At 38.3% G+C, this 66,506-nt stretch overlaps 1 protein-coding gene across 3 annotated transcripts; it reads left to right on the forward strand.

Annotated features, from left to right (window-relative positions):
• Positions 1-11,977: 11,977 nt before the first annotated feature.
• Positions 11,978-57,427, forward strand: MRPS9 (mitochondrial ribosomal protein S9). Of its 3 annotated transcripts, none has more exons than XM_083363021.1 (12): positions 11,978-12,163; positions 26,202-26,384; positions 38,256-38,318; positions 38,416-38,446; positions 38,869-38,948; positions 49,507-49,592; positions 51,744-51,819; positions 52,220-52,261; positions 53,684-53,852; positions 55,019-55,127; positions 56,816-56,985; positions 57,271-57,427. In XM_083363021.1, exons 1-12 carry the CDS (start codon positions 12,074-12,076, stop codon positions 57,360-57,362), a joined length of 1,191 nt encoding a protein of 396 aa, XP_083219147.1. In that variant the 5' UTR covers positions 11,978-12,073; the 3' UTR covers positions 57,363-57,427. The 3 variants fall into 3 exon arrangements, with proteins under 3 accessions (XP_083219147.1, XP_083219148.1, XP_083219149.1); XM_083363023.1 differs by lacking the exon at positions 11,978-12,163 and adding an exon at positions 12,166-12,370; XM_083363022.1 differs by lacking the exon at positions 52,220-52,261.
• Positions 57,428-66,506: the final 9,079 nt, after the last annotated feature.

Raw genomic sequence — 66,506 nt, forward strand, 5'->3', positions numbered from 1 at the left:
TCATACTGATGTACTATTGTATGTATATGAGATTATTTTCAAACTAAGGTTAACACAAAGTCAGTCCTTAATATTTATATTTTATTATTAAAGAAGAATTATATAATCTGAAAGGACATTACCAGCATATTTCAAACATTTCTGCAAATGAAAAAAATAAACATAATACATCTATTTTAAGTACTGGTAAAAAGTCATTTTACATTCCAAAAATTAATAGGACATAAATGTCCAGCTTTGCACTTACAGACTGTAAAATAGCCTTCTCTATTTGAAAACATTCTCTTAAAGATATTTCACTAAGACAATTCTTACCCAAAAAAGAATTGTTTCAGAAAACTATCAGCTGCTTAAAATTCCATGAAGAAAATATTTTGAAAGAATAACCATGTCATCAGTCAATTAGATGGATACATTTCAGAACTAACAATATAGAAAGCATCTTCAAAAACTGAATTATATATGTCTTTTTGAAATATATAAATATGAAAAGAAAACACATTTTCAGCAATGGAAGATTCTTGGAAACAACTGAAGAAGTATTGAAAATATGTATTATTGTGTATTGTACAGTATAACCATATAGTTTAGAATGGACTCTGTTTTGTTGCCCAATATAAAGTTTACATTTTATGACTGTAATTTAGCACTACAGTCTGATAGTCCCTATAAAAGATTAACAATTTACCTTGCCTCTTCTCATTCAGTTTTCCAAATTTCAAATGCTCTCCTTTCATGTGATTGTAATCTCATCTATCTGAGGTTGTTCATCTCCCTATTGCATTGCTCAAGAATGGGAATAAATTCCAAGGACTTTAGATTACAAATTCTTCAATATTTACAGTGCTAAAGTAAATGAATGAAAACACCATGGGCTTCAGCAGGGTAAAGCTGTTACTAGCATTGATTGAAGACATGCTTTAGTTAAGATTAATAAAAGCCTTAGAGGAGGTGTGAAGTTTATTTTATGTATGTTCCTCTATACAGATGGAACATGTTCCTAACTATTAATAAAAAAGAAATCTAATTAAGGACCTCTCAGTTCTGTGCACATTGGTTCTTAGATTTTTGCTTGGAATGTGGTTTAAATCCTACCAACCATCCCCCCCCCAAAAAATTTTTTGTATACATACTGTAAAGCTAAATATTCTTAGGAACTTTTCTTCTCAAGCACCAATGTTATTTTTCATATTTTCTTTTCTCCTGGCTTGTGAATGCAAATAAACAAAAAATCATGGCAAAAGAGTGAAACTGAACATGGTCTCAACTGCACTATTACAGAAAATGTCTGGTTTAGTCCAGTGAGGAAATGACATCAGGAGTAAATATTACTATCAGCCAATTTCTTACTTGGAAGTGAAATACATGTCTGCATTTCTTAAAGAAAAATACTATATTGGTGTGAGCAGACATAGAGATATCATTATCCGGTAAAGATGAAAAAAGGGCCTGCCAAGATAGGATTAGAAATACTTACATCAAGTCAGAAGTAATTGGACTATCAAGAAAAGTGGTAGATGAAGGACGGTGAGGAGATAATAGCTACACTAGTGCCATCATTCAATCTTTTCAGGTTCATGTTGAGAAAAACATGAGAAAATGGCAGGATTAAAATCTTCAATTGCTATTGAGTCAGAGAAGCAAACATATGGATTATCTGAGCAAAAGGATGATATAACAACAAGGAGCATATAATAGGAGGAGGAGGAGGAGGGCCTAAATGAATTTATTGGGAACTATGTTATTTTTTTTTCTGTCCTTTTAACATCCAAGGAATAAAACTCTGCCTACATTATCCTGGACTTCCCTACCTTTTTCAGCATGATGCAAAAGGAGTTACTGATTTGGTTCTCTCTGTTGCAGAGGGATAAATAACTCATAATCATTCTTGATTTCTAAATTTCTTCAGATTTACCATTTTAGTGGAACAGTTATATGAAATGTTTGCTCTATAAAAAGCTTAATTGAATTGATGTACTTCATAAAACCAATATTTGACTACACCAAAATCCAATATAGAGAGCTGATGAATAAATGCAGTACTATATTTGATAATCAGAAATATTCAAGCTATCAAAACACTTAACATATGGACAAAATAAATTGCAAATTTATCTGTATTGTGCTCATAAATAAAATTTGATAACCTCTAAGATAAATTCAAGGTTATATGTGTCTCTTACTATTGAAGGTTCAGAACTTCAAACAGGATTTTCTTTAGTTCCATAAACATAATGTTAAACTACACAAAAGATAAAAAATGTCAACATTTGTGAAATAGAAAGTTTATAACTGCAGTAGCTTAAACTTACAAATGTAGGAAGATTCGGGTTTTTCTAAGCTCTAAAGAGCCCTCACAAAACACATGTTCAGAGGACTAACCTGAGAACCTATTGAAATATAAGCATAAATCAAGCTAGCAAATTAATTACATCTGTTGTGTTACTGTTACCTCTGTTTCAGTTTCTTTTGAACAAACTAATTGTTGCAGATTATAGTAATGTTATATTTTATTAAGCAATTAATCTTAGTTTCCAGGAGTATTTCTTTGTATATCTTTTAGAGAATAGTTTCATGTGTCATATTTGCCCTGAACCATAAAAATAACTTGCTAGAAATAAAGGAGAAATATTTATAGCTGAGGGTTGAAATGAAGGGTCCTTTGGTGTTCTCTGAGCTTGGTTGGTTTTTGGAGATGTTTAACATCAGACATTATTTTCCTGCGCTCCAAGATCACTGCAGATGGGGACTGTAGCCAAGAAATTAAAAGACGCTTGCTCCTGGGGAGGAAAGCCATGGCAAATCTAGACAGCACACTAAAAAGCAGAGACATCACCCTGTCAACAAAAGTGCGTATAGTCAACGCTATGGTCTTCCCAGTTGCAATGTATGGCAGTGAAAGCTGGACCATAAGAAAGGCTGAGCGCCAAAGAATTGAAGCCTTTGAACTATGGTGCTGGAGAAGACTCCTGCGAGTCCCTTGGACTTCAAGGCGATCAAACCGGTCAGTCCTAGAGGAGATCAACCCTGACTGCTCTTTAGAAGGCCAGATCCTGAAGCTAAAACTCAAATACTTTGGCCACCTGATGAGAAGGAAGGACTCACTGGAGAAGAGCCTAATGCTGGGAAAGATTGAGGGCAATAGAAGAAGGGGACGACAGAGAATGAGGTGGCTGGATGGAGTCACTGAAGCAGTAGGTGTGAGCTTAAAGGGACTCCAGAAGATGGTAGAGGACAGGAAGGCCTGGAGGAACATTGTCCATAGGGTCGCGATGGGTCGGACACGACTTCGCAACTAACAACAACAACATCAGACCAACCATCAAGAAATAAACAATGCCCCAATCAAGGAACTGTCAACCAAGCTAACAATAAACAGCCTGACCAAGGAATCTCCAAGACTACTCCCACCAATACTGACAGGGCAAGCCACTAAAACAGAAACTGAGAGCAAACCCCACTCCTCTCCAGCACTGATGATATTACCTAGTTTGGGTAATGAAATGTTTGCAAGAAAACAATCAAGCTCAGAAAACATCAAGGACCCATCAAAAATATATCTAGTCAGCAAAGATATCCATTTGTTCATTTTAACTTTCTTTTTGTGTCTAGTCATATCTTCCTAAAATGCCTTTTTATGTTTTAACTTGCATCAAAGGTATTGTGAGCCCAGCACTTAAATTGGATAGTTGATATATTTGTAATTTCACCAAACTCTGTTCTTAAAAGCAGACTTGATTTTCATTTTTTCGTCACTCCCCAGTTACCTTTTACCAATCAGTAACTCAGAAAGTCAGGGTTGGACATTATACCACCTTTAAATGAATGTTACTCTTTTTTTTCCAAAAAAAAAAAGTCTTAGAGTTAATTAAGGTCAGAAAGAAAAAAGGTTTGAATCTTTCCTGAATGCTCAACTTAGACAAGTCACGCCTGAGGCAAAATAGCCCAAAGTTATAAATATATACAAATATATATATAAACATATCCCAACATGAGATCTACAAAGGGTTGTGTCATGCATCCGTTGGAGCCTGAATCTGATGAGGAAAATGAGCTGGAACAGGACCCTATGGAGGTCAAGGGAGAGGTGTCTGTGGCTTCAGAGGAATGTGGGAAAGAGCAGGCCAAGGCAGGCCAGGGCCTTTCAGGATTGGGACAGGATGAACAGGAGAGACAGAGTTCAGGCGATGAGCAAGGGCCAACCCCCTCCTGATCCTAGAGCACAGAGAGTGGAGAGAAGAAAGGAACAACACAGGCAGGCTCAACTACTTGGGAGGAGAGTGTCACACCCCTCTTCACAAGGCACACCTGGAGCCTGAGACTTAAGGAGATTTATTTATTTATTTATTAATGGGATTTATATCCCGCCCTATCTCCCGAAGGACTAACAACAAAACATATAATAAGTACAGAGATTAAGATAAAAATAAAATTAAAATCATCTGTGCAATAAATTAAAATTAAAAATTAAAAATAAATTAAAAATTGTAAATATAATTAAAATGCCTGTTAGTCCAGGTCAGCCAGGTGGAAAAGGAGTGTTTTGAGGCCGCGGCGAAAGGACTGGAGATTTTGGGCCATCCGAAGCTCAGGGGGGAGCTGATTACATAGGACTGGCGCTCCCACAGAGAAGGCCCTCCCCCTGGGGGTCGCCAGCCGACATTGCCTAGCTGACGGTACCTTGAGGAGGCCTTCTCTGTGTGAGCGTACTGGGTGATGGGAATTCGTTCCCGGCAGCAGATGGTCCTGTAAGTATCCCGGGCCTAAGCCATGTAGGGCTTTAAAGGTAAGTACCAGCACCTTAAATCTCACCCGGAGGGCAACCGGTAGCCAATGCAGCTCATGCGGGAGGGGTGTAATATGGGAGTATCGGGGTGCTCCCATCACTACCCGTCCGGCTGCACTCTGCACCAGCTGAAGCCTCCGGGTGGTCTTCAAGGGCAGCCCCATGTAGAGAGCATTACAGTAGTCTATATGGGAGGTAACGAGTGCGTGGGTGACTGTACGTAGGGCATCTCGGTCCCGAAAGGGGTGCAATTGGTATATTAGGCGAATCTGGGCAAATGCTGTGGGGAAAGGCATTTGTCAGGAACAATGCTGATTCCTTGGAGTTTTGTGTGTTGTTGCTGATCTCTTGTTCTGTGTTGTGATTTCTGCTTGGAAGCCCAGAAACTGACCATTGGACTGAATGACAACGTTGCTTGGAAGTTCAAAGACCTCGGATTGTATTTTGGCTTTTCTTCTGAAACTGCTCAGGCAAGTTTGTATTTCTACAGACTCGTTAGATTTGGGATGTGTCATTCCTTGTTATCTCCGTGGCCTTAAGTAAATTACCCTTCTAATCAGACTGTATGTGAAACTACTTGCAGCCAGAGGTGGCTGAAAGTATGTTTGTCTTCCTTTGTTTTGAGGCTTGCCAGAAACATGGGAGCATTTGGGGAAAATTTGGAGCAATTGAAGGGTGGTTTGAATTGCCAGCTGACTGCATTGACTCTGTGCTGTGCCCTGGGTCATCACAGGTGGTTTGGGTGGAAAGTGTATGAACACAGAGAGTCCTTGACTTACAATAATTCATTTAGTGACCATTCAAAGTTACAACAGTACTGAAAAAAGTGAGTTTCTTGCAAATTAATCATGTCTTATTCAAGAATGTACAGTAAGTCAGATCCAATGTTATTTTCTGTTGTGCTCCTGCCCTCTCTGCATATGAAGAAATAAACAACGGAATAGGTGTGCAATATCTTCTCATAAGAGCATTTCTTTTGGAACTTAGCATCCAAAAGCCTATTAAGCTGTGATTAATGCCTATTGATAAGTGTAAATGTAAATGACCCACAAGATATAGGATTGAAAGTCAAGGACTACAGTAATAAAAAGGGACCAAGATAAAGACCAAACTCATGATAATAACAGGTGCAGCAACCAGACTTAGAACTGACATTGAAAATAAGTATTGAAGTGGTAGATAGCTTCAGCTTTTAGGATCAATCATGAATAACAGAATAAGTGGTCAAGAAAAATGTCACAGACTGGCACTTGAAGCAGCCAGAAAGGCCTTTGGGAAAAAAAATGAGATGTTGGAATGTGCCTACAAAGATCAGAGTTGTAAAGGCAATAGTTTCATTAGCAAATGTGAAAGGAAAGAGAAAAGATCAACAACAAAGTGGTTGATTCAGTTATAGGGATGTTGATTATACCACTGAAAGACATGAAGAACCAGATTGGGAACAATGCATCCTGGAGAAAATTTATCTGGATGGTTGCTACACATAGACACTGACTTCATGGCACACAATCAACATTATCAAAATACAATTGGCATGTATTTTTCAATGGAATGTGTTTCCTGCTGGCATTACCGCAATGCTCCCATCAGCATGTCAAGAACAGCTGCTCAGTCTTTTCATGACTGAGTCAGCCCATAAACCTTGATTAAAAGACTTTGTTGTTGTTTTTTGTTCTTTAGAGAACTTAAGTTTCTTTCTTTATTTTCAACATGTAGCTTTCCTTTATACAACAGGTGAATTTTCTTTTTTAAACTGCTTTAATTTTCATATAATAGTATTATATTGCTACATTGTCATTTGGCTTATGTGTTATAAACTACTAAATATCACAAACTAGTTTATATATTATATCATACCATTTTTGAGAAATAGACAAGTCAATCCTCGAATCAACAAGCTGGTATGGCTCTGGATGAAACAAGTGCAGCAGAAAGGTATGGGAAATGAAGATGGCTTACAAGAACTGGTATGTGCGGAAGACCAACAAAAACATACAAAAGGACATCATTGCAAGAAGAATGGCAAAGAAACCTCGCCACTCTTATTGCAGAGGCCAAAGTCAATCACTACTGGTATTTATATGAACAACTGGACACACACACAAAAAAAAAACTAGTGAAAGTGCATACCAAGCCAATTAAAAATATTACATAATACATGTGGACACTACTTGGATAAAAATGCAGGACAAGCTTAAAATTCTAAAATGCTAGCAGCAGCATTTTGACAAAATCTCTAATATCAAATTTCCACACCCACCAATGCCTGATGGCTTAGCTAAGGCTGGCCCAGTGCTGTGCATTATATTTGAAGAGGTTACTAAGGCTATGAAGAATTTGAAAGTACCTAGCATGGGCAATCTACCAGTAGATGTCTGGAAGCTGAAAGAATTTCACCACACAGCAATTGAGTGGCTGACTAGCTTCTTCAAGACTATTTTATGATTTGTGGCCACGTGCCTGCTGACTGGAACATGAGTTTCCCTCTTCAAAAATACAGGTGATTGCTGTAATTACTAACTAATCCCTGTTGCCTCACAAAATGAAAACTTTTTTTTTTTTATTGAAAAGTTTTACAATACAGTTTTCCATTAAAAACCCCCATCCCCCTCCACCCTCCCCTCCCTACCTCCCCCCTACCTCTTCCCTCCCCCCTTACCTCCCCCCTTCCCCCCTCCCTCTTCCCACCCCCCTCCCCCCCCCCGGACTTCCCAGAGCTAAATACAAGGTATATATATATAAAAGCAATCATAAGCAACCATATACTAACAACCATAAATTCTAAAATCCATCACTCTCTAACTTATATAAGAACAAACAAAACTTAACATTATTAAATATATATAAAAAAAAATAGGAAAAGAAAAGAAAAAACACGAAAGAAGACTTATTCGAATGCTAGATAAAACTTCTTAACCCTATACTTATTCTGGATAAACTCAATCCACTTTCTCCATTCCATAATATAACGTTCTTGCGAGTGATCTTTCAAATAAGCCGATATCTTCGCCATCTCTGCCAGGTCGGAAACCTTTAAAGTCCATTCTTCTATGGTCGGCAGCTCCTCTTTCTTCCAATATTGTCCTATCAAAAGTCTTGCTGCCGTAACTAAATTCAGCATCAACTTAGAGTCCACCACTGTAGCATCAACAATTATTCCCAACAAAAAAAATTGCGGACAGAACTTTATCCTCCTTTTAAAGATCTTCTGTATATTCCACCAGATTTTAATCCAAAAGGCCTTAACCTTTTTACATGTCCACCATATGTGAAAATATGTTGCATCTTCAACCCCGCACCTCCAACACTTAGGCTGATAATTCGGGTACATACTTGCAAGCTTTTTAGGATCTAAATGCCATCTATAAAACATCTTATAAAAATTCTCTCTTAAATTTTGAGCTTGAGTAAATTTCACATTCCTCACCCAGATCTTCTCCCACATGTCCATTGTAATAACTTCCTGGGTATTTTGGGCCCATTTTATCATACAGTCCTTAACAAGCTCTGTTTCTGAATCAATCTCTATCAATGCAAGATATATCCGTTTAATGTGTGCAGGTCCCTGATTTCTAATTTGCTTTATCAAATTTTCATCAATCGTTGCAAATCCAATTTTCTGGTCTTCTTTCCACCTGGCCCGTAACTGAGTATATTGAAACCATGTTTGAACAACCTTCTCTTCTCGCAAGAAGCTATATGATTTCAAGCACCAAACATTCCTTTCCAAACTTAAAATTTCCTTGTAGGTAGTCTCATCGTGTTTGAAACCAGCATGTATATTTTCTATTGCGTGTTTTGGAATTGCCCACAATGGTATCTTACAACTTAGCTTATGTCTATACTTCTTCCAAACTCTCAGCAATGCCTGTCTTAAAATATGCGTCCTAAACACAGTACCTACCTTCTTATCATACAACAAATATGCATGCCAGCCAAACAACAAATCATGGCCCTCAAGATTTAATAACCTCGATTGCGTCAAATTGATCCAATCACTTATTCCTACTAATGCAGCAGCTTCATAATATAATTTAAAATTAGGCAATTTAAGGCCACCTCTCTCACGAATATCCTGCATAATCTTAAGTTTAACTCGTGGCTTTTTCCCTGCCCACACAAATTTATTGATACCACGCTGCCATTCCTCCAAATTAGAATCTTTCTTAAGAATCGGTATCATTTGAAATAAAAATAAAAATTTGGGCAGGACATTCATTTTCACTGCTGCAATCCGTCCCAACAAAGTCAATTGCAATTTTTGCCAACTCTCCAATTCTTTTTGAATTTTCCCCCACAATTTTTCATAATTATTTTTATATAGCTTTGTATTCGAGGGCGACAAAATTACCCCCAAATATTTAACCCTTTTAACAATCTCAAATCCAGTTAATCCTTCCAAGAAGGCCTTCTGTGAAACTGTCATGTTTCTAGCCAAAATTTTAGTTTTCTGTATGTTTACTTTAAATCCAGAAACCTTCCCATATTGTGTTATTATCTCTATCAGGTCCACAACAGAGTTCTCTGGCTGGGTCACTGTAACAACCAGATCATCTGCAAATGCTCTCAATCTATAGTCCTGATCTCCAACTTGTATCCCCTTAATTTTTTCCGAATTCCGAATCTTGTTCAATAATATCTCTAAAGTTAATACAAATAACAAGGGCGATAACGGACATCCTTGCCTTGTACCCTTCTCAATATTACATACTGCCGTCAGACTATTGTTAACTATGATTCGGGCAGTTTGCTTTTGATATAATGCCCTAATCGGCTGTAAGAAATTTTCCCCAAAATCCATTTTATCTAACATTCTCAACAGAAATTGCCAATTCAATTGATCAAAAGCCTTTTCAGCATCTAAAAAGATTAGCGCTGCAGAGATCTGGTTGTGCCTTTCCAAATACTCTAACACATCAACTATATGTCTAACATTATTTTTCATTTGCCTACCACTAATAAACCCCGTTTGATCCCCATGAATCACCTGTTGCAGAACCCTCATCAGTCTATTAGCCAAAACCTTAGCAAATATCTTATAATCTGTATTTAAAAGCGAAATCGGTCTGTAATTTTTAACTTGAGTAGCATCCTGATCTTCCTTCGGAATCAATGAGATAAAAGCTGTTCTCCAAGACGGTGGCACCTTTCCCCCCCTCTGGATTGTCTGGAACAGTTCCTTTAACGGTTTTATCATCTCAAATTGTAAATTTTTATAAAAAGCCGCAGACAAGCCATCTGTACCGGGCGCCTTATCAACCTTCAAATCCTTAATTGCTGTAAGGATTTCTTCTTCTGTGATCAGTTGGTTAATCCCCTCTCTTTGTGCTTGCGTAAGGACCGGAATATTAGCATTCTCCAAATATTTATCAATGTCTTTTACCTCAATTTCCTCTTTGGTATATAATTTCGAATAAAAATCCACAAAAGCATCCTTAATAAGATTCTGTTGAAACACAACCCTTCCTTTATATTCAATCTTGTCTATATTAGAGGCCCTTTGTTTCTTCCTCAGTCTATAGGCTAACCATCTGCCTGGTTTATTAGCGTTGCAAAAAGTATTATGCCTAGCAAACCGCAGATTGGTTGCCACTTGACAAAATGAAAACTTTTGAGCAGATGCTTAATCAGCTCCTCTGTGACATCACTAAAATCAATATAAACCAGTGCAGTTTTGACAAAAGCTTGACCATTTTTATGACCCACATGCTCATAGAAAAGCATTGAGAAAAGTAATTACACCTGGATTTCCTTGACCTAAAAAGAGATTTTGAATGTGTTCCACATCAGCTGATAGTACATACTACATGACCATGATGTGCACAAGCTACTCATAAAATGGGTCCAGATGCTCTATGTTAATATCTGGAGCTGAATGAGATGTGCTGGCCTTTCTGAGAGCTTTCTCATGAAATCTTAGTACTAATGCCATTGTTGTTCATTCTCACCACAGAATCCATCACATGAGATCTGCATCATAGTGTTCCCAGGGTCTTGCTCTACACCAAAAATGTCTTGCTTGTAGCCTTCACTGTAACAGTGTTCAGACATTGAATAATTATATTAGCCACTTCAGTTTGCACTTCAATATCAAGACCAGCAAATATTTGGAGACTAGCCAAGCACCTTCACTATCTAGATCAGCAGAGAAGATCTAGCGAAGACAAACTCCTTCCATTATGTAGGGTCCCAACTGCAAAGTGATGGTGGCAACGATGGAGGAGTGTGTGCATGAGTGAATAAAACCTGGCTGCGATCAAAGATTACTGGAGTGCTCTGTGTTAAGTGCATGCTAAATGACATAAAACAAATATAGAATGATGTTTTGCTCAGTAGCACTGTACGGTGCTGAGTGCTGGCTAACCACCAAAATAGTGAATGCCTCTATATCCCATGAATGCTGTGTTGGTCATTAGGCCTTTTTGACCACCCACCCAACAATACAGTCCATTAGCAGAGGAATGTTGCACCAGTAAGAGGAAATGCAGGAAAAACACTTATAGTGGTGTGGACAGATTTTATGAGCGGCACCCAGTCACCTTCACTGCCTACCACTTTTAACACCAAAGCATGGAAGACTAAAGCAAAGGTGGCAGAACACAATTGATGTAGATTTGAAGATTACCCAGTTGGACCCAGATGCTGCAGTCAACCATGTGAAATAGCATTTGTTAATCTGAAAAGCAGACCCTGCACCCCTGAGAAAATGCAAGGAAGATCATTAGATATGTATTGTTTTCAAAGTTTAATAAAACAACAGAAATAAAAGCTTGAGTAAAAAAAAGATGTTGCAAAATTATTCTAATCCTCAATGGACCTCCATGGGAGAGGTATGCTCAGGTAAATAGTTTTGTCTGACGCCGAAGGTCAGAAAACAAAACCCTGCAGCTTCGCTGAAACACAACCCCTAATCACTTTTTTAAAAAGAGCGAAACACACAAGGAAAAAGAGCCTAAAAGGAAGGGGGGCATTTTGATCAGGTTTTGTGTGTGTGTGTGTGCAGCGTCTGCAATTCCTCTCGGAATGCGCCCATGACACAAAAACGTGCCCTCACGAAGGTAGAAGCGCAATTTCTCCTTTTAAAGAGCGCGCGAAGACCCAGCCAGGCATGACGTAGCAGGCGCGTCACGTGATTGACTTCTTGTCTCCGTCCTTCCTCTCTTCCTCGCCCCGCCCGCTATCTAGCGTCTTTTGAACTGCGCGTGCGCGCGCTTTGAAGCCTACAGCAAGGAAAGTGGGGAGGTGTTTTCTTCTCCCTCTTCCCCTCCCCCCCCTGTTTTCTCTAGCATGGCAACCGCGGCGGTTGGGCGCGTGTTGGCGGGGGGCCGCTGCTGGAGCACAGCGGTCAAAACCAGAAAGCTGCCGGTGGGGTCGAAGGTAAGGTCCGGGGGCGGGGCTTAAGCTGTCGCGCGCATAGAACCGAAGGCGTCGTAGCGCCGTTTTCCCATGTAGCCGCCGTGCCTGCGCTCTGGGCTGTTTGGCTTCTGTCCCCCAAAAGTCTGACGTCGGGGCGGCGGTGCAGCAGAGTGAGGGGACCTAACTCCAAGCCGCCGCCGGTTTAATACCTTCCTGGGGCAAACTGAGGTGAATATGGCTGTCCGCATGCGCGCGGGGCAGTATTTCTGAAGTATCGGAATCATTTGTCTCAGGAATTGTTGGTTTGGGGACCACCGTTGAAGGCAGAAACGTCACAGGGGATCCCAGATTTCTCTACCTGCAATATCAGTTAAAAACAGATTAGTCGCAATGTTCGAAGGGATAATAGAGGTTATGATGTACTTTGCAGAAGATAAATGCGTCTGATTTCTGCGCTGCTCTATCATGTCTTTGTTTTTTTTAAAAAAAATCGGTAGTTTGAAATCTATGTCATTAAGAGAAACCTCGGGAGCTATTGAAGACCTTTGCTTGGAAGCAGAAAAACAGAATCTTAATTCATGGCAGGTGACTGAAATAATTGTGAGGTTCCTAAGACACAAGCAGTTAGGGGTGCCAGTTACTTGTCACATGTGGCATCACTGCTGCACAAGCTGCATTGGCTTCTAGTGTGCTTCAGTGTGCAATTCAAAGTGCTGGTTGTTATCTTTAAAATCCATCGTGTCATACATAGGATCAGATTACTTACAGGACCATCTCTACCCATCTAACCTGATCTGGCAGAAATGCATGCTCCAGGTATTGTTGGCTGGTGGGCCCAGAAGGAGAGCCCTTTTCTACCTTTAGAACATCACTCTACTCTGAGATTAGATTATTCCATCCCTGCTGGCCTTCTGTAAAGCCTTGAAAATTAACTTTATGCCTGAACCTGTGACCCTAGGCATGAGTTACAGCCTTTCTCCTGGTTGTGTGGATAATAGTTTAGTTTATGCCTGCTGTTATGTATTTCTATTTTTATTGCTTTTTATATTCGTGTGTGTGTGTGTGTGTTGTAAGCTGGCTAGAGTCATGTTAAGTGAGATGGGCAACTGTATGAATAGAATGAATGAATAAAAACAGTACACTTCAGAAAGACACTCAAGAAAGAACTGTTTGGGCAAATATGGCCTGACTGATTAGTAAGTTTTAAACTGAATTTAAAAAGTGAATGGGGCCAGAAATGAAATGTGTGAAGTAAGAATTTCACAAAGAATTGTAGAATTGTAGAAATCGAAAACTATTCTGTGAAAAATATATATTTTTTAAAAAACCCTCACTGGCTTGTAAAGTTATACAATTTATATTCAACATTATATAGTAATGATCAAATTGTGATAAATAATCAACTTGAACTTGAGATCTTAATACACAGAGTAAATGTGGTTTAGTAGATCAAAGTGGAAACTAGATGACACTTATGACTGGAATATACAGGTAGTCCTCGATTTACAACCACAATTGAGCCCAAAATTTCTGTTGTGAATTTAAATATTTGTTAAGTGAGTTTTGCCTCATTTTATGACTTTTCTTGCCACAGTTATTAAGTGAATGACTGCAGTTGATAAGTTAGTAACCTGGTTGTTAAGTGAATCTGGCTTTCCCATTGACTTTGCTTTTCAGAAGGTTGTAAAACGTGATTATATGACCTTGAGACACAGCAATGGTCATAAATTTGAACCAGTTGCCAAGCATTTTTATCACATGAACATGGAGATGCTGCAAAGATCGTAAGTGTGAAAAATGGTCATAAGTCACTTTTTCCAGTGCCTTTGTCACTTTGAACGGTCACTAAACGAACTAGTAAATCAAGGAGTACCTGTAGCAGTTCAGGTATATACCGTACAGTACAGCACTTCGTTCAAAAGGAACAGTAGTAGTACAAAGGGTGAACTTTTGCAAATATGTTAAAAATAATTCATTCCTGCTCAGAAATCCAAATATATGAACTTGGCAATGTTGTAGAGACTATCAGAGTTAAAATAAGTGAAGGAACAAATAAAAGTAATGCTATTGTGGTGTCTACCATTGCCTGCTCAACTAAAGAAAAGATGGGAGAGAAACTTCCAAAAACATTTTAGATCTTTCAAGAATGCATGAAAATGTAGTAATGAAAATTATAGGGAGAAAAATCATACCAAGTATGTTCTTCCAAGACTTATTCTGGATTTAAGGAATAGAGGAAGGCACAAATAGGTTCAGCTGTTCTTTACAGAAATAATCAATAAAGAAGATTAAGTTGAAAAAGTGGAAGTAGCAGGAATATTGGAGAAAAGTGACCTTGCTAGAGGTCTTGATGCTAGGGGAAAGTTGAATATAATCAAATGTGTATTGAGTTTAAAAAATAGATAATACATTCAGAATTATAACAAGTAGGAACCAATGGTAGGAAAAGATAATGAATAAAGGAGCTCAGGGTGAGTGACAGTTTATAAAGAAGATGATACTGATATACAATTGCAAGTAATTTCTATAAAAGAAAAAAGTGTGCCTTCAGATATGCTTTCACAAATATCTGAAAACAAGGACACATAAAGAAAATGAAAACAAAACACAAAGAACAGGGTCCAGATAAACTAACAGACAAAAAGTGTACCACCAGGATATTCTGAAGAACAAGACGAAGTGGTGTAACTTAAGCTTCAGTATATATTTATAAATATATTTAATATTATTTTCAAAAAGAGGAAAAATTGCACAAACTAATATAAGAGACAGTTTTCACAAAAAATCTGAAATCAGTTGTCTGTTGTCAGATCAAGAGACAATTAGAACTGTCTCACTTAAAAGAAGATGATTTCTAGTCTATTAACACCTTGTGAATAGAAGAAAGAGGAATTGGAATCTTGATCTTATTGTAAATGTAGTTTGCATTTGATACATAGCCCAGGGGTTTTTTTCATAACAGCTTATCTATAGTAAATCTATATGGAGCTTTGATCCCTGAACCTTTGTTTATTGCTTTGCAGTCCATGTTAATGTGGAAAGCCTGACAATTACAGACCAGTCAATCGGACATTGATAACTGGAAAAATTCTAGTGGAAATAACTTTAAAATCCACCTCAAGTTATCAGAAATAAATTTTGCCAGAATAGTCCTAATCTGAATTTCGGGTGGGAGGATTATTGGTAAATTGTGGAAAAGCTATACATTTTGGGGTCATCCACATGGCCATTCTTGCTTTGTTCTCTTCCCATTCCAGAACTGGAAGGGCTTCTGTTTCCCTAAATCTTGCTGTTCTCCACAATGTATACTTTCCACACATTAGAACAGCTGTACTACAAAGTGCTAAAAGGATCAATAATTGATGGATTGCCATGGCTGAAATTCATACTTCACTGTGATGTGCCTCACTTGCCATACATTCCTACTGGTTATCAGGGCATCCATCAGAGAAATGCTTTGTGCTAGTATGCTGATAAAGAGAAACTGAAATAAGGAGTGTGTTTAATTCCTTAGAAGAAAAAGTTCCCATTAGAACATTTTGGCATCAGAGGTACTATCTTAAATTCAGAGAACCTCAGAGAAGAAGAACTGGAAGAGGACTTGATATGTCGTGGCAGGCACCTAATGTAGATCTAGACCAGGGGTCGGCAACCTCGGCTCTTTTATGACTCGTGGACTTCAACTCCCAGAATTCTGGGAGTTGAAGTCCACGAGTCATAAAAGAGCCGAGGTTGCCGACCCCTGATCTAGACCCATGGTGGCGAACCTATGGCACGCGTGCCACAGCTGGCACGCAGAGCCCTCTGTGGGTACGCACGCCGTCGCCCCAGTCCTAGGTCTTCAGCTGGGTTTTATGAAACCTTTTCGCTTTAGGCCTCCACTGCTGTGTGCAAAAAAAAAAAAAAAAGGTTCAATCAATTTCAACTTCTCGCGGGGAAAAAAAATCTTGCAAAGTTGGAATTGATTGATTGAACTTTTTAGTCCCACCCAATCTGCCGTTACCACCACAGCCACGCCCACCCAATGGGCCACACCCACCCGGCACCTGATGATACTTAAGTGGGTTTTGGGTTGCAATTTGTGCACTCAGTCTCTAAAAGGTTTGCCATCAATGATCTAGACCAGGGGTCAGCAACCTGAAACAGCAAAAGAGCCACTCGCCGTTACAAAAAAAAAACCTGGGAGCTGCAAAATGTGCGCGCACACATGCACAGAACAACAGGCTTGATTGAGGAGTGGAGCCTAAGGCAAGACGTGCACCAGCCCTGCCCCTGTCCACCTCTGTTATGGACAGCTCTGCCGTCCTGGCTTTTCCTCCCTCAGAAAAGACTGCTCTCCCCCCCCCCCCCGCCCTGTGCTCTCTCTCTCTCTCTCTGGGACTTTCTTCTTTCCGCCTTTGGGCGTGAAGGTTCCAAGGGAGTGGAGGAAGAGGCCGACGGGGAGAAGGAGCTGCTGCGGCAAATCTTCCGAGGCTTTGTGAAAGAGGGAGGCGGTGGTGGGATTAAAATAAAATGGGCGGGGGGAGGTTGAGGAAACCCAGCAGAAGCCTACATCAGGGGACGAGCAAGAAAGGCAAGATCGGGGAGAGGAAGAAAGCTTTTGGGGCTTTTCCAGCTGGCAGCTGCTCCCCGTTCTCAGAAATTGCCATGGCAGGAGTGGAAAGAAGCAGGGGAACGCCTCTCTCCCCAGTCTACCAAGCAAATAAAAGTTGAATGCAGCGGCTGGCAGGCAGGGACCACGAGGAGCAGCCTGGATTGGAGGAGCAGAAGTCAACACTGCCAAAGCAAAGGAAAAAAAGACATAGGCTGACTCCTCATCTCCTGCCCTTGCTGCCTCTCTTGTCTCTCTGCCTCTCTCTCTGCCACTTAAAGCCATCCTGCACTTAAGGCCAGACCCTGTCCTTATTTTCCCCCTTCTCTCTCTCTCTCTCTCTCTCTGTTTGTGTGTGTGTGAGAGAGAGTTAGAGAGACCAAGTCCGCCGCCTCCTCCTTGTCTCCTGCCCTTGCTGCCTCTCCTGTGGAGACGCGTTTGCATCTCTCTGCCTCTCTCTCTGAAAGTGTGATATAGACCCGTCATGTAGACCAACTGTTGGTCTGAGGAAACAATGCCTGGCTGGTAATCCTAAAATGAGTTGGGCAGTGTTACATTACTGGATCCTTTTTTTCTTCTTGAGATGGTGGAGGACATCAGAAGCAGAGGAGGGCCAATCCAGAGAAGTGCCTCAAAAATAGAGAAAGGTATTTTGGGAGAAAATCTACCCTTTCCGGATGGTAATAAGATTCATCAGTCAGAGGAAGCTAGCTGCCAGTGTAACTGGCAACCAGTAAAATATCAACCAGTATCTTTGATCCATTTCTTAATTCTAAATAGTAGAATTAGACTATTTAGAAAACTGCATGGATATGCTTGTAAAAAGCTAAGAGTATGTCTTGCAAACATATACATGCTTAGAAAAGCTTTAGGCTGTACAGTTCAAAACAAGGAAAAACAGTCATTGCATTTTATGTCTCAGTTTGAGTCTGCAATCCCTTCTCTGCTTCTTATCACTAAAAATGGCCAAGAGAAGGCTGGAGAACCCAAGATTAGCCTATATAGTTATAAATAATCTTGCAAAAGAATTTGCATGAAAATAAAACTAGATGCTGCTGTTTAAATAAAAGTCTGAAGAGGAGTTTTGCATCAAGTTTTCTGTCAAAATTCTGTCAATCCACAGAAAGCCTGAGTCACAAATGCCAAACACAGGAAAAACTGCCACAAATTGTTGCCCTGAATATGCAATCAAGGCAGTCTTCAGCATTCTGTTCCCTCTTAAAGGGCTGTTGCCTTTAGCCCTTTGACCACTAGATGGCAGCAAAGGTTTGTTTCTCATAATGGCAATCTTGTGGTCAACCTGATTTCTGTTACTCAGATATAGCTGCTACTTAGGTGTTGTATTTGGTCTTCAGACATTTGGGAAATAGGATTGAGCTGTAGGCTGCTGTGCTGTCAGTTGCATTCACACAATTTTTCCAAAATGCTTATTGGTCTATCCAGGACTCATCATATCAACAGCAAAGACTTAGAATGCCTTTATGACTTGCTTGCCATCTAGCAGTCATTTGGATTTGTACAGTTGAATACAGGCACTAGAGGAGTGTTGCTGAAATGCTGGAAGTGAAGATGGTTTTGCTGTAGATGTGTGTAGATGGATAGTTCATCCTTCTCTTCAAAATAAAGTGCATAAAGTAGCTGTGCGAGCCATGATTCTGGTCTCCTTTGCTGTCAGAGCAAAGGGGCTCCCTGTACTTTCCCAGCCTCCTTCCCACCTTCTATCCCTAACACTTAAAGAAGGCTCCCTGGACTACCACCTTATATACATGTCTCTAATGAAAATCTGATCTAGAGCAAAAGTCATGAAGTGCAATGTCCGTCAGTTGTTTTAAGTTGCACCCTCCGTTAGTTAAGGCAGCAAACACTTTTATATCAATCATTTAAGTTATCTTTATGGAAAATGCACATAAAGTACAAAGAAAGTGTCTGCAGCAACTGGGATCCTGGTCTCCTTCACAACTAAAATGGTACTGCAAAACACCAGTAGAGCTGATCAAGGAGATCATCTCACAGTAGACCTGCAGAACCAATAGGATCTGAACTGATTGCTGCCCCCAACCATGTCCATGTGCTTTAGCATATCAACATGAGAAGTCTTATGCTGACATATCATGAGAAATGACTCTAATTAATTTTAATTTAATTTAATTTAATTAGATTTATATACCGCCCTTTCCCGAAGGACTCAGGGCAGTTTACAGGGCATTTTAAAATTACACCAATACAAATACAAAAGTTAAAAGAAAATTAAAAAGATTAAATTATCCCTGAGAATAAAACCCCAGTTAAAATTCTCAGCCTGGGCCAGAGAGCTCAAAGAGCCAAGTCTTCAGGTCCCGGCGGAATGAACGCAGGTCAGGGGCAGTCCTGAGCTCCACGGGCAGCTGGTTCCAGAGGGCAGGCGCACCCACAGAGAAGGCCCTCCCCCTGGGTGTTATCCGCCGGCAATCTTTTACCGGCGGCACCCTGAGAAGACCCTCCCTGTGCGAGCGCACTGGACGAAGGGAACTTGATGCTGGCAGCAGGTGTTCCCTCAAATATCCTGGACCCAAGCCATTTAGGGCTTTATAGGTCATCACCAGTACCTTGAATCTCACCCGGAGGGCAACCGGAAGCCAATGTAGCTCACGGAGTAGAGGTGTTACATGGGAGTATCGGGAAAACTCCATCACAACTCGCGCGGCCGCATTCTGCACCAGTTGAAGCCTCCGAGTGATCCTCAAGGGCAGCCCCATGTAGAGAGTGTTGCAGTAGTCTAAATGGGAGGTCACGAGCGCATGAGTGACTGTGCGTAGGGCACCTCGGTCCAAGTAGGGTCGCAACTGGCGCACCAGGCGAACCTGGGCAAAAGCCCCCCTGGTCACGGCTCCTATATAATCTTCAAAATTGAGCCGTGAGTCCAGGAGGACGCCCAAGTTGCGAGCCCTATCAACGGGGGGGGGTAACACCTCACCCCCCATCGTTAAAGGTGGAATAGTTTGGTTAGCCCGAGATGCCGATATGCACAGCCACTCAGTCTTGGCAGAATTGAGACGAAGCCTGTTTCTCCCCATCCAGACCTGGACTGCCTCCAGGCAACGGGACATCACGGCGAGGGCATCGCTGGGTTGGTTCGGGGTGGAGAAAAAAAGTTGGGTATCATCAGCGTACTGATGATACCCCACCCTGAAACCACGAATGACCTCGCCCAGCGGCTTCATATAGATGTTGAACAGGAGGGGCGAGAGAACCGACCCCTGAGGAACGCCACAAACGAGAGGCCTCGGGGTGGATCTCTGCCCTCCTGTCAACACCGACTGCGAGCGGCCCAGGAGATAGGAGGAGAACTACCGTAAAACGGTGCCTCCCACTCCCAGCCCCCTGAGACGCCGCAGTAGGATACCATGGTCGATGGTATCGAAAGCCGCTGAGAGATCTAATAGGACTAGGACAGAGGAGCAACCCTGTCCCGAGCCCGCCAGAGATAATTCACCAGCACGACCAATGCCGTCTCTGTGCTGTGCCCGGGCCTGAAACCCGATTGGTACGGGTCCAGATAATCAGTTTCCTCCAGGAACAGAGGAAGCTGATGCGCCACCACGCTCTCAACAACCTTCGCCAGAAAGCGAAGGTTGGAGACTGGACGATAATTATTTAAAACAGCCGGGTCCAGGGCAGGCTTTTTGAGGAGGGGGTCTCACCACCGCCTCCTTCAAGGTGGCGGGAAAGACACCCTCCTTCAAAGAAGCAGTTATTACTGCCTGGAACCAGCCTCGTGTCCCCTCCCGAGCCGCATAAACCAGCCAGGAGGGGCACGGATCCAACAAACAAGTGGTGGAGCTCAGCCTCCACATGATCCTGTCCACATCATCAGGGGAAACAGGATCGAATTCAGTCCAGATAACATGCTCAAGACCGTCCGATTCTTCCACGTCAGACTCCGCCCAGTCAGAGTCCAAACCGGCCTGGATCTGAGCGATTTTGTCCGTCAGATGATGACTAAACTCCTCGGCCCGTCCCTGCAAGGGATCCTCCCTCACCTCCTGGTTAAGAAGTGAGTGAGTCACCCTAAACAGGGCGGCCAGGCGATTATCTGCGGATGCAATGAGGGCGACTCTTCCAGGCGATTATCTGCGGATGCAATGAGGGCGACTCTTCCATGATGGAACACTTAAAGCACTCTTTACACTGCCTTAGCCGTGGGCCTATGATAAAATAGAGGTGACAGCTTGAAGATACATCCTTGAAAGTGATGTAGCTGTGGTTAAGATGCTGAATTTGTCGCCTGGGAGGTTGGCAATTTGAGAACCGAGCGTGGGCGACAGAATGAACTCCCATTATTTGCCCCAGCTCCTGCCAACCTAGCAGTTTGAAAGCATACAAATGCAAGTAGATAAATAGGTACGACTTTGGTGGAAGGTAGCAGCATTCCATGTACCTCGGTCAGACACGACTGGACAAGAAAAATCTAGATAAGAGCTTGTTAAAAACAACAAGGAAACCTTTATTTTATGTGTACATGGCCTCTATACCGTATTTCTCCAAAAATAAGACCGGGTCTTTTTTTTCTTTTTTTCTCCTCCAAAAGAGGCACCAGGTCTTATTTTCAGGGGATGTCTTTTATACTCACCTCCGGCACTGACAGCCCCGCCCAGCTGGTCTATTTCTGCAGCTGAGGGAGCAGCTTCATTCTGCAGCTACATTCCGGCCTGCATTTCACAGTCAGGCCTTATTGGAAGGCCTATGCAGCCGAGTACCGAACTATGGATTGGTATGCAGTGGCCTTCTAGAAAAGCCTGTGACTGAGAAATGCAGGCCTGGCTGCAAAAGACCCCACAGAAGAAGTGGGCCGGTGAGAGGCCTGGCTGCCAGGAAAGTGGGTGTGGGGCAGCCCTAGCTTGACTTTTAGGTTTGTGCCTTGCCCCCAAAGTAGGGCTTATTTTTTGGGGTAGGGCTTATATTATGCCCACCCCAAAAAAATTAAGCTAGGTCTTATTTTGAGGGTAGGACTTACTTTCAGGGAAACGGTATTGGCTTACAAGAAATGTCATATACTACAAGTAATTCTCAATAATGGCAAGTGGGACCAACATTTCCAAAATAAGTAATATAGTTATATTGCTGAAGTTGAAATTCCTTATGCCAAATTCCAAGATAAATTTACAAGTTCTATTGATTTTTAACAAGAAAAATCTGGATAAGAGCTTGTTAGAAACAAGGAAACCTTTACCTTTTTTATGTGTACATGGCCTCTATATTGACTAGTAAGAAATGTCATATAGTAATTCTCAATAATGGTAAGTGGGACCAACATTTCCACCACTAAGCAATACAGTTGTAAAGTTTGATGTCACCTAATGTAATTTTAGGATGAAGCCTAATCCCAACCCTTCTGGAATTAAAATCAATTTCTCTCATCTGTTTCCCTAAAGTGATACTTAGCAAATACGGCAACTTTACTTTTACATTTGCTCAATTAAAATCAATTTAATTTGTATTGGAAAAGATATATTTAAAATTCTGCAGAGCAGGGAAATAAAATGGATATGTGTCCAGTACTATCTAAAAAGTATGAGCTGAATGGGCATATTTTCTAAATTGTTTAGCTTAATCTATTGGATATAGCAGCCAAATTGCACCTTCCAAGTTCTGTGGGCTTTCTTCACTTGTGTCTTTCCGTGGAGACAACTTCAATAATCTGTTTATAGAATAATTAGACTGCTGAGAAGCTTTGTTAATATGAACACAGGACAAATAAAGAAGTGCATGAAGATGGCTCTTTGCCAAGTTTGAGCCATTACTGCTTTGCCAGTGCTGCTTCTCTTCTTTTGGCAGAGTGCTTGATTGAAATTACAGTTGTCTTACCCACTGATTATCTTGGTAAAAGAAAAACAAATCTGTCTAGCCATATCTTGCCATCTTCCACAAAAGCTGGAAGATAACTGCCTTTGAGAATCATTGTTTTGAGCAGGAAATGTACTTGCTATGATGCACTAGGGTTTTAAGACAGAAGGAATAAATTGTTCAGCTTCTGAATCAGGATTTTTAAATGGCCTATCTAGGTCTATATGGTAAATGGTAGAAAAATATGCTCAAAATTCTTCATCTGAAGTTGTAAAAAAAGTTAGAAACTTCTAACACTAGTTCTACTGTTCGTCTTTCCTTGATTTAGACCCTCTAGGTCACGGGTGTCAAATTCGTCACGTGACGTGTCGCGATGTATCAAAACTTTTTTTGCATTTCCGGAGCTAGAGTGGGCGCAGCCTCAGCATGATGCAACTGGCCCGCGGGCCGGCAGTTTGACACCCCTGCTCTCGGTGCTTTAATATAGCCACAGTAGTTGATGTCCAACATACTAAAAATGTTGTATTCCAAAATGTCTGGAGGACAAGTTAAAAAAAAAGTGATACAATTCTTGCATCAGGTATTTATTACTGAGATTGTATTTTACAAATTGTTTTCCTTTAAACTTCTTTCAGAATAAATAATACCAGAATTCAGAAGAAATGCAGAATCAGTGCAAGAACTGTCCATTGTTTTTATAGCTGCTCACTAAAGTAAATATGTGATAGATTGAGCTGTTGAGGTGACATTTGGCATCCTGAGTATCTTGATTTTTAGCAGCAATAAAATCTTGAGTAAACCCCTTATTACCCTCTCATAGGCTTCTGTGTTCTAGATTAGAAGCAATACACACAACAGTTTTCCTTTCTCTGCACATACTTATCAAACTCTCACAGGTACACTTTGCCTGATTATTAGTTATTTTCAGTAGGACCACTTAAATGAGTCATGCCTTAGTGTTTGAGGCAGGCAGTTTGCAAAAATAAATGGTAACTTGTTTCACTGTGACATCTGTTCCAAACACAAAGTGTATTAGGAAAGAATAGCCCTTAATGAGAATTCATTTAAAAGGCAGATGCCAGGTATTTTTCAAGCAATCATTAATCTTGCTACCACACTTATTTGTGGTATGCTTGCCTTAGAAGGTTGCTATTAAAAGTAGTAAAATTTACTACTAGTAATATTACTACTGTTACTAGGTTCCTATAATTTCAAGTCCATAAATAATATTTAATATTGAAATACATATTTTCATACGAACAATATGAATTGGATTATTTTATATGAAGATTTGAATCATACATGGATTGGTGCAATTTAGCTTCAGAAAAAACTTCAGATGAATTTCTTAATGAGGATTTGCTGTAGGACACACTATTAGTAAGTGTTTCAAGCTGATAACAAGCAAAGGAACTTTTTTCAACAAAGCTAATTTTTACTTCTACATGTTATACAGCACTAGTGTGTTTTAGGATTTTTTTTTCAAAGTAGCTGTTCATGTTGGTCTTCCTCAGACATTAAAAGTCTTCCAGATATATTTGCCTATGTGCTTCCCAAGCCTTTGTTTGCTTGTTTATTTAATTTTATTGGCTACCCAATTCCAATGGACTCTGTTAATGATGTTAAATTAATTCAAAATACTATTGTTTTAATCTTTATTATATTGAATAATCAAGCATGGAGAAGACAAAAAATGTGTATCATTTTTTCTTGGGCAAGTCCAAATAAGCCAGTACTGGAATGTCTTTTAAATTTGTATGCTGGTTTTGCAATACTCAATGTAATTGATTTTTATTAACAAAAAACTTTTCACCAAACCTAGCATTCTCATTTATACGGGGGAGGTACAAACAGATTCTCTTCTGAATAGATTGTTTTATGAGGTTTGATAGTGAGGGAAGATAAGAGACATGGGTATTTCTTGACTTACAACTAACTATTTGTTTAGTGATTGAGATTTCAACACTAAAAGTGAATTGCAACTGCTGGACCATTACAGTGATTCCCCCCATCCCTGGCCACGTAATCAAAATTCAGGCACTTGGCAACTGGCATGACTTTGACTTATGACCATCATTGACCACAAAATTTCCATTGTTAAGCAAGCAGTGGTTAGATGAATTTTGCCCCACGTATACTTTGTGATAGTTTGATTGTTATTAATATAGTAAAAATATTACTCACTTGTGGATTTTGGTATTTATTTTTTTGATTTATAAGCTTCCCAACTCAAAAGTAAAATTTCTTTGGTCTAGACCAGGGCTTTTCAACCTTTTCATGCATTGTACCACTTTTAGGATATGGCAACATCCGAGTACCACCAGTTGCCTAGCAAGGTGTCAAAAACTTAATGACCAAAAAAAGGAAAAAAAAGTGATGTACAGGTAGTCCTAGACTTACAACAGTTCACTTAGTAACTGTTCGAAGTTACAGTGGCACTGAAAAAAGTTCCCCCAAGCCACAGCCGAGCAAGACACCTGCCTGCCCGCCTGGCGGCGCTCTTCCTCCTGTCCAAGGTTTTCATTGTTGTGAACATTTCTGTTGAGGATTGGCAGGGGTAGGGTGGGGTGGGGGGTGTGTGTTTCGTTTTTATTCTCCCCGTCTGCTGGGTGGTTGCAGCAGTTTTTGGTCACTTCACATGATCCTGGAACACTGACCGTCATAAATATGAATCAGTTGCCAAGCATCTGAATGTAAATCACAAGACCCTGGAGATGCTGCAACATTCCAGCTGATCGCTGCTTCTTCTAGGCTCAGCAGAAGTGCCAGGAACAGTGCCGAGCTCCAGCTGGAGCCTGGCGCTGATCCTGACACTTCCACTGAGCCCTGACAGCCCCAAAGAAGCGCTGATCCTGGCGCTTCCGCTGAGCCCTGACAGCCCTGCAGATCCAGCCATCTCTCACACAGGCTTGTGTGGTGCTGCCACTGGTTCAGCTCATTCCCCTCCCCCACTACCACTTTTCTAGGATGGTTGTGTACCACCTGCCAGGTGCCAATGTACCACAGGTGGTACCCGTACCACTGGTTGAAAAGCTCTGGTCTAGACCTCAGGTGGACAACTTAGAGCTTCCAAACCCTATTTTATGGATGTTGAGAATTCCTGTGTCCACAATGACAGGAGACAAAAAAGATTGCAAAACTCCAAATAACTATTAAATGGCAGCAATTAGCAACGGTTTTTTTAGGCCATCTAGACTATGTAGATTTTTGCAATTTAGATATGGTAACACTAAGTTATCTGATTTTGAGATAAAAGAAGATAAAAGACAAAACATGTAGTTTAAAAAAGACATGAAGCTTTAAAAAAAACAGTCACTTCAAAACTTTACCTCCCTCAACCCTCCAAAATGTTACTTGTGATCCTTTAGCAGCTCCACAGCGTCTGCCTGTGGTTGAACTGTAATATATTTCCCTTATATGTATGTGAGATGCATCGGTATGCATGTGTGTGTGTGCACAGTGTATTTATTATATTCTTCGTTTCATCATCAAATCAGAGTGATACATAAAAATGCAGATAAAGTCTCATGCAGGTACTAATGAAGCCAAGGCTTGTTTAACTTCAGCAGAATTGTGGTATCATGTATCTTCAGATGTTAATGAATGTTACTATTTTTAAAAGCTTCGTTGTGCTTTTTCTTCTAGATGGTAAGGCTAATCTGCATTACCACTCCAGCATCACAGAAGAAAAGTAATGTTCCTCCAGGACCTATACAGTACACAGAATCTTTTATTAAAAAACAGATTGAAGAGTTCAACATAGGAAAGAGACATTTAGCGAACATGATGGGAGAAGATCCAGAAAGTTTTACCCAAGAGGATATTGATGTAAGTATGGTTGCGCAGTTGGAGAAGTAATTTACTGCAGAGCTTCAGAATTGAAAGCTCTTTGCTTCAGCATGAGTCTCTCAGCTCTCTGTGAATTTTAATCGAACTGTCAGCATACCAGAGAATACTATTGTACATAGAAAACATTACAGTGATGGCTTTGAATAGAGATTCTACCCCTACTACTGTGCAAGGTCAGGCTTCACAGGGTAGAACTCTATACTCCATCTTGGTAAAGCACAGCATGTTCTTTTAAAAACTACTAATGGATAATCCCCTTGATCTGAGTTCGTTAAGAGTCACTATTGGGGTTTATAAAAGCATTTTGAAGCATTTATCTATAATTTGACCTGCTAGGTATATTTATGCTGGGGGGTTCACATATGATACTATAACAACCAGCAACTCAAGTGACCTTTTCCTAAGGCCAATGTTTTGAGCAGCAGCTATTGCACCCTGTTTTAGAGGTTGATCATGGGAATTTATTTCTGATCAAACATGTCTAAAACTAGACTCTTGTTTCACTTTAATTTCTTATTTCAGTAAGTATTGGGTAGTGAGCCAAAAGCCTGTAAACATATTTTTAGTATTACTTCTGCTAGATTATCTGTTTTATAACATTTTATGGACATTTTAAATAAAACTACCAAATTTAACGCTACCTCTCTTCTAACCTAATTCTCCCTCATTTCTTTTTAAATGATTTTTATAGTTGAGTATCAGACTATGGCAAAGCTTGATTGGTTTGATGATAAATTAAATTCCGCATACTTCTAAAGATGGAATGATAGGACAAATAAGGAAGAAATATTATCATTGTACCCTGTTTCTTAGCACTGGAAAACATCTAGCTGATTACTATTGAAAACTGAATACTATGCTGGTATTCTTTTTTTTTTTTTTGGCAAGGCAATTCTTATATTTCACTTTCATTTTTTAAAATTATGTCTTTTAATTCTCTTGTTAGTGTATTTTCTTTCTTTAAATAACACTGTGGAGGTGTACAATTCTAATATCTGAAACTAAATTGTCTTACAGGACTTGAACAAAAGGATCATTTTATAGTTTGTTAGCAGTATGGTTCAAGTTTTGACCTTTCTGCTAAGTACATCAGCAAGAAGCCCTATTTATATAGGATTCCATAGTTCTCAAGGTGACTGTACTGAGGCATATGCTTACAGGGCCATACCAGCATTTAAATCCTTATAATGAGTTGCCAATTATTTAGTCTTAAATATATACATGTTATTTAATTTACTAAGGGTAAAAATGATTTTTTGGGCATGGTTAGAATGTTTCAGGAGCTCTAATTTCCTCTTGAATCCAAGCAACATGTACCACAGCAGTCAGTAATACATAATATATTCCCTATTTTTATTATTTATTTTTCACAAAATTCAGCTTTTCATAGTTAAAATATAGTTCCAAAGTTTATGCTTCCAACTTCACAGTTCTTCCAAAGAAGAAAGGAATAATAAGTTGGAAGGTGTGATCACTCAGAAGAAGGATAAAGCAAGCTTGGACCTTCATTAGGCATGAACAATTGTTCAGATTTATTTCAAGGCTTGTGAAAAAGTGGGAAAAAGTCAAAATCAAGCTTCATTAAAGTGTATGAAGAAAATTCTTAGGAGTTTTGTTAGCATAATCTAGTGATTGCAAATAATTATGTGACTGCTGGAATTAGAAATATCAAAAGGACTGAAATGTTATTTTATCAAACATAAAATGAAAATATTGAGAAAATGAAATTTAAAACATGTTTTTCTGGCTCATCTATGATGTTCATTGGAATTTAAGTATCCATCCTCCAATTCTTATGTTCCTCTTGCAGAAACACTTCTGCTTCTATGTTACCCGAGTATCTCCTTAATATCTTTATTTTTTAATATCTTTTTTTAGCATTTGAGTAGAGATGCTGAAAAGAAATGTCTGGCACTTTGACCAGTTTCTTAACCTATTTTGTTAAAGAATACTGATTTGGCCCACAACTTAGGGACCTGGTAAGGAGAGGAAATTTTTTAAAAGCAAAACAAAAACAAAACAAATAATGTTTGTTTATGTAGTACTATGATAATATATACCTATCTCCCAGCTGTTTTTTCCATACTTGATTAATTGAAGTCTTCAGTATGGTCAGTGAAACATCTAATGGAAGGGGAAGTATGGGAAAAACAAAGCGTGTTTGATTACCCACCTTTTCTTTGCAAGTAGTGCCTTCCCATCCAACTTCTTTTTTATAGATTGGCTTACCAGTACTCATATGATAGCACAGCTTACTCCCAAGCAATCTGTATCCTGTTTTTCTTGGGACTTAGCAGAAATGAAGGAAAATATGACAATTTTTAACAGACAAGAAAGCGGCATCTTGAGCATCGAAAAGCATTTCAAATCTAGACCAAAGCCAATGGCTCCCAGAATTGGGGAGACGGAGTAAAATCTAGTCATAACATAATTTACCTCAACTATTCTAGGATATCATTGTTTCCTCAAGAAAATGGGTGTATATTCTGAAAATATTATATTTGAAATGAACTCATTTTTTTTCTTTTAAAATGATGTCAAGAAAGAATAAGATATTTAGCAATAGCACTTATATACTGCTTCACAGTGCTTTACACCCCTCTATAAGCAGTTTACAAAGTCAACATATTGCCCCCAACAATCTGGGTCCTCATTTTACTGATCTCAGAAGGATGGAAGGCTGAGTCAACCTTGAGCCGATGAAAATCGAACTGCCGAACTGCTGGCAGTCAGCAGAAGTAGCCTGCAGTACTGCATTTTAACCACTGCACCACCACAGCTCAGTTTGTGCTTATTTATTTATTTATTTATTTTATTACATTTATATACTGCCCTTTCCTGAAGGACTCATTAACAGAGGCTTGTAGTCCATATCCAGACTGAAACATGTATGGAGACAGATCAAAGCATGCATGTTCTATGGGGACAGTGGGCAAAAACTAACCACACCAGTAGTGGCATTGGCAACCAGTGGGATGTAGGGAAATGAAGATTCTGGGAAAATTAATGGTCAGATTGATATTGGAAGAGTTGTACTGGGCTTGCCCTCTCTGTATGACCTCCCTGGATTTTGTTTTAGTTAAAACCTGAAAGAACTCAAATTTTCCAGTTAGGTTCTGCCAAATCATATCCCTCTGAGAAATATTTGCCAAAACTTCTGAAGAGAGTATGTTTCAAGTCTGCAACAAAGCACAGTTTCTGTTTTTTGCACAGTGCTGTTACTTAGCAAAGCATAGTGCATATAATGAATGTTCAGTTTTCTCTTATATCAGATGTTGTAACTACTTAGATTGTGTAACAGTGCTTGCTATACATAATTAAATTTCTGTTACAAAATATAAAAGCCTCTTAACACTGTGGGCAGAATTATCAGGGTTTATGCTTGGAATGGCAATAATTCCTTCTGATTAGCACTTATGCATCTCCTGTTGTCTACTGTTAATCAGTGCATGTAGTGCATTTCCAAAGTAGACATCCTATGGTTCTTTTCTTTCTGGCATTTTGGATACATGTTTTGAAACAAGTCCTACAAAGAATTATGTTGACAGCATTGTCATTGCTTTCAAAGGTTATTTTTGCTCAGAACAGTACTTTACTAGAGGCTTTATTTTTTTAGAAATCAAATAGCTAAGCTACAAATTACACCATGAGTCTTAGAGGGGGGGAAGCCCAGTAAATTGATATATAACTTTTCAGAAGCCTACCAATTGCTTTTTAATTGGTATTATAGACTGTGCTCTGAAATCAGGATGTTTTATTCTCCTATGTGTGAATATGCAGTATGAAGTTTCTCTAATTGATTCGCTTTGCCCATTCCATTTGATGTATCATTTTTCACAATATTTCATAATTTGTGCTCATTTCTAATGAACAGAGTCGTTAGGACAGGCATGTCTAAGTACAACTGACAGCTAACATTAGGTGCCAGATGCAGTTTATAAAGCTATGTAGAAATCTAGAGAACAGTTTAAATAAATTAGCACCTGTACATTAGTCTCACTTGCTGGTAATTTATAAGCGAATCAGTAGAGATGACATTTAGGTAAGTCATTGATCAAGTTAACAGCTGCATACCTGCTGCCCAGCTGGGATACCTAATTAATAGAGATTGCAATCCTGACCCAGTGCTTTTCCCTGACTTGAGAACAAAATCTTTTTATTTTGTGATTTAACTTTTAACATAAGGAATAAAGAATCTGCCTTATTTTTGAACAGTCAAATCCTTTAACATTAAGCAAATAAAAAGAAAGCTGAAACAATCATAAGTCCTAATGGAAATACTGCTTGATTAAATATCACAGAACTATGCATAATTTGATCCAACTTACTATTTTGATTCACTTTGCCCATTCCATTTGATGTATCATTTTTCACAATATTTCATAAGTATTGAGCATTGCTTTTGATGATATTGTAAGTGTGCCCATGTAACTTTCTTGGCAACAATATAAAAATGGTTTGTGATCTTATTTCAGGATGTTTTTTTCATCTTGGTAGTCTAATCTGTAGCCCTGGAATTTCTTGATGGTGGTCTGCCATCAAAATACTAACTAGGCCCAACTTTATTGTAGCTTTTCAAGACCAAACAAGCTTGGCTATGTACTGCCACCACTTGGACACTGAATTACTGTGAGATTGTGAGGGACCTTAGTGGGTTAAGGGAAGATCAGACATCTTGATGGTTAGAGAAAGATAAGCCATTGTCTAGTGTTCCAGTGTAAAAGAAATGTTTTTAGAAACTACTTCATTCACAAATGCTTTCTTCAAGTAGTAGAGAAAGTATGATTTTTCTCTTTTTTAATGGCAAGAGAACTTTTTTCCAAAAGGAATACAACTTGGGAATTGTCATTTATGTTGAAAGTGTCTTTTCTTCTCCTAAAAAGTATATACCATTTTATTATAGTGATAAAGCAGTATTTTTATTGCTGTAGTTAATTTTGAGAGTATTGGAGATACCGTGTGGCCTAATTTTAATATCTAGATTTTAGAATACTATAAAATGTTTTAAAAACACTTTTAATGTTATCTTTTGAGAAATATGAATTTTATCTTCACAAGACTGTTTATGATAGTAAGTAAAATAATGCATTTAATAATTCCTGGGACAACACAAACATAATATTTCAAATGCTTAAATGTTCAAGTAAAATCTGAAGGGTAATTTGGTTTTTGGCATCAAAATACCATGATTGATAAAATAAAAATTATAAAGGTCATCTCTAAACTATATAGTCTGATACAGAATAATTTGAACAAGAATTATGTATAATTATTTTGAAATAAAGTATCTGTTTTTTTATTCCTATAAAGCTATTACTTTCCTATATTTGTTATTTTATTTAGAACAAAGTTAAAATACAAAATACAAAACTAAATAAAATCCGAGAACATAAAAGAAAAAATACAAGACACAAAGCAATCAGAACATTAAAAAGGTGCGTCAGAACAACAACACATTATACACATATTATCCCCTCTAGTTGAATATTGATATATTACTACAGCATTAGTTCCCACCCTAACCCTACTTCTATGAAGCTATTACTTACAGTTCCTGCTTATGCTAATTTTTCTTTTGAACTGTCAAATCACAACATAATTTATTTTAAAAACACTGTTAAGGTTCAGTGTATATTTTTCTTAATAGGTGGGTCAGAATGAATATTTCATTACTGGTATATATAATACAGTATTGGTTTTGAATATATGAACAATTGATCACCTCCTTTTCTCTCAGTAGTTTTAATCCAACTCCATCTATCGCTTTATTTGGATTAAGAGTGTTATGGTATTAATTTTTCAAGTTTTTGTTTGAATATTGATTTGAAGGCAGCTAATGTAATAAGGTTGATGACGTACTGTGGAATGGACAACACTGGAATTTCTTTATAAATTATGGTTTGAGCTGGCAAGTAAAGAAAAATTAAAAGATTTTAAATAAATATGTGCATAGGAAGTAGCAGAAATTTTCATTACAAAATGTACTTTTCTTATCATAATAGTAGCACAGTGATAAAGTTGGCTGGACTGTAATAAGATTTCTTAAACTGCCATTGTACTATTTCTTCACTTATGGTTAATTGACTGGCACAATCAGATATTTTTCTGCAGGTAAATTTTCTATACAACGATCTCAAGTACTATTAGGTTAGATGAAAAAGAGCCTTTTGCGTTTGTTATGCAATATCTCAAAAGTATGATTTAAAGTCAGAGCTTGCCAACCAACTTTCTTATTGTGAGTCTAACAGATTTTTGAAAGCTCTTAGCCAAATGATATTTGCTTAATATAGATCCATTTTAATCATTGAACTTTAATTTTCAGGAGATGAGCAAAGTGATCATTCCCTGATATGGACATTATAGTAAAAAGTGACATGACCTGCAAAAATCTTAATTAATGCTGAATTGGTCATTGCCTTAGGCTTGTTTTCTGTCTTTAGCATATATGCAGATATTGAGCTATTCTGCTTTAATTATATCAATGTTGCAGTCAGGATTTTTGCTCTCATAGCTGAGATTATTTGAATCATCAAACAGAAGCAAATATAGAAGAGACTAGTTATGTATACACAGTTGGTCCCAATATTCTATAATATATTCTTTTGACATGTTGCTTTATGTGGTGTTTAATATCCGTTGGTTCGCTATGGGTTTTTCTATTGTCATTATAATTAATCCCCATTTGTTCGCAAATGGATGTTCACCTATTTTGTGTATGTACAATATCCCCATTGACTAACAAATGGGAATTCATCAAGCCACTAAGAGAATCAAAATACCCTTCTATAAAATCAAGCTAATCCTTTTTGTTTGCTGCTGAGTTCTCAGAATCCCTGTTTGGAATGCCAATAAGATATTAATAAAGTAATAGGTGAGATCTTTATACACTCTACCCATATTAAGTAGGTTGACAGTGCTGACAAACCAGTCTGTGTCCACAGAAAATACTGTTAATAAGAAATATCTTTGAGTTAATATAATTATAATGCAACACAGTTCTTCAGAAAAGAAAATATTAACTGCTTGCTTGAGTCTATTTCTTATCACTATGGATAATTTTCTTTTGCATTACTATTTTGTGACACAATAGTTTAACATTCACCCTCATAATGAATTATACATGATTGTATATGACTGCACTATGTGGTTAGCACGGCACTGCAATAAAAACATTTCAAAATAATTAACAGGTGTAACAAATGATCATTCAAGCACATAATGCTAGTTGCCTCCTTAATACAAAATCCTAAAAATACACAGCCTTCCTCATAGCCTTTCATGTACTATGCTCACAAGGAGCACATAGCCATGCCATTTATTATATCATTGGAAGCAACTAAACTTTTGTCTGTTATTGAAAATATTTGTGGGATAAACTGTTTAATAAATTTTGTGCTCTCCAAAGAAGTCTCTTCCTGCCCCCCCCCCAAATATTGTGCCTCAGAACCGTTTCCTTATTTGGATCCATTACTTAGCACCATTTTTGTTACCCATCTCTGCTGACATAATAACCTAGGGTAGCAAGCTTACTCGTCAGAATCCTCTAATTAGAATTTTCAAAGCAACAGATTTTATTAACTGTACAATGTTGAAGTAAAATTAAATCAGCCTTCTTATAACTCAGGTGAGTGAATTCTTTTATCTTAGGAAAAAGTAAGACTTTTCGGCTTTTTTAAAATCACAATTCAATTGCCTATTGAGACAGAGCAGTTTATATATTCCTGTTTAAAATACTTCTTTTCCCCGAGTAAAACAATTTTCCATTTTGTCAAGTGATTTCTTTAGAATCCCTTCAGATAATTGTTGAAGGGTTAAATTTTCCTGCCTATACAAGTAATCCCCAAGTTATGAGCATTCACTTAACGTTCGTTCAAAGTTACCTGACTAACGCCCCCTAGTGTTTACAAGCAAATCCCAAAATTCTGAATATTGTAGTACCACGGCGGTCGTTCACCCTTACGAGCAATCGCAGAGGTTCTGCAACATTCACGCTATTCCCCCCCTCCCCACAACTGCTTCCCCTTCCCTTCCTGCCACGCTAGATTCATTTACCTTGCAAAATCTGACACTGCTGCAGTTTTTTTTCCCTTTGAGGGAGAGGAGAGTCGGCTTGGAAATGCTTTTTGTGCCAACAATAGAAACTCCTGGGTGCCGTAATATTGTGTGAGTTTGAACACAAATATTCTGCAAAAGAGATCATGCTACCCGGAAGCTTCCATTCTGAAAGGGGGGGGAGTGTTTGCTTCATTTGCATGCCTTTGGGGCAAAGCGGAATTGGAGTTGGCCGGGCACAGGAACCAATGCCATCTGTGGCCAGTGTATGCTGTATGCTCATGTGCGCCGGCCTTGATTTGAGGGCAGAAATGAAGCCTTCCACTGAGCGGGGAGGCATCCCAGGGTGAGTCTTCTTGCACCTGCGTCCAAGCTGCTGGCGGTGATGCAATAGCCACCTGAGCAGCCACGATCTCCCCTCCCCAGCCAGCCAGCCACCTACCCTCCCCGACCTTCTCTTTGCCTGAGCGGCCAGTGGCAGAAATCCTGACCTCTTTTCTCCTTGTCCTCCACCCCACTCAAGTGGCAGCAGCAGCTTCAGTTTCTCCACTCTGTCCAAAAGGAACAAAGCATAGGCGCAGAGCAGGATTGCTCTCAAGATGCGGGTGCGTTGGTCGCTTGCTTTCACCTACCTTATTGAGAGCAATCCCACTCTGTGCTTCTGCTTCTTTCCACTTGGACAGAGCAGAAAAACTCAAGCCACTGCCGCTTAAACACTTTTTATCCAAACAGAGATCTGAGAGAGTTTGGAAGATCTGTGTGCCTGCCAGTGGGGGGCTTCAGAAACAGAATGGAACACTCTGTGTGACTGCTTGAAGCTCCGTGTGACTCAGGTCTCTGTTGGGATAAAAAGTGTTTGAGCACCTATGGGGCTATTCAAAACGCGGGGATTTGCTGTGGTTTGAAGCTCTGTGTGACAGTCCTTTCTGTTTCTGAAGTGCCCCACTGGCAGGCCTTTTCTCGAGCCCTTTCCTGGCGAAAACAAGACCCTGGAGCGAGCACGCCTCACTTTGTGGCTCCATTTTCACCAGGAAAGGACTTGAGAAAAGGCCTTTCCTGGCAAAAACGAAGCCACAGAGCAAGGCCCGCTTGCTCCTGGGACTCATTTTCACCAGGAAGGAGCTTGAGAAAAGGTCTTTTCCAGTGAAAAGGGAGCCACAGCAGGAGGCGCACTTGCTCCAGGGTCTCGTTTTCACCGGGAAAGGGCTTGAGAAAAAGTCTTTCCTGGCGATTTTCCTGGCGGAAACGGAGCCACAGAGCAAGGCCCGCTCATTCCGGGGGGCTCGTTTTCGGCAGGAAAGGGCTCGAGAAAAGGCCTGCCAGTGGGAAACTTCAGAAATGGAAAGGACTGTCACACGGAGCTTCAAAACAAAACGAATCCCTGCATTTTGAATAGCCCCATAGGTGCTCAAACACTTTTTATCCAAACGCAGGCCTGAGTCACCCGGAGCTTCAAGCAGTCACACAGAGCATTCCTTCCCGTTTCTGAAGCGGCCCACTGGCAGGCACATGGACTTTCCAATCTCTCTCAGGTCTCTGGATAAAAAGTGTTTGAGCGGGCAGCAGCTTGAGTTTCTCCATTCCGTCTTGAGTGGAAAGAAATGGAAGCGCAGAGTGGGATTGCTCTCAATAAGGCTGGCACATGCGAGTGAGCAGCACACTCATTTCTTCTTGAGAGCAATTTTGTTCTGTGCCTCCACTTTCTTCCTTTTGGATAGAGCGGAAAAACTGAATTTGTGTGAACAGAAGCTTCCATTATTGGCACAAAAAGCATTTCCAAGCCAACACTCCTCTCCCTCAAATGGAAAGAAACTGCGGCACAGAGGACTTTTGCAAGGTGAGTCTGGCGCAGCAGGAAGGGAGGAGGAAGCATGAGGTTTCTTAGTCGGGGAGGCCTTGGGGGCCTGTTTCATCACTAGCCCCCCCTGGCCTTTCCCACCCTGAGATACCTCATGTACACTTAACGAGCCATGTGCTTCTTAATGAGCAGGGAGTTTTCTCGTTCAAAGTATGAGATTCACTTCCATGAGTTTTCGAGTTACGAGTGGAATGTGCAGGCTGCATTACACTTGTAACTCATGGACTACCTGTAGTGGAACAAATAAGCTTCATATATGACTGCAATAAAAGCTTAGAATTTGAAATAATTCAAATTCATGGCTGTTTGAATTCCAAAATTTTGCATTCCACTAGTTACAAGCTTGTAGCAATCCAGTTCTCTACCCATTATTCAGATTTTTCAAGTACTTCTGTGGTTCAGAGAATCTGCATTTGAAGGCATTATAGTCTGTTGATTGATAGTACATTGCCTGAATTTTCACACAGAATTAGTTGTAACAGTGAAAAATGACCAGAATCCAAAGAATTGTAAAGTGCTTCTATTTTATAGACAAATGGAGGCTATCAGTCAAAAGATCTTGAAATTATCTTGAATGGATTCAGCTTTCTTGCTTATCTTGCATTAACATTAACTTAGTTTTTTAAAATCAAGCTTTATCAGTAATGCCACTATTTTAGCAGAGAACAAGTGCAGCTAGAATTTATGCTTATCTAGATAATGATTGCAAAAATCAGAAGTTTACATATATTGATGGTTATTTTAGTTATGTGGAAATTGTATGAAACACCTGAAACTTCACAGAAATCTTTAACAGTGGTAATGACTATGTTTATTTTCCCTGAAAGCACAATCAAAACAAAATAAGCTAGCCTGCAAATTTCTTCTGGGTTTTCAAATCAGTGTTTATTTGCTTCTCTTCATTCCAGAACATTCTGGGGAACTCAACTATATATGTTCTTTTATTAGAAGGACAGTACATGAATTAATTCTGATATTTAGTATTACCAGCTAGAACTAACAAGCAAATTATGTAACAACTTGAAAATAGAATTCTGGAGTTGGTCCAATTATAGTTAATTGTGCAGTTAATACTAGATTGATTAGATGTCTTAATCTTGAATGACAATTTTTCCACTTGTTGGAGGTCAGCACTCACCCACCCTCCTAGAGAAGGAAATATTTTGGGGAATATTAAAAAGGCAGAATATTATATTTTGCCGAAGGAAGAATGGAGAAAATAATCTTAGGGGAGGCAGAAACCAACCCAAGTTTCCCCAGGCAGAAATTGAGCTGGCCAGTATAGTAATAATTATATTAATTAATGATTTGGGACACACTATTCATAGGCAAAACGCCTTCAGCCTCCACAGCTGATGGGATTAAAAAAACAAAGACTCCAAGGACAGGAACATAACCTTTAGGACATAATAGGAGTAATCCACCACCATTAGAATACCAAAAGGGCACACTCAAGCTCAGATCAAAGTACATTGCACAGGAACAACCTCAAATACAAAGCCCAAGAAAGTATAAAAACCCACCTACTTCCATTTTCTCAGCCACCCCAGAAACATGCTGACAATCAAATAAACTTTTTTCCCAAGCAGCCTCCATTTTATTTCCAGCGTCGTAGCCTCCATTTTGTTTACTCCCTGCTTGGAACTGGACCTGATGATTTTTCTTTCAACACTCTTAAATTAACTTTTGATTTTGGAATGTGAATGAAGTGAATATGCATTAGAATATCTGCTTTAAAGGTCTCAATCCTTCATTTTGAAGTTGCATCAGTATCCCTAAACCCTTTTTTCTTTTTTGCCTCTACCATCACTTGGTGGACCTACACTTTTATTTCCATTATCTACTAATTGAAATAATAATTATATCCAAAGCTAATATTCTAATAGAAACTTATGATTATCATTATGTCTTTAAAATGTCTGATTTCACTTTGTTTACAGAAAGCAATTGCCTATTTATTTCCTTCTGGTCTATTTGAAAAAAGGGCCAGGCCTTCCATGAAGGTAAGAACATTATTCAGTGCTACCAGAATCAGAACAGAATTATTTCAGTATAGTAATAATTATATTAATTAACCATTTTTTTCTCTGCTTTAAACAGCACCCTGAGGAAGTGTTTCCAAAGACAAGTGGTAAGTGGAGATTTGCACATGCTTTGTACATAAGGTGGGTTCCCAAGCACTAATATATGTCCCACCCAATATCTGGTCTGTCAATTCTTGGGTTTTTCTTGTTCTGTTGACAAAGTACATAATCAAATGCTTTGGAAAGTCTCTAGGTATGTTTTATTTGGGATAAGAGTATTGTATAAGGAAAACAATCCTTATACAATATATAATATTATATATATATATATATATATATTCACATATATTTTATGATAGTTTAGATTTTAAAAAATCAGTTGAGAGGTTTATGCAAATAGTGTTATCTCTTTCAGATACAAAGGACACTAAATAGTATTCTGTTTTAGATGTAATTCTCTTTAGGGTGGGGGATGGAATATTCACTTGGAGTTGTATAGTTACTGCTGTTTATGTTTATATTTCTTCAGTTATTCAATGGGATGAAGATGGTCGTCCATTTAATTTTCTTTTTTATACTGGCAAGCAGTCATACTATTCTTTAATGCATGTAAGTGGTTTAATTTCCCCTGAATATATAATGTATACATTTAAATTGCAATATTCTTTTTGAGAAAATTAATTACCAAATAAGGAATTAATAGCTTATTCTCCAGTTAAGCTTTGGTTTGGTTCCATCAGTATTAAATAGATCTTGCTATTGAAAACAAATGTAAGGATATGGTAAATGAAACTATACCTTTTATAATTTATTTACTTTGTTCATCAATATACCATACATTTCCAGCCATAGGCCAGCCTTCAGTGGTTATAATTCTATTTAAAATATATAGTATTTTTGAACTAAAAGCATTATAAAAATATATTTATGAATTTCTTATAATGATTGAACATTTAAACATAAATTCAGATACTAGTGTACCAGGTTGAGATTTAGACACACAGCAGATCTGCTTATTACTTCTGTAGTGGCTTGCAGTTAGTCTGCTATATAAAGAAAAAGTGGTATGGACTCCACCATGGTTGAGGTTACTCTGTGTAAAGTAAGATGTCTAGCAAAGAATGACAAAGTGAACACTAAAAATATGAGAAGTTGGTTGAAAGAAAGTTGAAGGAGTTATCAGGGAACAAGAAGGAAGACAGCAAAAATGCTACTTATCGTTTTCAACCTACAACCTTTTATTTAGTGATTGTTCTAAGTTACAGCAGTGCTGAATAAAATGGTGGTTGCAACCAATCCTTTTAGTTCAGGCCATCCCACCTATCACATGATCACAATCAGTGTGCCCTGCAACCTGTTCTCATTTATGGCCAATTACTAAGCACCCTGCAATCATATGATTTCCATTTGCAACCTTTCCTGTTGGCTTTCCCAGAAAGTCAATTAAGAAGCTAGCAGAGAAAATCCCAAGTTCCCGGGGTAGGTTTCCCACACCCGTGTGCCTTCACCAGCCACTCTATGCTTGCACCGTGTCATCCATGTGCACCCTCCCTGATCTGTGTGATGCCTTCTTGCATCCCCTTGCAGTCTTCTTAACCCACACAGCACCTCTCATGCTTCACCCTAACCCTAACCCTAACCTTGGGATTCAGTTAACCATTGCTAATGGGAGTGCAGAGTTTACCATTACTAAACTAATCATGCTTTAAGCAGGCACAGTGCTTTATGACTGCATTGGATAACGATGGAAATTTTGGTTCCGGTTGCCACTGTAAGTTGAGGACCACTTGTAGACATTCTTACATGACAGGGAGCTCTTAGGAAAGTGAAGAACATGCAATATGGTGCTCTTTACTTTTCTTAGAGCCTTCTGAAACAAAGTCCTAATGGCCAGGAGTTGCTTTAAAAGATTACTATATAGCACTTGCAAGTAAATAAATAATTTCCACCCCAAATTTCAATTGCAGGGAAATTACCTTTAAAACCTTGCTCTGCGGTTACTGACACCATCCTGCAGCAATTTTCAGTTTGCCATTCTGGCACTGCCCTTACGGCTGTTTGGTTGAAGAGATAATATACTAGTGGCTCTGCCATCAAAAATATTGATAGAAATCTTCTAATCCAATGATTGGTCATTAATCCCTATTTATTCTGTTTTGCATTTCAGTTGTTTCCTTCACATGTTTTCATTTAATAGGTTATTAGCTGGCATATGGCTTTATTTTCTATTTGAGATTTTTTTTATTGGCTTGGAAAATTATAAAAAAAAATCTTGATATGCTCCTTCACTATGGAGAGAACCAGAATTATTTTTGCAGCTTTTCCAAAAAATTGCTCATCTGTAAGATAAGGAGACAAATGAAAGAATTGCCTCTTTTTAAAGAAACAAGCAAACCTTCAATTAGAATTTGCTTTCCTGTAAATTAAATTAATTCTGTGCCTTTAGCCTTGGAATGAGAGAGAACCAGTTTTTTTTCTTTGCGACATCTTTTCAGATTCTTGGAGAATGCTACTGTATTCATACACAATCATCTTTCCTAAAATCTAAGCAAGCCCAGTTACTTCAACTGTTCTTTGGAAATATAATGAGCATTCCTTCCATTACTTGATCCAGTTAATTAATAGAAGTATTGAAGAATAGAGAAAGACAAGCTCCTTCTGCTGTTTTCTGTTAAGTCTTTATTGATATTACTTAGGGTTCTGCTTTTATTATATCTTAAAAAAAAAACACCTTGGCATCCATCCCGGGTTCCTGTTCCCACTATCATCTTCTTCCCTTGGAATCTTTTAACCTTGCTCTCACTTTATTAAAATCTGTTTTTTAAGTCCAATATTTCATTTGATTGTATTCAGTTGTAATTTTCTTTTAAATCTAAAAAGTTCAGGATTATACTGTCTCTTCCCCCACTGTTCTCACTACTGAACAATTACTAGCTGGATTTCCAATGCGCTTTCTGAACTTACTTATCTCAAGGTACAATATTTATTGCAACTGCACAATATATGCATCATTTGTAAACCTTAATCCATTGACTTTGGGAAAACTGAATCAGTGCTGATAGTTACAGAAAATGAAATGCCCATTTTACTGAAAAATAAAGTAATACTTTTCAGCATAGTGCTGCTGTCAAAGTCTGTTTCTCTTGTTATCGAGTACTGTAACACTAAAGGTGCAATAGCATTTAGAGGACTTTCTCTATGAAGAGTATTGTTTTCCTGTGTTTTTTAGCATTATCTTCGTTTGTACTCTTTGCACCCAAAGGACAAAATCCCCACTTGTCAGGTACATTTATTTCTTTGGAAAGAGAAGAGAGGAATTATTTTTTCTTTTGGTTGACCTTGGGCAAATGAGCTTCTTGCCCTGGCAGAAATGAAATGAATGATAAATGTAGAGGGAGTCTTTGCTGAGTAATGGAGCTGCAGCCTAGGCTTTCCAGAGAGTTTTCTCCTGCGCAGCCTGAGGCAGCCTGAGGACCCCTACTGTTCATTTAAATAGGTATGTCAAATCTGCCTTGAAACGCTGCTGGTTTGATCTGTGGTAATATTTGTGAAGGTTCCATATGGACTTGAGCCCCCCTGCAGTGCTAAGAAATAATGTACAACGCTTCATGGTGCAGACGCAAATTTTCTCTGAAAAGGGATGCAGCGCTGCGTTTTAGCTGTCGGAGAGGATGATGGAGCTGACGCACTATGCCTGTCAACTTGTTACACGGATGGGTTGCACGCAGAGAGGCTGTGGAAAATCTGTGCCTTTTAGCTTTTCTACTTAATCACGGTTGTAGCATTGCCTTTAGACTGTATGCTACATTAATTCTCTTCCTGCCTTCTGCCTTTCATCCCAAGTTTCACGGAAAAAAGTAAAGCATGCAGGTCTTGTAGAAGGGCCTTATCAAGCAGCTGTCATCTGACAGGCCATTTGCATTTGTTTTGGCTGAAACGGAGCAAGCCAAGGGCAAGATGTTTTGTTGCATTCCATCATAATGAAGAAATTATAGAAAAATTACAGGGAGTACAACTTTTTAACATTCGTAACTCTTGCCTTTGAAAAAAACAGTGTTGGTGATTTTCCAGATGCACAGTCTTTTCAAGTGGCCAGACTTCTCATTTGATTAAATGTTTCTTCATTTGAAATTCTTTCAGCAAACGAAGCGTAATTATGGTAGGATATTTATGTAGTTGCTTAAATAGTATCAGTGCATTTAGAAATATTTCCTTTAAGAAAAGGGTCCATACTTTTATTAAGCATGATTTGTCATGCAACCTTACACAAAGTATGAAGTACATATCAATCTTAAGCTAAGAGATACCAGAAGCATATTTAAGTTCAAAACTTTCACTTTTAAATAAAAGATAGTTTTTAATTTGCTGTGTGTTGTTTAGACAATCTTTTATCATGTATAACATATTGGTTGTAATTTTCCTAGATATAGCATATGAGCATAATAATACTTCCAATTGAATGTTTTATGGACTTGAGCCCCCCTGCAGTGCCTTGGTGGAGCAGTGGGCTAATGCCTCCTTAAGTAACACCAGCTGCCTGCAATTAGTGCAGGTTCGCGTCCCACCAGGCTCAAGGTTGACTCAGCCTTCCATCCTTCCCAGGTAGGTAAAATGAGGACCCAGATTGTTGGGGGCAATTAAGCTGACTTTGTAATAATGCCGCTTGGGGGTGTGTGTGAAAGCCCTAACAAGCAGGCATATACATAGAATGAAGGCTACTGCTAAACTTGTAAGCCGCCCTGAGTCTTCGGAGAAGGGCGGGATATAAATGGAATTAAAAATTAAAAAAATTATGTATGCAGAAAAAATTGTAAGATAATAATACTAGACTTTTTTGGAAAATCAGTATTAACCTTTATCAACTTAGTCCCCATCATTTAAGTTGTTATGAAATACAATCTGGAGAACTTTGACTCAACATTTGGCGTATAGTCTGTGTAGGTCTAGGATGCATTAGGTTGAATAAGTTTGCCTACACCGTCCACCATCCTTGTTCTATCTTTTATGTAACTTATATGTTTGAGCTCATAATATCTGCATACTTTCAACAAGCTTCTGCTTGTTGAACACTGGTCACAGCAGGCCACAAATACTTGTTTATTTATACAGAACACTTTTTATATGATTTAGTTATGTAGAAATTCTTTAATCATTCTGCATGTACCAAAAATTTAAAAGACTCATATTAACTTTCAAATACTGTACAGTCATGTTTTACTTACAGTAAATACTAATCCAGACATAATGCAATATCTGCTAGCTGTATGTATGAAGTTAACAGATCTTTTTTCTAACTTTTTGTGTTGTATACATATACAGAACAATTATTTCAGTGAAGTAGACTTGTAGCATTGAAAAATTTGGAACCTTTTAATCTGGTTAAGTAAAAGCAGTCTGTGTTCCTCTGTTCCCTGAATTGTGATCAAGTAGTGTCTATTACAAGCAGTAGAAGATTTTTATTTCTTCCATCTCATGATATTGCAACTCTTGTCATCTGAAGTCATCTGATGTCTTCTTTGGGAAAGAGTGGAATAACTAAAGTCCTACTCCCTTCCCTCCCACCAGGAAGAAAATAGATTGGTGGATCATTAGATGGAATAAACTATCATATTATGTTAAGTGAAATAAAATATGTTATTTCCTTTTTTCATTTATTTTTCAAAAATACAACATTGTTTATACTACCCGTCTTATTAAGCAGAAGCTTAGAGATGCTATTCTGCTGTATCATGAAAAGATACATATATGACACATAAATCTTTCATAAAATATATTACAAAATGTTTGTTGTATATGTCATAGAAGCATTGATTGATTGATTGTGTACCATCAAGTCATTTTTGACTCCTGGTGACCACATAGATATTCTTCATACTGTAGATATTCTTCTTTCAGGTATTCCAGGGGTGCACTCATCACCACTTTAACTGAATCCATTCACCTTGCTGCTTGGTTGTCATCTTCTCCTTCCACCTTTTTCCAGTATTAGAGCCTTTTCCAGTGAGTTAGGTCTTTGCATAATGTGTGGAAAATAGGTTATTTGAGTCTGTCCATTTGTGCCTCTAGTGAGAACTACGGGTTGATTTGTTTGATGATCCATTTGTTTGTTTTTTGACAGTCCACTGTATTCTCAGGCATCTTCTCCAACGCCAAAGGTCATAACTGTCAATACTCTTCATGTCCTGCTTCTTCAAAGTCCAGCTTTAGTTTCCATAAAGTGTCAGAAGGAACAGCATGGCTTGCACAATTCTCATCTTTGTGGATATAGAGATATTGCTTTTGAATATTATTTTCCAAGGCCCTCATAATACTTACCAAGTGCTAGTTTGGAACATATTTTTAAAGAGATAGGAATATCTGTTAGTAAAATCTTTGCATATCCATTTTGAAGAAGTTAAGATACATTCTTCAACTGTTTCAGATGTGAATGTTTCCCACATGTTAATCTTTCTCAGATTTGTATATTTTGTTAAACTTTTTCAGATAACATGTATCATTATATTGCCTGTTCTATTTGCTTGTGAATAATATTAACCTACCTTATTTACAGTGATTCTTAGGAACAATTCTTTTTTTAGGAAACTTGGAAATCAGATATAAAATTACAACACAAGTAACATTTTCTGTATATAAATGTACTTTCATAAGATGTAAAAAGTCTTTAAATTATCTGTAATTTTTGTTCATTGTTTATTTAACAATAAGGTACTATACATCATGAAGTGATATTATGAGCTCTCTCCTAGATGCCAAGGACTGTTTTTAACCTACAGTTTGAATACTTTTATTTCATAGCCAAATGCACATAATAGTATAATACAGCCTGGGGAATTCATTAACATGGATGTTTGGAATTACATGTTGAATAGCTTGGTTTATTTATTTTCAAGATGTTTACAGCTCATGTCAATGAGAAATTTGGAAGATGTAGGCATATATTTTATTTGCAATAGTGGTGAATATCTGTAGCTCAGGTATAGGATGTTGGTTTTCAAACATTTCTTTACTAGACTAGGTAACATATTCAGCAGAGTTTAGGGGATGTCAGTGTCAGTGTTCTTCTGTTTATAAGGGCTGTGAGTCATGAGTGAGAGGCTTGTGATGGGAAGGTTATATCAGATCAGGGTTATTGGGAAATGAACTTCTGGTGAGGGGGCTTGTGTGGGTTGGTTGAGGGTTGATGCTGCTTCTGGTTAGCTGTGTGGTTGATTTGGATTTTGAGGGGTTCATAGGCTGGTTGTAGGTCAGTGTGTCTGTTGATGGAATTGTGGAGTGCCAGGCTTCAATGAACTCACACGTGTGGCGGGAGGTAGCATGGCCAATGATTTTTGTGTTGCTCCAATTGAACTGATGCTGTTTGGTGTCAGATTAAGGCTGTGGGTTTGTGGGCTATTGCTATTCCTAGGGGTTGGAGAATTCTGGCTGTCATTTGCAATACCCCCTTTTTGTATGGGAGAGTTAGTTTTTGCGTGGTGGTTGGATGTGTGGTGTGTTGTGGTTTGGGTAGTGTGTGTCGGAGTGAAGTTTTTTTGATAGCTGTTGTGGAGAAAGATATGAAGCAGCCATTTTTCTTCCGCTTTTCTTATTGTGTTGCAGTGTGTCCTCCCCCTTCTGAAGAGGATCTTGACAGAGCTTCTTTTGTGTGCGGTGGGGTGGTTGCTTGCAAAGCTGAGGATCTGTTCTGTGTGCCTGGGTTTGCGGTAGGCACGGTTTCTAGTTCTCCATTGTCTAGTCTCATGTTAAAGAATGGGAGTCTGTTGTCTGTTTCCTCTTCATGTGTGAATTTGATCCCAGGGAATATATTATTGAGTAGGTGGTGTGTTTCTTCAGTTTGGGAGGGTTGGATGATGACAAAGGTCATTGACGTAGTGTGTTCAGAAATTTGGTTGGATGGTGGATAGAGCTATGGATTCAAGTTGTTGCATGACTACTTCTGCTGTTAGACCTGATATAGGTGATCCCATCGGGGTACCTTGCACTTGATTGTAGATTTTCCCATTGAACTTGAAGTATGTGTTGAGGCATAGATCCAGGAGTTTCATGATAGTTTCTGTGGACATGGAGTGTTCTGTAGTGGCATCATTTTTGTGGGTAGGGTGTTTAGTGTGAAGGTGTTTAGCCAGGTCAATGTCAATCAAGGTGAAGAGAGTGGTGACGTCGAAGGAGACCATAATTTCTTCCTTGTTGATCCTCATGTGTTTGATGCATTGGAGAAATTTTTCTGGGTGGTATATTGAATGAGTCAAGTCTACAGTTTCCTCTACAGGGTTTTTGCTACTTTGTACATTGGGGTTCCAGGTAGAGACACATTTGGGCATAAGGGGATACTGTATATTTGAGGAGTCCGTAGAACCTGGATATGGAGGGGTCTTCTGGTTGCATGTGCTTTTTCCGTAGTGGTGTTAGCTGTTTTTCCATTTTTCTTAGGGTGTCTTTTATTTAGTTCTCTCGCTGTTTTGTTAGATAATTGTGGATTATTTGGTAGGTATTGATGTCATTGAGGTGGTTTTCAGCTTTGCTGATGTAGTACGTTTTGTCCATTACTACCAGCAGTCTGCCTTTGTCTGCCAGTAGAATGACAATGCTTTTGTCTTGTTTCAGTGTCTTTAATACTGTCTTCTCCTTTTGACTGAATGTTTCATTTTGTCTGTTACGTTACACATTGGGGATGATGTCTTCTTATGTTTCTTGGTCCAGTTGGTACATTTTTAGAATGAATTCGAGATTGGCAAGGAATTCAATGGGCTCAGTGACTTTGTCGTTGAAATTGAAGCCGTGTGTTGTCCAAGAGAGGTCTACTGGTTAGATTTCTGATCCATAGTTATGAGTTGTCATCTTGTGATTTTGGGGTGATGGTATTGAGTTTCTCTTGTGGTGACTTGCGTTTTGGGATAAGTATTTTGTGTGTTCTAAAGTGTCTATCAAGTCTTGTCTGATGGAGTTGAGGCATGCGGTTTTTTCTTCATGTTGGTATTTTTCCAGATGGTTGTGGGTATCAGTGATCATGAATTGAAGCATTTTGTGCCATTTTGGAAGGCCAGTTTCCATGCTTGTGGGAGTTGATCAGTGGTTGGTAGAGTATGCTATGCCAACCTTTTTGGGGTTGTTTGTGGAGGCATTCATGGAGGGAATGTAGCTGTTTGCAGGTTGATGATTGTCTTGCAGCAAAAGTCTCCCAGCGGCAGGCAAGTTTAAGCATTGCATGTCCATGTAAGTTTGCAATAGTGGCAAATATCTGTAGCTCATGTGTAGGATGAGGGTGTAGGATGCCACTACAGAACACTCCATGTCAACAGAAACCTCTGGATCTATGCCTCAATACATACCTAATAACATATTACCGGAGGTCAAATTCATGTGCGAAGAGGAAACAGACAACAGATTCCAATTCCTTGACATTGACATAGAAGACTAGGCAATGGAGAATTGGAAAGCCACATCTACCACAAACTCCCACACATGGAACAGATCCTCAGTTTCGCAAGAAAAGAAGTTGTGTCTAGGCCTTTTTCAGAAAGGTCAGGACACACTGCAGCACCACAACAATAAGAAAAGCAGAAGATAAATGGCTGCTTGATGTCTTTCTCTGCAATGGCTATCCAAAAAAGTTTGTATTCCAGCACACACCACCCAAACCATAACACACCACACAGCCAACCAGCACGCAAAAACTAATCCTCAAAAAAAGTTGTTGGAAATGACAGCCAGAATTCTCCAGCCCTTAGAAATAGCAATAGCCCACAAACCCACAGCCACACTCCGCCAGGAATTATCCAGAACCAAAGACAAGATATAGAAGGATGAAAGAAACAATGTAATCAACAAAATCAACTAACTATTGCAACAAATTCTATGTGGGACAAACATCATGTCAATTAAAAACCAGGATCCATGAACACCGGCTTTCAGTCAAATGCCACGATCCCAAATCCTTAATTTAGTTTAGTTTAGTTTAGTTTTATTAAATTTTTATACCGCCCTTCTCCCAAGGGACTCAGGGCGGTGAACAGGGCATATGATAAAAATACAAAACTACAAAAGTTAAAATAGAATTAAATTAATGCCCACGATAAAACAATAAAATATAGCAATATTTAAAACCCAAATTAACTCCCCATCAGGCCAGGCCAGCTTGTTCAAATAGGTGGGTCTTTAACCCGCGCCGGAAGGAGCGGAGATCCGGTGCCATCCGGAGCTCCACCGGCAGCTGATTCCACAAAGCCGGGGCGCCCACAGAGAAGGCCCTCCCCCTGGGGGCCACCAGCCGGCATTCTACACATTCTACACACACCGACACCAAACAGTACCAGTTAGATTGGAACAACACAAAAATCAGCCACGCTACCTCCTGTCATACTTGTGAGTTCATCGATGCCTGGCACTCCACAATTCCATCAATATTGATCTACAACCAGCCTACGAAGCCCTCAGAATCCAAATCAACCACACAGCCAACCAGAGGCATCACCAACCCTCAACCAACCCATGCAAGACCCTCACCTGAAGCTTTTACAAACAGAAGAACACTGGCACTGACATCCCCTAAACTGCTGAAGATGTTACCTAGCCTGGTAATGAAATGTTCGGAAACTGACCCACAAGCTCAGAGAACGAACCTTCACCCTCATATATTTGATTCTCCATTCAGGTATAAAACTCACTAAGCGATTGGGGCCCCCATATTTTCTCAAAGAATTGTTTGGAAATGAAATGAAAGGAAAGTAATCCTGATGTATATTATCTAGAGTTCTTGGTGAAAATATTGGATATGAATGCAGTAAATAAATATGAAAATTAAGAGACAATTTAGCAAGGATACCAAACTATATTCAGAACTTATAAAAACAAGAATTTGCTTTAAATAAGAAATATTCTGGATTAGAACAAAACTACTTCAGCATTCTGTTCGCAAATTCCTCAACCATTTAAATTCACTATTGGGTCATGAGTGCAGTAGTAGTCACCTATTTGTGTTTTTCATTAGTTAATATTTATGGAATCCTGATTAATACACACTGTATGAAAATAAAAGTCATTGCCTGATATGTCTGCAAGTGGGGAAATATATTTTTTTGAAGTTGAGCTTTTATCTTATACCTTACCAAATTAATCTTTCTGTGGAAATTTCACAAGTTGAACTCATTTATATATATTTTCTGTATTCTAGGAGATGTACAGTAAGTTACTACACATTCAAAATTACCAAGATCAACTATATGCTCAAGGATTGCTTTCTGAGGATAAAGCATCTATGTAAGTTTTCTCTGGGATTATAATGAACATGGAAGATAGGTCTAGATGCATTTCTATATATTAATTTCTTTGTAAAATTTCTATCATTCTGTAATGATAATATTTGATTATCCCTCTGATGGATCCAAAAGGTGATATGTGGTTTGGCTGAGGTCTTGTATCATATGGTCCTGGTGTGGTGTGTCCCTTTTCACATATTTGATCTTTGGGAGATGAAATTAAGAAAAGAGACGTAGAAAAACATTGGAGGAAGTGTTGGAGAGAGCCTGATTAACTATGGGTAGGAACCCATATTTGAGGTTACCTGCTAGTGATAAGAGTGGCAAAATGAAAATATTTATTCATCCTTCCTGCATCTACTGATGGTTATCAGTTGGCCTTGTTTATGGTGACCTCAGTCTTTCCCAGCATTAGGCTGTTCTCCAGTAAGTCCTTCCTTCTCATAAATACTTTAGTTATGTCTTTTAACAGGTTTAATTGAGTAAGATCAGATTAGTTTTGATACACCTGCATTGCTTTATCACATCTTTACGAATTTACTGATTTATTAACATTTATACCTCACCCTATTTGTAAGACTTTGAACAGCTTACATAAAACTATGGAAGTAATGTAAGAAAGAAGAAACATTTTTAGGAGAGATTCAAATGTAAAAGCAAAGATAGTGAGCAATAGATTCAGTGGTAAAGAGTATACTTGCTTGGAAAGGAGATCATCTAATGGATCAAACACTGAGTTGGCTTAACCTCCTTTCAAGTTTTAAATATACTAAGGGCCGCAGTATATATTGTACTCTTCACAGAAATAACTTATGAAAGTTATGGGCTACCCACACATGCGCCTTAATTTAAACAAAAGTGTTTATCTCAAAGGATAGCTGTGATACCATCTTTGTTTGAGGTGTTTGCGAAGATATACGGTTTTAGAGCAAATACATTCCTGGCACATGGAATTAGAATTGGGCACTTTCAGAAGGATTAATAGTCTCTGGCTTCAGTATTGGGCCTGTCGTTGAAAAAGAAATGTAAGTAGTATTGGTTGACGAGGAAAGTTACTATTAAGTGATAAACCAGATGAACAATTGGCAATGGATTACAAATGAAGAAAGCAATTGAAATCGAATGAACCCAAATATAATCAGGACCAAAGTGACTCAAGTTAAAAATTCTATAATAATAGTTAGGCCCAGATTATAATATGAATAATTAATTCAAAAAGATCCGTTATAATATATGTGATTCCAGGGGAAAGAAATTATTAACTCTGAAGATGGAAGAATTTTTAGAAAGTTAGGAAAAACATTGAAGTAAGCTGAACAAAATAGAGATAAGAGTGAGGAAAAGAAAACACAAAAAGGAATAATAGTAAAATAAGCAGCTCAACATTCATTCCAGTATTTTGGTAAAGTTGTATTTTTGGAAGCATATAATTGGTGCTAACAAAAAGTAACAATGAGCATATTTTCTGCTACAAAATGTCATTTTCTGACAAACTGATATAGTCCATCCTACCTGTTCTTTCCTCTTCTCTTTTCCTGGCTTCTAATTATAATTTGTTCAGTTTCTGTATTTATGTTTATCAGTAAATTGATGTATTTCCAAGAAAATAAAAACACTTATGTACCGATTTGCACTGCCCTGTTTGTATTTTCTAAAAATGACTGTGGGATCTATAGGTTGGTGGTTATAACTTTGTGCTATTGTAACTTCATATTTATTCTTTTTTAAAAAATTTAAAGAAATGTCTCAAGGCTCATCTTACACTGTACTCAATATATATTATTTTCTATATTTGGAGAACTAAGGCTGGTCTGCCTCGGATTAGATTGGATTTAGAAATGGTATTGAAACCTCTTTAAAATGTTCACATCCTTCCTTTGGGTGTGGGAGTTGTAATTGTATGTATGTATGTATGTATGTATGTATGTATGTATGTATGTGTGTATGTATTAAAATCCTGCTGAAAATATTGTCTAGATTTTTAATTATTAACTTTTTGCCAAATTAATATGCTTGCTAAGTTTGCACCTCTAGCTTGGATTTCCTCAAGCATAAGGAAAGTATATTTCCAAATTAAGAGTATAGTCTAGCTGCAATCTTATCTTTAATTGCATGATTAGTTAAAAGAGAATATATGTGATATTTTAAACAGGAACCTGATTGGCAGCAGATGGCTGATTAAAGAGGAATTGGAAGAAATGTTAGTGGAAAAACTGTCAGATCAAGATGTAAGTAATTAATCTCTTTTATTTAATGAACCCTGTATCCTAATGGAACATTAGTGGTTGTAAGGATTCTGGGGGGAAATTGCCTGGGACATGGGAATTATTCACGTTTTTAGTTTGAATCCCATAAGTACACCAATCACATCCCTAAATAGTTATGAGATAAAGTACTTTTATGCATGTTATTTCAGGAATGTTTCCCCAAATAATGAGGTAACATATATTCAGCAGAATTGTTCCACTTCATACTGTTCAGGATGGTAGTTCTACCTGGATGGATATTAACATGCCTATGTAAACACACCAAAAATAACAACAACAACCCACATCCCACTCTCAAATGCTCACAGTATCTTAGCAGATAAGATAACTAAAGCCATGTCTCTGACCTTTCTCTTTGCAGTGTCCAGTGAGGGATTTATCTCAAGCGAGAACATTCAAACATGTAATTTGCCACTCCATTTTAACATGTGCCTGATAGCCAAATGTAATTATTACATAATTTGTCACTCCTGTGTACAATCAGTTAAATAACTAGTTACATCAGCAAATCAATTTAAGACTGTTCTCTTCTGTTCAACTTCCTTTTAGCAGCGTCTGATGGCGGCTTAGAAAGTCAAAGTGGTGACCAGTGTAGCATGATCAAAGCCCTGCCCTCTTTTCATATGTGATGCAATGCACATAAAAGGGGGAGGCCTTTTGATTCTAACTTTGTGGCCATCACCTTAATGTCTCTCTGGATACTTCTGATTCCTTTATTGTGATCAGAGAGAAGCATGTTTGGGGACTGTCTCATGTTCTTAGTCAAATTGTAAAGAAAATCCGCATGTGTTCAGCAGACTTCTGTGTTGGATGTTACCCCATATAATGTAGCTGGTGGGAAATGAGATATCAGAACTAGCAGGTTTGGTTAGTCACATGATCAGTTCACTCAAGGGAAGTGATTATGTTGAACACATCTTGATTCTGCCACTGGGTTACTTGTACTGAAAAGGTAATTTCATTATTTTATCTCTATTGTATCCATTTAGGATTTCTTTCCTTTTTTAACTTCTATCTTTGCTTCTCTCCAAGCAAAAAATAAGCATACAGAAAATTATCCTTCTTGAGCCATTCAGGAAATGTTCCTTTATTTCCTTCCTTTTCCTAGCCCAAGCTGTATAAAATGATGTTAAACCTGAATCTGCTTCTTAGCTCCCTTTGGTCGGGAGGCGCTGTATTACTAGTGAGACACTTTAATCACATGCTCAGATGAAAGAAGTGAAACTTACAGTAGCAAAGGATAATTATTTCAAGAGGTTGCCCTTTGAGTCAAGTATCTCTTGAATTTTTAAAAACCTTGATTGTTTGTTTTTAAAATCAGGACTAAGGTAAATCCTTTTTGAAAGACCAGTGGCATAAATGCACATTTCCTGTACACATTAGGAAATGAAATAATCTCAAATCAAATCTTTATTGCAGTCATAAACTTAAATAAAAATAATCCAAGAAGTAGAGTTTAAAAAACAGTTTCCTTAAATGAATTGGGACTGTTGTCTATCAAAGAGTTCTCCTTTGAGGCCCACTAAAATCTCTTTTTGAAAATCATGATTGATGATGAAGTTAGTTTGACAAAGAGTTTGCTTAAAGTTTGGAGCAGTGGATTCATTTGTTGGGGGCAGGGAAAAAATTAGGTATCTTTATTCACATGGGAAATGATACATCTGCATGTTGTTTTGAAAGCAGCATGCAAATGCAGAAGTGTCATCCTGTCAAAAGTTATCAGTAAGAACAGAACTAAAATGATCAAGCAGGTAAAAATAGAAGTTGTTGACAAATGCAATTACACTTGCACCATCATCCCTTAATGAATTTTTATTGTCTACAGTATTTAAGGTGTATTCAGCTGCTGGAAAGATTAGTATCACTACCATACTGTGATATAGAAGAAGATTATCTACTTAAATTTCGCAAGCAATTACCTATACAATCCAAAAAACAATCATTTGAACCCCTGAAATACGATGAGCAAGGAGTGGCCTTTAGCACTGCAGAAGGTATGCTTTTTCCTAAATATCAAAATTTAGTCCTTGGCAACTTGAAAATCTAAATATTTCTCAACATTACTGTAGCTACATGTCTATTGTATAAAGAAAGAAAAAATGATGCCAGCCAAGATGTCCAGTGATACTGCACTGTGTTCTACGTGATCATACTTGTTTCATTAAATTAAAAACAGTTAGTTAAAAATATATTCTCTGTTTCCAACTTATTTGACACATGTATTTAAGATGATATATAATATATCATCTACCATACACCATGAAGTTGTCTATTATAAATTGCTTTTCATACAGATTTTTCAGTTTGGCAACAGGCAACTTAAATTACTTCACTTGCTTACTTTATTCAGACTTCTTTGACAAACATTATGGTTTTACAATCTCAGCCCTAGGAGGAAACAGACAGTGGCAAACCATTTCTGAAAAAAATCCTTCACGGAGTAGCGAAGAGTCAAAAATTGACTCAAAAGTATTTTTTGTTGTGTGTGTGTGTGTTGACTCACAAACCCAATTTGTAGCATAGATCAAAAGTAATTTACTTTGCATTTCTGTTCAAATACTGTGTACTCTAAATCAAACAGAAACTATATATTAAAATAATTATATCTTTTAGATACCGGTTGCCATTTTGAATTATCAGGATATGCCTCCCTCTGCTGGGAGAAGAAAGGAAATCTAACTCTGGCAGTTTTGTGAAACTGTGTCCATTGTATTCATGATATACAATGTGACATAAGTCTCTTTTCTTTTTACAGAGGCCTTTTTGATAATGAATATTGCCAATTACTGCTTTCAGAGATATGCATAAACCTTTAATTGTGGAAATATGTTAATATCTCTGCTATCAAGTAGTAACCCTGGAGTGTTGTCCAGCCCTTCATAAGTTTAGAATCTAGATTAATTTTGGATATATTAGACCACTTTTCCACCCCAAAACACATTAGGCTTAGTTCTCCTTGTGTTGCATCTGGTTAGCAAAGATGCTGCATTCTTTTGAAAGAATGCTTATTTTTTCACTTTTGCTAAACTTTCCTTTTCAAAAAATAGTTTTTTTGTTTAACATTTTAAAATGCTAAATGTGTTGATGCTAAAAATGCTAAACATTTTGAAATGCTAAGCATGAAATAAATGTACAGAGGTGTTTTTTTTTTCTTTTTAAGGTAAGAGAAAGTCAGCAATAGCAACTGCTACACTTCATGCAAATGGAAGTGGAAAATTCACTATAAATGGAGATAATTATTTACTTTACTTCCCAGTGTTGCAGGACAGGTGAGTGTTTAAAAAAGAGAACCTTTTTTGCTAAAACAATTTTTAATGGTGTTTTTGTAAAAAAAAAAGTTTTCATCTATTTTTAAGTTTAAAAAAAATCTTCATATTTTCCTGCTGTATATTCATATTTGAAAATTTGAATAAACAGGTGAAAATGTTACTAAAACAACAATTTCAAATGCTCCTGAATGTTGGTATCTCAATATATTTTGGACTGAAATTTCCATTGTCTTCAGTCAATATATCAGTACAATCTGAAGATCACAAGAGTTGTAATCTGCACATCTGGAAAATTCCTACTTAAAAATATTAAATTCTTAGAAATGTGAACTTTATTCGGAGCAGTGGGAGAAGAATGAACTTGAAAATTTGCATAAAACATCTGGCCACAAAATTTTGCCACCCTTGGCTATCCTGAAACTTCTGTGTATATGAATTACTCCATGAACTATTAGATACTAGTTTAATTAAACTTGAGTACAGATTTATAATGAGAATAGATTTCTCAAAGGTGCTGTTTACATAAAAAATGTACCAAATTGAGCCAACAATATCCATTTGTGTATCACTCTGAAAAGGTGACAGTTTTACTGTATGCTTTAGTTCAGCATCTTCTGTGCACAAGTGCATTTTCCTTTGCAGGTGTAGATACCTTGTATCATTCTAAGCCACATCAGCCATCAGAAGCTTATTAAATGCCCATAATTGTAGCCTGTGAAATTGTAATCAAAGAGAAAAAGGATATTTGTAAAGCATTATTTGAGACTAATAAAGTCTGTTTGGCTTGGGAAAAGTGTAATGAATACCAATCTGGCTTAGAAAGTCTGTCTATTTTTTAGTTGTGTTTCTCTTTATTTTTCATTGCTTCTCTTGCAAATGAATTTGCTTACGTATTATTTTAGAAGTTTATTTGACCTTAAACGTTAACAATATTAACAATCTCTCTTGCTAGTGCATTGTTCTGACTATCACTGTTGTGGGCATTTTTGATGTGGATATATTTAAATAAAGAAAATACGTTGTGTAGTAAATAAGAAGTAGGACTGTGGGAGACATTTTGAATTCAGACTCTTGTAATTGAAACAGTTGATTTCTGTTCAGAGTGGCTGTTTTGTTCATTCTAGAAATTTTGCAAGCTCAAACTCAGAGCACACCACCTCTTGAGCAGCACTTGAGTACAGGTAGTCCTCAACTTACAAAAGTTCATTTAGTGATGGTTCAAAGTTACGGTGGCACTAAAAAAACCTGATTTATGACCATTTTTCATATTTACAACCTTTGTAGCAGTCCCATGAACATGTGATCAAAATTCAGATGCTTCGCAGCTGGTTCATACTTATGACCATTGCTGTTTCCCAAGGTCAACTTTTACAACCTTCTGACAAGCAAAATCAATGGGGAAGCCAGATTCACTTAACAGTCTTGTTACCAACTGCAGTGGTTCACTTAACAACTCTGGCAAGAAAAGTTGTAAAATGGGCCAAAATTCACTTAACAAATGTCTCACTTAGCAACAGAAATTTTGGGCTCAATTGTGGTCGTAAGTCAAGGACTACCTGCATGTGATTTAGCTTAATTAAGTATTTCCATGATTTAGAGGTCACTAAGAACAAAATGCATGGTTTACTAGATTATTTTTAACTGATTTTAACTCTTTCACATTGTTATTCATATATAATACTTTTCAGAGAACAGCTGATGTTCCCATTCCAATTTCTTGATCACTTGGAGAAGTATGACGTGGTCTGCTCTGTATCTGGAGGAGGAAGAAGCGGACAAACGGGAGCAATTCGCTTAGCCATAGCAAGAGCTTTATGTAGTTTTATTACTGAAGATGAAGTAGAATTCATGAGGCAAGGTAATAAGAATTGTATAGAGAAAAATGTATCAAATTGTCCTAAATAATACAATTCAATATCTTGTTCCCGATTATTTATTTCTAAAAACTCTAGTTTTTGCTATTTAGCATTGTAATGAGCTGTTTAAAATGAGGCAAATGCCTGGGACTTTCTAATACTATAAACCTGGGTTTGAATGTTAGATAAATTCTCATCTCCCTTTGACTTCCCTCAGTTCTTATGACTAAGTCCCTCCACCCTTCTCTGTGCCAAATTGTATCAGTTTCTTCCTGATCTCCCTGCAGCTGGTCTCCTCACTCCTGATCCCCGTGTGAGAGAACGGAAGAAGCCTGGCCAAGAGGGAGCCCGCAGAAAGTTCACGTGGAAGAAGCGCTAAAACTGAAAATGAAAATGTATTTTATAGGAATCAATCTTTGTCATTAAACTGTATTTTACCTTTCCTTCCATCCGTGTCTGTTCCTATTTACTATATACGAAGCATTAAATCCTGACATGTGCAATCAGTAGATATCAGAAATGTCTACTAATCAGTTGGAAATATTAGGCTATCTTAGTAGCAAGTTGCCATTTTAACAAATCACCCAATGAGAATTTACACCATAAACTTTGAAATCAAAGGATGAGGCTGTTTTTAGGTGGGCCCTCCAGAGTTACAAAAGTGCAAATGAAAGGTGCTCTGTGTTGCTGTTCAAGAACTAGAAGAAGCTGCTGCTGCTGCTAAAGCTCTATGTGCCATCAGATCAGTATCAATTCTTAGCAACAAATAGTTGATTTTCTCCAGAATGATCTTTTCCCACCCTGGCCCTTCAGGTCTTCCAGCTGTAATTGTGTCCGTCCACCTTGTTTATTGTCCTTTTCGCCTTTCCCAGCATTACTGATTTCTCCAGAGAGCTAGGCTTTTTTTTTTTTACAATGTGTCAGAAATAAGTTAATTTGAGCCTGGTCAGTTGTGCCTCATTTGAGAATTTTGGATTGATTTGTTCAATAATCTGTTTTCTTGTCTAGCCAGGGCATTCCTAAGAATCTTCTCCAGCGTGAAAGTTCAAAAGTGTCAATATTTTTTCTGACCTGTTTCATTTCTATAGAGTATCACAGGGAAAATAATTGCCTTCACAATTCTGATCTTTGTAGGTACAAATATATCCAGTATCTAAATATTTGTTCCTACTCTACAAGAATTAGTCTGCAGTGTATCTTTGCTGTTGAATTAGTCTGCAGTGTATCTTTAAGTTGATCTTAAAAGGCAGAAGCTATCATTTCAGTATCTTCGTTGCCTTGGTGTACTGTTGTCATTAGTTTGCTATTTGTATTTATTCAATTTATATGGCCAACCATCTAAGAAAATGGACTGAAAAAAATGAAAATACAGAATTTCATTAAAACAAAAATAACAAAAAAATATTAAAACTTGCACTGGGGCTTAATAAAAATATGAAATTGATAGACATATATCATAATTCTCAGACTAACAAGAGTTGGATGGCATAAAATTAATTCTTACCAGCATCAGCATCCTGACCGATTCTTGGATAAAAGCCAGATCTTGTAAAAAAAAATTAAAAATAAAGGCTGTCTGTATTTTGGGGAGAGAGCTATTTTTTTTCTAATTCCATTTTTTCAACATGCTTAACTTTCAATAGTCAAGGTTTCAGACTTGCATTTTCGGTTAAGAGTTGTATCATCAAACAGTACAGGTTATTGATGTTTCTTTTTCCTATTTAAAACAACTCATCTCCAAAAAAGCTAACCTCAATATATTTTCAGTTTATGAAAGATCTATATTACTAACATTTAATGTGGAAGAGGACAAACATTCCTTGAAATATAACCCATTGTTAGATTAAAAACTGTACAAAATATTTCTCAACAACAAAATTAATATATTACATGAAAATTCTAGATCTCTATAAACTTTTTTTCCAAGAGAATGATAAGTCATCATCATCTTAAGTAAATATGAATATAGCAATATTGTTGCTATAATGGTATATTTTTCTGACCTATAAAAACTATTTTAAAAGTTATATTTATGAAGTATTATCTGATTACTAGTATATATTTTGCCACAAGGTGGAGCTGTTTACAACAACCAATAATATTAGTTTTCTGAAATGAAAAGGAAGGGAAAACTTGTAAAATTGCAGTAAATTTGATTTATGTCTTTAATAAAGCATGTTTAAATGGTAGGCTTGGTTGTTATTAAATCCCAATCAGTTAGCCAGATTTATTTACTTGTATTGAATCCCATAGATTTTTAAAGTTTTTTTGAGTTATGGATATAGATAATTCATTAGAAATATCCCTTTATACCATTTTGATAACTACGAAGGTGCTCCTATTTATTGGGCAGTAGATTTCGTACAACTGGTTACAAAAGCAACAGGCACTATCTTAAGATAATGCATAGTTGAGGGAAGAATTATCAAACCAAAGTGTGATTTTTTTTCCAGTCCTAAAAATGATGTAAGTAAGGCCTTGGAACTTCTGCTTGCAGAATAAATGTCTAGGGCAGAATGGGACCAAAGTCAGTGTGATAGCAGATACTTGCAAACAAAAGCTTGACTTTGGAAATGGGCTAGGCTTGGGGGGAAAAACATTCCAGGGAAAAAAATGCTCCAACCTTTACTATGAGGGACACAGAATTTTCCATTGATCCATTTTAAATCCCTCACCAGTTTTGCCTCCTAGTCATGTGGCATAGAGATCATATGTGGCCCAACCAATGCACACATAGCATGATAGCAGAGCAAAAAGATAAGCACAGCATATGTGCCTGCCCCAATTAGTCTCAAGGAAAGAGGATGAACATTATACAGAAGAAAATAGAAATGTATCCAGTGGTCATTCTGGTGAAGATCAGAATTAATTTTCAGCAGCCATGTTTTGCATGCTGTCTCTGCCTTGATGTTCTGAATAATTTACTAATATATTATTAAATAAGTACATATATATTATGATTAATTACTAAGAATTATTATGCTATCTATTTTAGATCTTGGCAGAGACTGGAAAGTCAAAATTAACTGGGAAGTCAAAAACATCTGGGAAGGTAGTAATAGCAAATCATTTCCATGTTGTCAAAAATAAATAAATACATTACATAGATACACTCATGAAGTCACAGGATCAAACTCAAGCAGAAAGAAGACTTACAATTTTTACAAACAATTACTGCAAGAATGCAAAAGATGTACATATACTAATGCGAAATACTTGCCATGTTTGAAGCAATCATTGATTATTAAAAGGAAAGCACAGATTTCATTTATTTATTTAATATGTATGCAGCCAAGTCATTACAGATTCAGAGAAGTTTATAATGGATTAAAAAAATTAAAGTGTTTGTGGTAAATATAAGCAAGTAATTAGTAGTAGTTATTAATAATCAAAATTGTAACAACGCTAGGTTAAATTATGGCAATGAAAACTAAAATAGAGTACCAAGAAATATATCACTAGACATAGCTTTAAGAAAAACAAATCAGTGATGATGATGAAGTCTCTCAATGTGCTAAAAAAAACTTCTTGGAATGCTCTAAAAATGTTCCATCTTCAGTAGCTTCAGAAAGCTGAGTAGAGCAAGCCTTAATTTTAAGGGTACTCCACAAACCCAAAGCAGCAGTAGCTGAGCAATAATGCCTTCTGGCCTCTGTTCCCTTTATTTCATAAAAGTGGTGTATGACTAAAACTTTCTCAATTCTACTTCTTTGAATTCATAATATGTAATGAGGGAAGTTAGATGAAAGGTAGTATCAGTGAAGCTCTTGAGTATTCAGTTGGATCTTTAAGAAATCAGTGATTGGTTGAAATAATACTTCAGTTAAAGAAGACTAGAAATAGTAACAGAATAATAATTAGGAATGGTAAAGTTTCAGGTAATCCTTGACTACAACCATTTGTTTAGTGACCAAGGTTATGAGCACTGAAAAAAAAACATGAATTATACTTCTCACAAGTATTACAGTAGCAGCATTCCTATGTTCAAAATTTGGTGTTTGGCAACCAGTTATGTATTTACAACATTTACAATACACCCCCATAATGTAATCAAGTGGGGGAAGCCAGATTTGCAAAATGATTGTGGCAAAAAAGGTGGTAAAATTGGGCACGACTCACTTAAACTGCCTTACTTAGAAACAAAAGTTCCTGACCCAATTGTGGTTGTAAGTCGAGGACTCCCAATACAATTAACAAGCTTGTCGGTAGAACAATGTTTCAGCTTGGAAGTACAGATTTTTCCTTCTCAGAAGTACAGTATCTGTTTTGTATTTCTTCAGGAATACATGTTAATATTTTTTAGACATTACTCTTTTGGATAAACTAGCTACAGATAGTCCTGGGATAACAATTGGAACCAGAACTTCCATTGCTAAGTGAGGCAATTGTTACATGAATTACAGCTGTTTTTATTAAAGCAAAATCACAGTGGTGTTTAAATGAATCACATGGTGGTTAAGTGAATCTGGCTTAAACACCACCACCCCTGCCACCGCTTTGCTTGTCCGAAGCTCTCTAGGAAGGTTGCAAATGGCAGTCCTGTGACTCTAGTACTCTGCAACTGTCAAACTGTCAACTGTCAAAGAGCCTTGGTGGAGCAGTGGGCTAATGCCTCCTTAAGTAACACCAGCTGCCTGCAATTAGTGCAGGTTCGCGTCCCACCAGGCTCAAGGTTGACTCAGCCTTCCATCCTTCCGAGGTAGGTAAAATGAGGACCCAGATTGTTGGGGGCAATTAAGCTGACTTTGTAATAATGCCGCTTGGGGTGTGTGAAAGCCCTAATAAGCAGGCATATACATAGAATGAAGGCTACTGCTAAGTTTGTAAAGCCGCCCTGAGTCTTCGGAGAAGGGCGGGATATAAATGGAATTAAAATAATATAATAATCCTCAAGTCCAAACATTTCCATACACATATCCTAGATATAATTGGTGCAAAATCCTTGTGATTATGGCATAGGTAACCTAACTTTACCATTGATCAATAACCCTAATTTATATAGTTTTTTGGGGGTGGGTGAGGCGGGGAATATAATTGGTGCACGAATTCCCTGGCAGGCAAAAGAATTTTTGTGTGCAAAAAAAGAACAAAGACCCTCTAATGAAAAAGGATTGGTGGTCTGTGGAAAACCACTCTGTGTATTGTGATTATTATAACTACTTGGTTTGAAAAGCAAGCCAAGAGGGATAAATCCACCCAATCCACAATGCCCAAGGCCTTGTTCTTTTAGTGACCTACTGTCAAGTTTAATAACATCTCTGATCTCTGATAGATTTCAAAAGTGTGAATCTAGAATATTCCTCAGCAATTTCTGAGGAATGCGTCAGGATAAGGGCCTTTTGTACCTTATTGTATAAGAGTGGAGCAGATTACTTATGGAAGTTATGGGTTCTCAGTTTATGGAGACTTGAATAGCTACTTCTCAGGATCACTTAATTGATTTTCCTGAGATTGTAAAGGATAGTCAGTAATTCAGTTCTGTGTATGTTCAGACAATAGTAAGAACAACAAAACTGCTTTTTAGGGTGAAGAAATTTACAGGTGGAGTGACTTATGCATCATGTTATATTATTAGGAACAGTTGTAACAAAGCCATTTTAATACCATAAGTAGGTCCTTGTTTCAATATTTCTTCATTCAGACCTCTGTGTAAAAGTTGGGTTGCTGTGGAGAACGTTCAGTTTTCTTCATGCAAGAAGTTTGTTGTATGATCATCTCATGCCAATTCATATCTATTTCTTACTTGTGGAGATTTATTTACTGCTTTATTGACTCAGGCTTCTAAGCTGCTTTCATCATATGCTGAAAGGATTAAAACAACAAAAAACAACAAAAGTCCAAAATCCATTCCACAAGAAAAAAAAACTATTTCATGACAGGTATAATCATAGAGCCAAGTGTAAGGGGGTTTCATGCCCTATAAACTAATAATAATAATAATTAATAATAATAATAACAATAATAATAATAATAGGAAGGGACCTTGGAGGTCATCTAGTCCAACCCCTGCTCAGGCAGGAAACCCTATACCATTTCAGACAAGGCTGTCCAGTCTCTTCTTAAAAACTTCCAGTGTTGGAGCATTCACCATTTCTGGAGGCTGGTTGTTCCACTGGTTAATTGTTCTAACTATCAGGAAGTTTCTGCTTAGTTCTAGGTCGCTTCTCTCCTTAATTACTTTCCATCCATTGCTTCTTGTCCTGCCTTCAGGCGCTTTGAAGAATAGCTTGACTCCCTCTTCTTTGTGGCAGCCCCTGAGATATTGGAACACTGCTATCATGTCCTTCTCTTCATTAAACTAGACATACCCAATTCCAGCAGCCGTTCCTTGTATGTTTTAGCCTCCAGTCCCCTAATCATCTTTGTTGCTCTTCTGAGCTTCAACATCTTTTTTACATTGTGGTGACCAAAACTGCAGTATACCAACTGTGGCCTTACCAAGGCATTGTAAAGTGATACTAATACTTCACATGATCTTGATTCTATCCCTGTTAATGCAGCCTACCACTGTGTTGGCTTTTTTGGAAGTTTCAGCGCACTGCTGGCTCATGTTTAAGTGATTGTCCACTAGGACTCCAAGATCCCTCTCACAGTTACTATTGAGCAAGTTACTGTACCTGTACATTTGGTTTTTCTTGCCTAAATGTAGAACCTTACTTTTTTAACATTGAATTTCATTTTGTTAATAGCGCCCAGTGTTCAAGTCTGTCACGATTCTCCTGTATCTTAAGCCTGTCTCCTGGAGTATTGGCTATTCCTGCCAGCTTGGTATCGTCTGCAAATTTGATGAGTTCCCCATCTATCCCCTCATTCAAATCGTTGATGAAGATGTTGAAGAGCATTGGGCCCAAAACAGAGCCCTGGGGCACCCCACTACACACTTCCTTCCATGTACTGAAGTCCAAATAAATTATATCCACAGCATTCCTCTGGTCCACTAATTTTGTCACTTGGTCAAAGAATGCTCTATTTTTTTCTGTGTGCCTAGGTAGAAGAGCATTATTTGAAAAGGTGTTATTTTCCTAGTTTAATACTGAAAAAGAAATCTCATGGGATTCATTTTGAAATAAATATGTTTGGCTTCATGTCATATCAACAGCTCACTTTTTAAAGAAATTATTCCTTATAGATGTGAAGTTTGACATGGGAATTTCAGTAGCAGATGATAATCAGGATTTTTTTAAAAAAAACATGACCTCTAGTCGCACAAATCTTATTATCTAGAATTCCAGATTGCTGAAAATTATCCATTTGGAATTATTATAAGGATTTATTTCCCTTCCAGATTCCTTCATTTTTATTATAAACAAAAACACGAGTCTTTCTTGGGCAACCTAAGCAAATGCAATACATATTTTATTTCTTTTTTGATATGGCTCTTTATAAAATATTTTCCAGCCCTGAGTCATTCCTTTAAAAATGGAATTAGTCCATCTTATATTTGTGTTTTAAACAGATGATATTCTGATATATGAGAATCTGAATGACTTGCAATAAATTTAGCTTTTATGATAGAAGCAGGAGTAAGGATTTGAAATTTAATCTATTAAAGTTCAAGCCCTTTGTTTGACTCATTCATGAACTAAGCAATCATGCATTATGTATAAATTACAGCTAGTAGATTAATTTGTATACCCTAGCACAGGGGTAGGCAACCTTGGCTCTTTTATGACTCATGGACTTCTGGCTCAGGAATTCTGGGAGTTGAAGTCCACGAGTCATAAAAGAGCCAAGGTTGCCTACCCCTGCCCTAGCAGAATGCTTACTAAAGATACGGAAGTGGATAAATTTTTTTTAAAAGCTATGCAAATGCTCTAACAGCTGCTTAATAAGACTTCCCTAAAGTGTGTGCATTTATGTATATTTGTGTCTGACTGTGCCTGTGTCCCCCTTCAAGTCAGTCAGTGATTACTGCCTGATCTATCTATTTATTTATTTGTTTGTTTGTTTGTTTTTATATACCGCCATTCTCCCGAGGGACTCGGGGCGGTGTACAGAGAAGGTAAGTATACAGTTAAGCAATACTAAAAACAAATGAAACCCCAAGATCTATCAGGCCAGGCCGGCCTGCTGGAACAGGTAGGTTTTTAAGTCACGCCGGAAGGTGCGAAGGTCGGGGGCCATCCGGATTTCGGTAGGCAAGCAGTTCCAGAGGGTTGGCGCACCCACTGAGAATGCTCTCTCCCTGGGGGCCACCAGCCGGCATTCTCTGACTGGTGGCACCCTGAGGAGGCCTTCTCTGTGGGAGCGCACAGGACGGAGGGGTGTTGACGCTGGCAGTAGGTGCTCCCGTAGGTAGTCCGGACCCATGCCATGTAGGGCTTTGTATGTCATCACTAGCACCTTGAATTTCACTCAGAAGGCAACTGGAAGCCAGTGCAGCTCACAGAGGAGAGGTGTGATATGGGAGTATTGGGAGGCCCCCAGAAGTGTTTGTGCAGCTGCACTCTGTACCAGCTGAAGCTTCCGAGTGGCTCTCAAGGGCAGCCCCATGTAGAGAGCGTTGCAGTAGTCAAGGCGAGAGGTCACAAGTGCATGGGTGACTGTACGTAAGGCATCCAGGTCCAGATAGGGTCGTAGTTGGCGCACCAGGCGAACCCGAGTGAAGGCCCCCCTGGTCACAGCTCCTATGTGATCTTCCAAGGATAGTTGTGAATCTAGGAGGACACCCAGGTTGCGGGCCCTATCAACAGGGGATAATAACTCACCCCCGATGTTAAGGGATGGAATGCTCTGAGTGTCCTGGCATGCCGGTATGTACAGCCATTCAGTCTTGTCCGGGTTGAGTTGAAGCCTGTTCCTCCCCATCCATTCCCGAACCGCTTCCAGGCAACGGGACATCACGTCGAGGGCATCACTGATGCAGTTTGGAGTCGAGATGAAAAGCTGGGTGTCATCAGCATACTGATGGTACCCTACTCCAAAACCACGAATGATCTCACCTAGCGGTTTCATGTAGATGTTGAACAGGAGAGGCGAGAGGACCGACCCCTGAGGAACTCCACAAACGAGAGGCCTCGGAGTCGACCTCTGTACCCTGCCAACACCGACTGTGAGCGTCCCAGGAGAAAGGAGAACCACCGCAGAACCGTGCCTCCCACTCCCAATCCCCTGAGGCGCCGCAGCAAGATACCATGGTCGATGGTATCGAAAGCCGCCAAAAGGTCTAATAAGAGTAGGACAGAGGAATGGCCCGTCCCGGGCCCTCCAGAGATCATTCATCAGAGCGACCAATGCCGTCTCCGTGCTGTAGCCCGGCCTGAAACCCGATTGGCACGGGTCTAGATAATCCTCTTCATCTAGGACCTGAGGAAGCTGATGCGCCACCACACTCTCAACAATCTTCGCAAGGAAGCGAAGGTTGGAGACCGGACAAAAGTTATTCAATGTAGCTGGGTCCAAGGTGGGTTTCTTGAGGAGAGGTCTCACCACCGCCTCCTTCAAGGAGGCGGGGAAGTGACCCTCACTCAGAGAAGCAGAGATGACCGCCTGGAATCAGCCTCGTGTCCCCTCCCGAGCTGCA

This window comes from Vipera ursinii, assembly GCF_947247035.1.
Source record: "Vipera ursinii genome assembly, chromosome: 4".
In the NCBI taxonomy this organism is placed as follows: domain Eukaryota; kingdom Metazoa; phylum Chordata; class Lepidosauria; order Squamata; family Viperidae; genus Vipera; species Vipera ursinii.

What these genes read in the sequence shown, in the direction of transcription:
- MRPS9 (XM_083363021.1), top strand. Translation starts at nt 12,074, where the DNA reads ATGGCAACCGCGGCGGTTGGGCGCGTGTTGGCGGGGGGCCGCTGCTGG. An exon ending in TTACCCAAGAGGATATTGAT is followed by an intron (nt 26,385 to 38,255) that starts GTAAGTATGGTT and finishes CTTTGTTTACAG; the next exon opens with AAAGCAATTGCCTATTTATT. An exon ending in AGTAGAATTCATGAGGCAAG is followed by an intron (nt 56,986 to 57,270) that starts GTAATAAGAATT and finishes ATCTCCCTGCAG; the next exon opens with CTGGTCTCCTCACTCCTGAT.